We start from the raw sequence: 72,089 nt of genomic DNA, 5'->3' as shown, positions 1-72,089 counted from the left end.
TAGAAATAGACATTGTTTAAGTAATATTTGTAGTTAAAGCAATATTTGTTGTATTTTGACCATGCCATGTGCTATGGCTTTGTATTGTTTTGTTATTATGTTTTGTGCTCTACACTATGTCATTATGGTTATGAGCCAAATAAATAATGGAAATGGAAATATCTGATCATTACATCATCATGTGATGAACAATTTTCTAAATCTCTTTTTTTAGTTGAATCAGAAACACAATGGAACCATTACTGAGAAGACAAAAAGTGATTTAAGTGTCAGTTTACTTTATGTGAACAATAGTAGGTCAAGCCCAGTTCACAGAGCGTCTCTTTAATTTACTCACACAACTCAGTAAAAACACTCCCAAAGGCACTCGACTGGACTTTTAAATCGTATGAGCATGCAAACATAACTCCCTGTAAAAAAAACTAAAAAAAACAGAAACACTGAAAATATTGTTGGAATGAATTTAACCACCGAGACAAGGACTGTCTCTGTCTTTCTCTCTCTCTCACTCTCTCTCTAACACACACACAAACATAATACCCTACTTGGTTTCCTCATAGCTAAATGTATTATATAACAAATTCCCAGAACTGGAAACCATGACTGCACTGCACAATTGGTGGTGTAACACTATTGTATTTGGTTTGCTTTCATTGGCAGCAGGTTTAGATTTTGGCCCAGTATTTTGGAACAGGTGTCATCTTTCCTGTCCTTGGTTCCTACTAAACTCTGAGGGAGGAAGGATTATGAGAATGACAGTGTTTTCTTTGGAGGTGGATCTTGTTTACACCTGAGACACCTGAAAGGAGGCGGTATCACCACAAACTCAGGTGTGAAAGGTGAGACTGAGCTCAGTGCAAGTCTGTGAGAGAGTCTTTCTATCCTAATAGCAGGCATTCTTCTGGGGTTCATTTGGTCCTTTGAATGATCCAGGCTGTGGATCCTGTGGTTACAATGTTGTAAGCCTAACATGTCACATTATGTTTCACATTGTATTTAGAACTTTTTGGTGTAAAACTTCTAACTGTCTCCACTGAGTGTTGTTATGCTGTCAGTATACTGTATAATATGACACTGCTGGAATGTCTCAATCTCTTCTTCGCTGTCCTAGTTTCAGCTATGTGATGCCACTGTGAGCAACACATCTGTCCTCAGACATACAACTTTTCTATTCAGCACCTATTCACACCTCAAACTGCACCATAACATCAAGTAACTTTCAACAGGCTTTGCATCATGAGCAAAAACAAAACAGACAGCTACTGTACATCAGTCTACTTTAGAAACATTTGATGTAACCTTTGATCTTCCTTGAAAACGAGTTTCACATGACTGTCTTGGTGTTGAAATTTAATTCAATTCAAGATCTGGAATAAATCCCATTAGTAATGTATAAATAGTGCCAAATAGTGCCAAATAGTGCCACTATGTGAGAAGTGTCAAACTTATCCTTAGACCACCTGGGGGGTGGCAAAAGCAGGATTTGAAGTCTTAACCCATGCATTAAAATACAACCACCTTACCACCCAGCTACTGAGCAAATCTTCTCACTGCTGTGTAAGTAGAGGTATAAAAAATACCAGAGAAGGTTTTCACAGACCCCACAAAACCCATTAAATAAACATAATCCAATAAACACAAACTAAGCACCTTTCATGTGAGCATGGATCACCGCTGGATGGCATTAGCTGATAATACGGCCAGACAGAATCTGTAGCGTGCATATGAAACATAGTGGCATGGCATCAGGTTAAAACACTGCAGGCAACAACATAATACAAGGAGCAGAAAACACTAATAGGGCAGCTGTTAGGGGCAGTGGATGGGTCTAACAAACTGTGAACAAACCACATGATAACCAATTAATTCCAGCCACATTGTTAGCTGATGCGATGCAGTGGCATATCATACAGCCAGGATTCTTGGCTTTCAGCTTTGGGATCTCGAAAAATCACTGCAAAAGCTGCACAATGTGACTACAACAACAGGATGAGAACAGGCTGTATCTCTGAATTCTCCCATCAAAAGCAGATTTGCTAAATTACTCAAGCAGGGAAGACATCAAGAGAAAACAGTCTTCAACTGCTCCATTTTTGATTCAACCTTAGTTTGTTGTTCCATGAATTTGTTTATTACCCCATTTCTTTGAACTTTGTTTTTCATAAAGGTCTGCTTATTTCGGGGAATGTTTGATTAGGGTTTTTGATTTGTTTTAACAAAAGGTGGCATCGAGCAGGATCACGGCATCAGCGCTATCCATGTAACAGGTGCAGCCACTGACAGGACCACGGCAACACCACAACCAAGACCACGATCCAGGCTGAGCCGGAGGTACAGCATCGGTGCAGCCACAGCACGAGCATGGCCAAAGGCAGGATCACAGCATTAGCACAGCCATCACCACGATTCGGGCGTAGCCAAGATTGCAGCCAAGACTGCAGCCAAGATCCAGAAAAACTACGAAACAAGGGAACACAAATGCTCCAGAGAAGAAGCTGAATTAGTGTAATTCAGTAAAAAGACGTGAGCTTTTGCAGATGGAGGGAGTGAGAGAAGGAAAAAGGAGCTCAGTGTATCATAGAAAGTCCCCTGGCAGACTAAACCTATGTCAGCTTAACTAGGGGCTGGTCAAAGGCAACCCGAGCCAGCCCTAATTATAAGCTTTATTAAAGAGTAAAGTCTTAAGTCTACTCTGAAAAGTGGAGACGGTGTCTGCTTCCCTGACTGAAACTGAAAGATGGTTCCATAAAAGGGGAGCATGCTAACCGAAGGCTCTGGCTCCCATCCTACTCATAGAGATTTTAGGAACCACACGTAACCCTGTGTTTTCAGAGCGCAGTGCTCTTGAGAGTTGATAGGGAATTATGAGCTGTGAAAGACAACACGGAGCCTGACCATTTAGAGCTTTGTAAGTACGGAGAAGGATTTTAAATTCATTTCTGGATTTTACAGGGAGCCAGTGCAAAGATGCTAAAACAGGAGAAATATTATCCCTTTACTTGGTTCCTGTTAGTACCCGTGCAGCAGCATTCTGGACTTTAGAGACTTGTTGGGGCAACCCGATAATAGGGAGTTACAGTAATCCAGCCTAGAAGTAACAAGTGCATGCATTAATTTTTCAGTATCTGTTTGAGACAGGATATGCCTCATTTTTGCAATATTACGCAAGTGAAAGAAAGCAGTCCTTGAAGTTTGTTTTATATGAGAGGCAAAAGATTAATCTCGGTCAAATATAACTCTATGCTTCCTTACGACTGCACATATTGGTTTTGGAACATGTGCTAGAGGCCAAGGCAATGCTATCTAGAGAAATTATATGCTTAGAAAAAGAGTTTGTGAGGTGTTTGGGGACCAGTGCAATAACTTCAGTTTTATCTGAATTTAACATCAGGAAATTGCGGCTCATCCAGGCTTTTATGTCCTTAAGACATGTTTGTAGTCTAGTCTAGATAACTGCATATCATCCACATAACAATGGAAATTTACAAAGTGATTTCTAATGATGTTGCCTAGGGGAAATATATTAAGTGAAAAGGATTGGTCCAAGCACAGAACCTTGTGGTACTCTTAAGCACGGAGGATTGATCATTAATATGAACAAACTGAGAATGTCCCAGTCTGTGTAGTATGATTTAATGGTCAGTGGTGTTAAATGCGGCTTTGAGATCCAATAAGATTAATACAGAGACCAGTCCTTTATCAGAGGCAATCAATAAGTTACTAGTAATTTCTACCAGTGCCATCACTGTACTATGATGCACTCTAAATCCTGAGTGAAAATTTTTGACTAAATTGTTGTCTTGGAGAAAGTCACAAAGCTGATCAGCAATTACTTTCTAAAGGATTATATAAATAAAGGGGAGATTAGATATAAAAAAACAGATAAAGTACACTACAGCACACTAGTAAATGCTCTCATGAAAGTTTATTCCATTACCTTCACACGCATTAGCCCTTCCTCAGACATGACAAGGTCAGATCGGTACGAATGCATGGTAATGCAATGGTACTAATGCACTAATGCATGTGCCAAATCTTGATTCTTATTTCACCTTCCGTACGTTTTTCGCTGGCAAACTAGTTCTGCATACTTTGTGCTATTTAAACCATGCAACTGTCAGAACGTTCAACTCATTCAGGACATTATTGTTATGACTTTTCTAATTTCTAATCATTATGCTAAATATTAAGCTTTTTTAAACTTTTTTTCCCCATTTAAATAAATGGGGGAATTTTTCAAATTCTCTTTAATTCACTCCACTTTCAAAGTCTACTGCTTCCGCATACTTTGAGCTAGAGTCTCCATTTAACCGTTTAACGGGTCACAAGCCTTCAACTCTTCTGGTACGATTTAGCTCTTTTGTATCTTTTACGGTTTTTGAGTTTTGCCAATTTAAGTTTTATGCTCTTTTCAGACCATTTCTGCATTTAGAATTAAGTCAAATGGAGATGGCATGTTCGTAGCTCGAGTCTAGAGGATCTTGGTAGAGTGAAGAGGAGCTGAAAAATAATCTAAAATTTTTCCGAACAAATTGGAGCTACTCCCACACCCAACAGTCAATATACACAATTTGTACATCTGTACGAAGGAAAACTTGTGGAGGTTGGATTAACACAGGTTTGAAAGCCGACAACCCAACACAGCTGGCTCATGGGACCTCAAAAGGAAGGGAGAATACAAGGGAGAATAAAATGAGATGAGAATTTTTTGGAAAATGGCTGAGGAGACTGTTTCTTACACAATGATTTGTGCAGTTTATGAGAATTTTTTTCAGACAAAAATCATATGTGTGCGTTCGGGAGAACCTCTTTTCTCTTCCCTTTGCAATGTTTTGACTATTTGGTGAAAGGTATGGCTGTAAAATTGAGGAGTTTAACAGGGACAGTCAGTCAGTCAGTCATTTTCTGTAACCGCTTGTCCTCGTAAGGGTCGTGGGGGGGCTGGAGCCAATCCCAGCTGTCATCGGGCGGAAGGCGGGGTAGACCCTGGACAGTTCGCCAGACTATGGCAGGGCTGACACATATAGACAGACAACCATACACGCAATTTAGAGTCACCAATCAATCTGAGCTGCATGTCTTTGGACCATGGGAGGAAGTCGGAGACCCTGGAGAGAACCCACGCAGACACGGGGAGAACATGCAAACTCCGCACAGAAGGGCCCCGCCCGGACCAAACCCCGGTCCAACCGGGATTCGAACCAAGGACCCTATTGCTGTAAGGCAACAGTGCTAACCACAAAGCCACCGTGCCGCCCTTTGACAGGGACATGTCCATCAAATTCAGCTGCCTCCTTTGAGCTGACCTGAGAGGAGAGGGGAGAGGAGGGGTGCACCTCCATCCTGGTGTGTGTGTGAATTTTCCAATACAAAGATGCCAAATAGGGATGCCTGGTCCACTTGTCCAATAGTAATTAATGGTTAACTGACCCTTTATATTGCCATCATGTGCCCCCTCAGGTGGAGGGGGCCCTTAATCGGTCCTTTGTCTTTCTTTCTCTTCATCTCTATGTCTGTCTTTCTGTCTCTCAGTCTTTCTTAGTCTCTGAGTCTGTCTCTCTCTCCTTCTACCTGTCTCTGTCTTTCTCTCTGTCTGTTTCTCTCTCTGCCTCTGTCATTTTGTCTGTCTCTGTCTTTCTACCTGTCTGTTTTTCTATCTTTATCTCTTTGTCTGTCTTTCTGTGTGTCTCTCTCTCTCTCTTGTCTTTCTTACTCTATATCTGTCTCTCTCGCTGTCTTTTGTGTGCCAATACAAAGATGCCATTTAGTGATGCCTGGTCTACTTGTCCACTTGTAATTAATGGTTAACTGACCCTTTATATAACTAGCATTGGCCCTTGTGGCCCCTCAGGTGGAGTGGGCCCTTATTTGGCCCTTGTGGCCAATTAAAGTTGCCAGTTAGTAATTAATGGTCCACTTGGGGGACCTCCGGACCTCCAAGAAAGCCATTGATCGGCTTTTATGGCCCCTCAGGTGGACGGGGCCCTTAATTGGCCATTGAGGCCTCTCAAGTGTCTTTGTCTTTGTCTGTTTCTCTGTCTGCCTCAAGTACTGGTCCTTGTAGTGATAGAAGTACTGCTACCTTCTCTACTTCCAGAACTACAACTACTACTTCTACGTCTCCCGTACTTTCTTTTCAACTGCTACCTCTGCCTACTTTAAGCTACAGAAACCATTTTAATGTCAAAATGTGATGCTCTTCGAGGACATGTATGCCTCTCATTTTATTTTCTACATTTTATGCCTAAAATATTAAACATTTATTATTTTAATCTTTTCAGTTGACATCAACTTCTTCCTATGACACTCTGGCAGTTCAATTGTTAGCTTCTTCACTTTAAAGCAGTTCAGCTTTCATTTCTGCCAGTTTTTCAAATATTTCCATCAATTTGTAATACATCTCTACATTTTCAGCAATAAATTTATGCATTTTCAGCAATACATTTCTGCATTTTCAAAAATGCTCTCAAACTGATTTCAGCTGTTAGCATCCACACGCATGTTCCGCAGGAAATGCATTTTCAAGTTCTTATTATTTCACCTTCCGTACGTTTTTTGGACTGATACTCCTTCTGCCTACTTTGTGCTATTTAAACTATTCAACTATCAGAATGTTCAGCTTATTTAGGACATTTTTGCTATGAGTTTTCTCATTTCTACACTTTATACTTTTTAAAATACTAAGCTTTTTTAAAACTTTTTTTCCCATTTAAATGAATCAGGAAATTTTTCAAATTCTCTTTAACCCACTCCACTTTCAAAGTCAATTTCTTTTGCATACTTTCAGCTAGAGACTCCATTTAACCATTTAACGGGTCACAAGGCCTTCAACTCTTCTGGTATGATTCAGCTCTTTTGTATCTTTTACAGTTTTTGAGTTTTGGCGATTTAAGTTTTATGCTCTTCAGACGATTTCAGATGGACAGATACAGACAGACAGACAGTGACAAACAGACATACAGACACACACAAACAAATTACAATTCATTAGAACCTTTTTTAAGCAATTAGGCAATGCTCAATACTTGCAGACCCCTTTTCTTCACATTCACTGCTATTTTGCCTTTGGCGATTTGGGATTTATATGGCTCCCACAGCTCTGGTTCAACAGTCAAAAGTTCTCCTGTCTTCAGAAGGGGGTTGGACCAGTGAGTCGAGTCCCTGTGCTCTCATCTTAAGTGTAACCCATTACGATTGCAGATGTTGTCTTATCCTTTTACGAAGAGTAAACATATAGTTATGACAACTTACCAGAAAAGAATCAACGACTGACCACATAGCTTCTTTTTTTATTTTTTGCATAAAAGTATAGGCTGACATATAGTCTTGATTTGTTCTTGTTTTTTTCATAATTTTCCCAATTTCACTATAGTCACTTAAATATGCTTTATTCGCAAGTTGAAATGATGGCACCTGCTGTATTTAAAATTATGTTTGCAAGTGAAAAAACAACCACAACAAAAACAACGTACCGCAACCTACAACTTTGACATGGCTAATTTTAATGTTATCACCAATGTGGATTTTTTCCATGACAGCCTCCCTCCACAGGGTCAGCTCCATGGTTTTGCCGTCCTGTTGAAGAAACCATTTTTCATGTAATGACACAATAATATCCGCAAACTCCTTTACTTTTGTTCCCTTTCTTTTACTGTTGAGTTTGACAGTCTTGTTTTCTTTGTCCTTGTCTTGAAGTTTTCCAAATTTTTAAATTAAAAAGATACAAGCAAAACTAGAAGCTCATGCACTTTATCTCTATTGTTTTCTATTGTTTTCTCTGTCCCATTTCTCTGGTTGTCTGCCTGTCTCTCTATTTACTGTGCGTATCTGTTTGTCCTTCTGTCTGTCCCTCTGTGTGTCTGTCTCTGTTTGACTGCCCTTCAATCTGGCTCTCACACTTTGTCTGTCTCTATTTGGCTGTCCTTCTGTCTATGTGTCTGTCTGTTTGACTGTCTCTCTGTTTGTCTCTGATTCTCTGTCTGTGTGTCTGTCTCTATTTGACTGTCATTCTGTCTATGTGTCTGTCTGACTATCCTGTGTATGTGTCTGTCTGTTTGACTGTCTCTCTGTTTGTCTTTGATTCTCTGTGTGTGTTTGTCTCTATTTGACTTCCCTTCTGTGTGTGTGTGTGTCTCTGTTTAACTGCCCTTCTGTCTGTCTGTCTCTGTTTGACTGCTCTTCTGTCTGTCCTTCTGTGTGTCTGTCTCTGTTTGACTGTCCTTCTGTGTCTGTCTCTGTTTGACTGTCCTTCTGTCTGCGTCTGATTCTCTGTGTGTCTGTCTCTGTTTTACTGTCCCTTTGTCTGTCTCTGACTCTCTGTGTTCTGTCTCTGTTTGACTGTCCTTCTGTCTGCGTCTGACTCTCTGTGTGTCTGTCTCTGTTTGACTGTCCTTCTGTCTGTCTCTGACTCTCTGTCTCTCTGTCTGACTGTTCTTCTGTCTGCATCTGACTCTCTGTGTGTCTGTCTCTGTTTGACTGCCCTTCTGTCTGTCCTTCTGTGTATTTGTCTGTTTTTACTGTCCTTCTGTTTGTCTCTGACTCTCTGTGTGTCTGTCTCTGTTTGACTGTCCTACTGTCTATACATGCGTGTGTATACACACACACACACACACACACACACACACACACACACACATACACACACACACATATATAAGGGATTAGTAAGTACACCATTACACCCCCCCCCCCCCCGCCTCTCTCTCCCCCTCTCTTTCTGTCTTCTCTCTCTCGCCTCTCTTTCTCTCCTCTCTCTCTCCTCTGTCTCTCTCCTCACTTTCTCTCTCTTGCCTCTCTCTCTGTCTTCTCTATATCCTCTCTCTCTTCTCTGTCTCTCAGTTCAATTCAGTTTGCTTTATTGGCATGAATGTTTTCTGAAACAATATTGCCAAAGCCTCAGGTACAATTAAATGATGATATAAATAAATACAAAAAAAATTCAATAATGATATTTAAATCAACAGCGAACCGTTGGATAAAAAATAGATGCATAAATACAAAAGAGCAAGAACATTTTGTTTTGTGTGTGTGTGTGTGTGTGTGTGTGTGTGTGTGTGTGTGTGTGTGGTAGACCTTAAAGAGAGGGCTGCTTATTATATTACACACTTACACACTAAAATTTGTTTTACCAAACTGAAGGTTGGTAAATTTAAGGCTAAAACCACTGATAGAAATTCAGTCAGACACAAGTATCAGCAGTGTTAGCCTAGAAATTAACATTAGCTTGTTCTAGTAAGTAGCTATAAAGGGCATAGGAGCTGAATTAAATTTTTTCCGTTTTTTTTTTAACTTTCTAAATGCACTTGATTTCAACAAGTTTTTAGGTGGACTTAAAGTATCAGTGGCAGTGTAATTGCGATAATTCATTTTCCCTGATGTGTCTTCTTAACAACTTATTTTGAATTTTCCACAGATTTGCCAAGACTTTATTTTAGAAAAAAAAAACTTCTGTCATAGACATTGTGTTTAATTACTTTATTATTTACAATTAAATTTGTGGTTTTGGAGCATAACACTGCCAAAAAGGGTTCCTCAGAGCAGTGGAGAGTTAAATATGTCTGCTACATCTTGTGCTCAAAGTGTGAACCAGGGAGGTCAAAGTGATATGCATTGTGTACCGCAGGCTTCTTATGCAGACATTGTAAAAAGGGGACGTCCTAGTGTTGATGCTTCATATGTGGCAGGGCCTCCTAAAGTGAAACAGGTAAAGAAAGGATGTCAAACTGATGTGCCATGTGTGCCAAAGCTATCTTATGCTGACATCGTAAAGAGAGGGGTCCTTGCAGGTCCTTCTCATGCATACCCCATAAATGACAGAGGTCAAAGTGATGATTCATATGTAGCAGAGCCTTCTCATGCAGCGTGTGAAATCCTGGTAAATCGTCCCTCTGAAAGATAAGTCTGTGCATCCCGCAGCCAGGCTTCTTTTAGGTACGGCAATGTCAGAAACCAGCAGTGTACCGGTAACTCACTAACCTTCCTTGCATTCCTTCATGAGAGTGAAAAAATCACCAGAGCAGACCTTGATCTTGTGTTGGATAAAGGTAATGTGATGTACAAAGCGTTCAGGAGGAGTGTTACTGATTACATCTATCTGACCACTGATGAGTTCCCTGATGAAGCTCCTGCACGCAGGTTTACACACTATGTGGACATGACACAACTTCCCAGGTGTGGCACATTAGGACAACCTTTACCAGGAGCTGTAGATAGTTTTCTGGACCTAGAGAGTGGGCTAAGCTGCCTATTATCTGATGTGCAGTATGCATTGCTACCGATGAGACAGTTATGTATTGCAGTATTCAGAACCAGGTCAGGCAGATACGGTTTCGTTGATCAACACTCCAGAACAGCCAAAAGTTTGCCCCTACACCTGGGTTCATGCACTCCTGGTACTACTGTTATGCTGACATTCACACATCTCAGTGATATGATTGACAGGCTCCTTAAGTTTCACAGAATGATGGGCACACCATACTCCTGCAACTATGACTTGAAGCCTGTGAACTTTTGCGATGTGAACAAAGCCATCCTGAATGATGCCATTCCAGAAAGAGAGAGTCAGCTTACAAGTCACACTGCTGCTGTGTCAACTGTTCTGCTGAGCGATTCTCTTCCAAAAGAGTCAGACATGATAAACACCCTTGTCACAGATGTCTCTGATAACGTTCTACACAAAGTATCCCCTGATATGGAAACTGAACCACAAAAATCAAATCAATCCAGCTCTGTCACATCACATGATGCTGTGGAGATTGAATCAAACTCAACCAATCCAAAGGTGAATACTGATGCCACTGATGTCTCTGATAACATCTTGCAGGAAGTGTCCACTACCATCACTTCAGTATCATATTTGAGAACCAGAACAGTGAAGTCAATTCAGTTTGATCACATCACATAATGCCCCTCACAGAGATTCAAATGTATCTGCTTCATTGATAAATACTGGTGCCAGCGATACTGCCTTACATGACATTTCCCATAAACTGTCAAAACTTCCTAAACAACAAAGGAAAACAATTCAGAGAAGACTAATGGTCTCAGAAAAAAAATTAAAAAGAAAAGACAATCAAAAAATGAAAGAAAGGAAAAAACTATGATTCAAATGCAGTATATAAAGCCAAGAAAAAAATTTCTCAAGCTGGAATTATCATAAACGAAAAAGGAGAAAGCCCTGTAATTTGCCAACAGATACAGAGACAACGTTGACTTTCGGCAGAAACGAAAACAGTACATTTCCTCACGTTATCAAGGCAATGCTGATTTTAGAAAGAAACAAAGGCAGTCCATCACCCAGTCTTACAGACACAATGCTGATTTTAGACTTAAACAAAAGCAGTATTGAACAAATGCCTACAGAGAGAATGCTGACTTCAGACAGAAAAAGAAACAGAATATTACTCACTCTTACCAGAACAAAACTGATTTTAGACAGAAACAAAAGCAATATTGTATCACACGATACAGATATAGTGTAGAGTTTAGAAAGAGGAAGAGATCTCATATCATTCAATGACCCAATATTCAGAATTAAACATAAACAGTTAATGAAGAAACTAATGCAAGACAGATATAAAAACAATCTGGCTTTCAGGATTATGCATAACATGAGATGTGCCATGAAAATAAAAAGAAAGTATAGACTGATCAACAAACAAACACAAGACAGTGACAACAGTTTGATAAAAGAGGCCATATTTGTTTTCAGATCACACATAAAAGCTGGTCCAACTTATGTGTGCACTGTCTATCATAACCTTCCTAACCAAGTTCGCCCCTGCACAAGGTCAAATTATGTGAAACATCCAGATGTGGTTGCAGCATGCCTGACAGGAAAGTATGTCCATGTTTGTGGACATACTTTCCTGCAGAAATTAACAGTGCAAGATGCCTGATGAGAGGAAGAGAGAGTGGATTTGTTCAACCGCCATGATTGTGTGAAAGATGGAGTCATGCCAAGCCTTGCTGTCAAGTCAAGTCAAGTCAATTTTATTGGTAGAGACCATTATCACAAAACATGTTGCTCCTGCTGAGAGAAACAGTCCAGTCAGCATTTTCAAAACATCAGAACTAGAGGCCATGGCTTTTGCTGTTCAGTTCCCCACAGGTCAAAATACACTGGATGAACACAGACTCGTTAAACTGACACCCAATAGTTATTTCAAAGCGAGGCTTTTCTGCATTGATGAGCGTTTTGCCAGAGACACAAACTAGTTGTTCTTTGCACAGTTTGTGACTGAAATACACTTGGCTACTTTCAGTATGACAATACAGTTGAGGAAAGGCAAGCCTCTGACCAGAGATGGACTAAAAAGTTACCTCTTGCATGTTACAAGATTAACGAGAGGTTGAAAAACTAGTGCAAAATAAAGATGCAGTCAGGTTGATGCAGCCACTAAGAGGGACATCTGCATACTGGGAAAAGACAACAAGAGATCTTTTTGCCATGATCAGACAGTTGGGAACTTTTGCACCATTTCTGCAGCTGAAATGTGTGGTCAGAAGTCACTCAGGCAATAAAAAGGCAGCAAGGTTTGTTTTGATTTTGAGGGGCTTGACTGGTCAGCAAAGTGTGACATACTGCAAAGCAATCCGGTAACAGCAATGTGCATGTTTGATAAACGTGTTGAGGCATTATTCAGAGATCTGCTCCTATCCCCTGCACAGTCCGTGGGCAAAGTAGTGGATTACTTTTACCAAGTTGAGTTTCAGCACAGGGGAAGCCCACACATACACTGCCTCATCTGGGTAGAAGGTGCACCTGTTTTTGAGGAGGATGATGATCTGACTGTGAGTAACTTTGTGTCCAAATACATCACAGCTCAACTGCCTGACCCACATACACAGCCTGAACTGTAACAAGAAGGTTATGGAAGTGCAAGTGCACAGCAAAAACCATTCCAAGACAGTATACAATTTGTACGTGCATCCACCGACACACACACACACCACATCAGACAATACCAAAACCAAACAAAGCCACACTAGAAAACAGAAAACAAAAGCAAAATACAGTCCTGTTGGGAGTTGCATTCCTTCTTGTTCATTCGTTATTTCTCTCAATTTCGTCCTCTGACTAATGTTATCTCAATAGTCTTTGTCGCTGTTCAAGGTCCTGTTTCTTGCAATCTTAGGCAATGTGTCAATTTTTCCCATTACATAAATTTCCTCTATTATCTCCATCCATTGTTCCCAAGTCGGATCCACTCTACCCCATTTCATTGTGATAGTTTTTTTCCCAGCTATTAACAGTATTTTTACCAGGTACCTATCCCCGGCATGTACATTTTCCTCTGTGAGATTAGTAGAGTACCTTACATAACAAAGGGATCTCATATCTCAACACCTCTTGCAGAGTTTTATGTACCATCTTCCAAAGCAGTTGCACCTTATTGCATTTCCAAAATACATGTGCATGGTCTGAGCGTAATGCTCTGCATTGTCTCCAGCATGATAGATTCTCATTCAGATATTTACTCTTGACCTTGGGTGTGATAAAGAATCTAATCAAATTTTTCAAGAGAACTCCCTTCATATCGGTGAATTGGTGGATGTTTGATGTGTTTTCCACATATTTAGCCAATCATTGTCTGAAATTTTTATGTTGACTCCCACTTTTTCTTTTATATTATTAGTTGTATTCTTGTTTATTGTCAATTTTTGGTACTGGCGCTGATATTATTCTAATTTTGGTGTCTTTGTAAATATTAATTATTGTTTTTATCACAACATTCACTTCCATGGAGGGATCCATCTTGATTTCTTTCCTGTAATAGTCTCTTAGTTGTAAGTATCTGTAGAATTCGTGTTCACCCAGATCCTGACCACGACTCTCGTGCCCCCCCCCCCCCCCCCCCCCACACACACACACACACACACACACACACATACACATCTTTCTCTAGAGTGCACCATGATCTAATTCCCTTAATTTCCCATTGTTTGAATCCCTTGTCATACCTGGCAGGCTTGAAATTACTGTCAGATACAACCCACTTTAACACATGAATGTCCTTATTTATTAATTAATTGAGTCAATTTTATTTTTAATTTTATTGTATGTTTCTTTGTCTGATCACATTCTGAACTGGGCATCCTCCGAACTCATTCTCCATTTCTTTCCATTTTGCTGTGCAATCAGGTTTACACCAGCAGAGTAAATATTATATATAAGTAGTATTCTTTCAGTCTTGGCAGACCCATTCCCCCTCTGTCTTCTGGCAGCTGGAGAGTTTCAAACCTAATTCTAGGTTTTGTACCTGCCCAAATAAACCTTGATATTGTTCTGTTCCAAGTAACAAACTGGGTTTGAAGGACCTCTACTGGTAGAGAATGAAATAAATAGAGGAACCTAGGTAGCACATTAATTTTGATTATTTCAGTTCTCAAGTTAAGATCTAGCAGCAGAGTGGCTCATCTTCCAGTGTCTTTTTGTATCTCTTGGCTTATTTTGTCATAGTTTTCTTTATATAGTTTAGATAATTCTTTAGAGATGGAGACCCCCAGATATTTTATTTTCTTTAGGCTCCAATTAAGAGGATATGAATCCTGAATCTCTTTTGATGGGGTGTAGTTAAGTGGTAGTATCTGTGTTTTTAAAATATTAATTTTATATCCTGAGAGGTGTCTGTACGTTTCTAAAAGTTTCATCAGAACAGGGAATGATTTGTTTGGTTGTTTTAAGAAGGCTATGACGTCATTCACAAAAAAGTCCTTTTATGTTCTGTTCCATTCACCATTACTCCCTCCAGTTCTTCATTCTGACGAACTGCTCGCGTCAACGGTTCTATGAAAAGAGCAAACAAAGTGGGTGATAGGCAACAGCCCTGTCTAGTAGACCTCTGCAAATTAATTTTATTTGTCAGACTTCCATTTATTTTAATTCTGGCAGTTGGCTGTTGATATAGAGTCTTTATGCATTGTACTGATTTAATGTTAAATCCAAATTGTTCTTACACTTGATACAAAAATCTCAAATTTACACAGTCGAATGCTATCTCCGCGTCGATGCTTACTAATACAGTGCTTTGTTTTTTCTGTTGTGCTTTGTCTACGATATGCAAAGTTCTTCTGATACTGTCCTGCGTTTGCCGTCCGCTTATAAATCCTGTTTGATCTTCCTCTATAATTTCTGTTATGAAAGTATTCAATCTTTTATGAAAAAATTGTTGTGTATATTTTTTTATCCACGTTTGGCAATGAGATTGGTCTGTAATTCCCACAGTGCTCTTTGTCTCTTCCTTGTTTGTGGATGACTGTAATGATTGCTTCAGTCCAAGATTGTGGTATTCTACTGTTTTGAAATGTCCAATTAAAAGAGGCCAAGAGCAGTGGTGTGAGCTCATCTCTGAACATTTTGTACCACTCTGCGGGGTAGCCATCACTGCCCGGAGATTTATTGTTTTTTAATGCACTTACTGGATAATTTGCCTCTTCCTTTGTAATATCGACCGTTAGTTATCATTTGTATTCTGATATTCCTATTCCGATTCCCTCAGATTATCTGTATATTTTTTGTAAGCCTCTAATTTAACTCTTTTTACATGTGCTGTTTCAGCTATCAGTTTCCCCTAATGACAGCCTCCATAGCATCCCACAATATTATCGGGTCCACCTCTGTTGTTATTTTCCTCAATATATCTTTTTATTTCTGCTTTTACTTTCTCTTTTCTTTGTTCATTATTCAATATTCCTAAATTGAGTCTCCATACTGTGTGTCTTTTCCTGTTGTTTATGTTCATTTTCAGGTAGAGAGGGTTATGGGCTGAAAAATCTGCCCCCCCCCCGATCTCACACTCCTTCACTGAGAAGCTGTCCCTCTGATTCACAAGGAAGTAATCTATCCGTGAATGAACTTTATGTGCAGCTGTGTGAAATCCTTATCCAGAGGATGAAGGTTTCTCCATATGTCTACCATCCCCATCTCCTCCAGTGATATGTTTATAAATCTCGTTAACTGTCCTTTAAAATAAAAGAAGCCTGATCAGATATTCCCACTGTGGATCCATTTTTCTGAATCAGTCATTTTAATCCAAGCTATGGACAAAGTCCCATAATCGTGTTGTTGTTGTCATTGTCCATACCTGTATTGTCTCAAGTCCTCGATATTGCCTCTTATTTATTTCTTTATTTATTTATTTTTTCCTTTCCCCAGCAAAGCCTCTTTAAAATCTCCATTGAAAATCTTGTAGTTTTCGTCTCACTTGGTGCACTGTATCCCAGCTCCGTCTTTGCCCCGTCACTCGCCCTCCTCGCCCCCTCCCGCCTGCTGCAGGTTCAGCATCCTCGCCTGGCATATCCACAGTGTGGCCTCTTTCCTCCATGTCTCGTGCGACTTCTCTGGTGCTCCCATATGTCTTCACACCTTTGTTCCAGTGAATCCGGATTTTTGTGAGCGGTGTCTGGAAACGGATCCCCTTTTCTTTTAACACTCTCTTGATGCCCACATATGTCTGGGCCTCGGCGATGTCAGTCTTTTGTGCCTGTAGTTCGCTGTAGAACGCTTAATAGGCGGGAAGAACTTGGCACAGCGGCAGGCACCCTCCAAAATTTCTGCTGAAATTTTCTAGTTCTTATTCTTATTTCACCTTCTGTACGTTTTTTGGACCGCTACTCCTTCTACATACTTTGTGCTATTTCAACCATTCAAGTATCAGAATGTTCAGCTCGTTCAGGACATTATTGGAATGACTTTTCTCATTTCTACTCTTTATACTTTTTAAAATATTAAGCTTTTTTCAACTTTTTTTCCCATTTAAATGAATGGGGAAATTTTTCAAATTCTCCTCAACCCACTCCACTTTCAAAGTCTACTGCTTTCGCATACTTTCAGCTAGAGATTCCATTTAAACTTTGAATGGGCCTCAATCCCTTCAGCTCTTTTGTATCTTTTATGGTTTTTGAGTTTTGGCGATTTAAGTTTTATGCTTTTTTCAGACGATTTCTGCATTTATAATGAAGTCAAATGGAGACGTAATGTTGGGGGTCAGAGCACTTGACATCACTAACGAGCTCCTGCACTCTGGATATCTCTGTCTCTGCTCTTTCACAAAGATTTCTCAAACAAAGTCATCTGCTGCCCACAGTTTAAGGTCTTCATACACAATATGTATATCCGAACGTAGGAAAACTTGTGGCGGTCGGAGAAAAGTAGGTTTGAAAGCTGACAACCCAACACAGCTGGCTCATGGGACCTCAAAAGGAAGGGACACCCAAAAAATTCCCCATTTACTCCAATACAAATTGAGATGAGAAATTTCGGGAAATTGGTTGCCGCAAACTTTTCTTTACACAATGATTTGGGATATGTAGCAAATATTTTTTCCAGACAAAAATGATATGACTGCTTTCACGATGACGTCCTTTCGCTTTCCGTTGTAATATTTTGAATATTTGGTGAAAGGTATGGCTGTAAAATGGAGGAGTTTGACAGGGACATTTCCATCAAATTCAACTGCCTCCTTTGAGCTGACCTAAGAGGAGGGATGCACCTGGGCCATTATTACCATGGCAACGGGCACTTACACACACACACAGATTGCCATCCTGGTGTGTGTGCGTGACTTTTCCAATACAAAGATGCCAGTTAGTGATGCCTGGTCCACTTGTCCACAAGTCATTAATGGTTAACTGACCCTTTATATTACCATCATGTGACCATCATGATTGCCATCATGATGGCAATATAAAGGGTCTCTCTCTTCATCTCTATGTCTGTCTTTCTGTGTCTCTGTCTTTCTTACTCTCCATGTCTGTCTCTCTCTCTGTCTCTGTCTTTCTCCCTTTCTCTGTCTTTCTCTCGGTCTGTTTCCCTCTCTCTGTCTCTGTAGTTTTGTTTGTCTCTGTCTTTCTACCTGTCTGTCTTCCTATCTTTCTCTCTTCATCTCTGTCTTTCTTTCTGTGTGTCTCTCTCTCTGTCTTTCTTACTCTGTGTCTGTCTCTCTCTCTCCTCATCTATTTGTCTGTCTCTGTCTTTCTGCCTGGCTCATTCTTTCTCTCTGTTTCTCTCTCTCTCTCTGTCTTTCTGTCTGTCTTTAAAACTTTTTCTCTCTTCATGTCTTTGTCTGTCTTTCTGTGTCTCTCTGTCTCTCTTACTCTCCTTATCTGTCTCTCTTTTTGTCTGTCTGCCTGTCTCTGTCTTTCTCACTGTCTGATTGTCTCTCTGTCTTTCTACCTTTCTCTCTCTTCATCTCCTTGTCTTTCTTTCTGTGTCTCTCTGTCTGTCTGTCTCTCTTACTCTCTGTGTCTGTCTCTCTCTGTCTTTCTGCCTGTCCCTGTCTTTCTGTCTTCCCGTTATATTTTGACTATTTGGTTAAAGATATGGCTGTAAAATGGAAGTTTGAAAGTTTGACAGGGACATTTCCATCAAATTCAACTAACTCCTTTGAGCTGACCTGAGTGGCGAGGGAGAGAGGAGAGATGCACCTGGGCCATTAATTACCATGGCAATGGGCCCTTACACACACACACACACACACACACACACACACACACGTGTGTGTGAGTGCCATCCTGGTGTGTGCGTGACTTTCCCAATACAAAGATGCCATTTAGTGATGCCTGGTCTACTTGTCCACCAGTAATTAATGGTTAACTGACCCTTTATATTACCAGCATTGGCCCTTGTGGCCCCTCGGTTGAGTGGGCCCTTATTTGGCCCTTGTGGCCAAATAAAGTTGCCAGTTAGTAATTAATGGCCCACTTGCCCAGTTTCTAGTTTTTATTCTTCTTATTATTATTCTTAATCTTCCGCTAAAACTTGCCTGGTCCACTTGTCCACTAGTAATTAATGGTTAACTGACCCTTTATATTGCCATCCTCAGGTGGAGGAGGCCCTTAATTAGCCCTTGTAGCCACTTAAAGATACTGATGAGTAATTAATGCATAATAGCAAGTGGACTTACCTACTACTACCTACTACTACGTAGTACTTACAAGTGGGCCGATTGAGTGGGCCATTGGTTGGGCCCTGTGGCCCCTCAGGGGGGTGTGTGGGGGGGGGTGGGGGCTAAATTGACCCTTGTGGCCAATCAAAGATACCAGTTAGTAATTAATGGTCCACTTGGGGGACATCCGGAGGGGCCACAAATAAGCCAATGATTGGCCTTTGTGGCCCATCAGGTGGACGGGGCCCTCAGTGGCCCTTGTGGCTTCTTAGGTGTGTTTGTCTGTTTCTCTGTCTGCCTCATGTAATGCTGCTCGCAGTGATAGAAGTACTGCTACCTTCTTTATTGATTGGCCCTTGTGGCCCCTCAGGTGCACAGGGCCCTTAATTGGCCCTTGTGGCCAATTGAAGAGGCCAGTTGCCAAATGTCAACCCGTGAACTTACTACGTACTACTTACTACTTATTACTTACTACTTGCTGCCGCCAATACGTGGTAAGCCAGTGGCCCCTCCTCCCCTCACACATTAGTAGCTCCTTACTAAGATTAAAATGCGGGAAGAACTTGGCTCAGCAGCAGGCACCCTTCAAAATTTCTGCCAAAATTTTCTAGTTATAATTTTATCATTGAAGAATCTCATAATGTCATTGCTACTGAGGGCCAAAGGAATACAAGGCTCTATGGAGCTGTGACCCTGTGTCAGTCTGCCTACAGTGTTGAAAAGCAGTCTGGGATTGTTTTTATTTTCCTCAATTAACGATGAACAGTAGTTTGCTCTGGAATGGCAGAGGGCCTTTTCATACGTTTTAAGACTGTCCTGCTAGACTAAACAGGACACTTCCAGGTTGGTTGAACACCAATTTCTTTTAAATTTTTGCAATATTTGTTTTAATTTGCAGGTCTGGGGGTTAAAGCTGCAATTGGTATAATTCAGGAGAGAGAGACTTTCAGTCTCATAACTATGGCACCGATGTGGCCAAAGAGAAGACATGGTGAATACACCTGTAAGAATGAAACACAAACAATAAAGCTAGAAATAGCATGTTTTAATATAACTGTTGCTGACTATATTTAGCTACATAAGTGGTCTTCATTGCATTAGTTGAATATTCATAAATAAACAGTCTGTGTGATGCCGGTAACGTTAGTGTTTCTACGTTAGCATTAGCTCTACATTGAGCACTTTAGCTAATGTCAGTTAGCACATTAGCTTGTACAGCCAGGTAGAAGGAATGCTTGTTTACAAGGTCACTGACATGTTGTCTGCGTTAATACAGGTATTTTGAGAGTGTGACGTAGACGTAGAGGAGGTAGCCGGGGCGTTGTGTGAACCAAACATCTGAGGATCTTGGCCTTTATGGGAGGGAGCCTTACGCTGACAGGGGGGTCTGTATCCGACCCTCCAGATGCAGGGAGGAAAACAGACAGTCCTATCATGTTGCATGGCAGTGTGGTCATACTAGGCTAATGTATCTGGTCAATTCTTTACCAATGTCCAGATCCTCACAGACAAAAGTACTACTGTTACACTCGTTACATGTAAATACTTGAGTACTGTATTGTACTGTACTGTAAATAGATTGTTTTAGCCAGCTCTTAAATCTCCAAATTGTTTTAAAATGTATTAGACTTTACTATTCTATAAATAAATTTGTTTTAAAAAGTGACTTGTTTCTACTTGCCTAAATCAAATGACACATTACCATATTATATTATTACAATACTTTTTAAACCAATTTTAAACAATATAAAGACCTACATTTAGCACTGGGATTTGCAGTCAATACTAGTCATGTATTGTCTCAAAAGTAATCCCTGAGAAGCTTATGTAAACATTAACAATGACACTTTAGATATATGTATTTGGTAGATGACTGAAATACGAGGTAAGTGAGTAAAAACAGGATATGTAACAAATTTATGGTTGGAACAGAATCATAAGTACTGTGACATTTTACAGTTCGCTCTCATACTATACATAAGCAAAGAGAATAATAATCTAAAATTTTTTAAAAAATGTAGTCAAAAGTATGTGCATTGTACTACAATAAAATAAATGAAATAGAAAAGTAAGATTTACAAATATGTGAATCATGTTACAAAAAGTCCTGGAGGATTTGATTCCTGATGCAAAGGCCAGTCTTTCTCTCAGTAGTGATGTTTAAATATTTAGATGTGTGATATTACAGTTTTTTCACCTACAGATTATTCTGCCTTTTCACTACATGACAGTGATAGTGACAGTGCCTCAAATACAGCTGTGACAGGCACAATACAGGTAATGCTCGGCATATGGTAACAATCGTGGTAACAGCTTCTTGAAGAAATCATCCTTTCATTTTGGCGTTGTCGGCTCATCTGTATTTACTTCTTGAGGTGAGTATATTTTATTATTCATTTTGAGTAATTGCTCACCTGATGTATGCACCATTAAGAACCTGTATTTGATACAGCCTTACTGGATGATTCTGTTTTGTATTTTGGTTGCAATTTAGACTGCCCTAAATTTTTCTAATTCTCTATATTGTGTTTTATCAAAAGTTAAATTCATTATGTTACTGTGGGCCACTGTTTATCAAAGTTGTCAATTTTAATGCACAAGTATACTGCTGTTTCTGTTTTGATCACACCACTGTCCCTAATCCTACTTGGGATAAAGACTAATGACTGACATTTTTAAAACCTGGGAAATAATGAGCAAGCAATTGCTTGGAAATGTTGCCAAATCAGAAAGAAAGAAGAGAAGTAAATTGCCTACTTTAACTTTGCCTCAGACTAATGTGAAGACAGTGTCGGCTAAACTGGATAATAACTGTACATCTTTATATCCACGGCTGGATACCCTAACAGCTCCACCAGCTTATGAGTCTGATAAGGACTTTTTTTATGCGCAGACACTACTCTGTCATCAACTAAACTTAGTTTGAAGGTAACTCCTAACATTATCTTTCCAGCCGAAGTTGTATGTCCATCAGTTAACATTTGGCGTGATCAGTGTATTTTTGAACTTTTAATTTAATTGAGCAGAAATATGGAACGATTGCGGATCACGTTTCTGCAGAGCAAATTAAATATGTCATGAAGTGTCTCACAAGGGAATTTAAGAAAATACTTTGCATGTTGCAACAAGGACATGATGTTGATGAAAATGTAATATCCAAAACTGTGCAGTTTCAAATCAGCGAGTAAAAGATATGAACAGCGAAAGGACGTGGTGTCGAATTTCAGTAAACCTCTTGAGACAATACACACACACAGCATTTTATCTAGCATTTCTGAAGCAGATGCACAGGTATTCTATATGATTCAATGATTTATGCATGATTTAAAAAAGAACCACTAATAACATTTGATGAACGAGTTATGGAAAAACCACTGACGTAGAAATATCACGTATAACACAAGATGCCCCTCAGCCACTGATGAATCTGGATTTATTAATTGATGGACAACCGCTGTAATGCATAGTTCAATGTCTGGTAAAGATGTACATTACATTTTGACAACACTTATGCCTAACATCAAGCTTGTGTTGTTTAAAGAGTGTGATATGTTACACTATGATAACGATGGCCCCACAGATGGGGAAACATGTTTGGAATATAAATTTCCGTGGTTAGATAGACGTCATAAGGAGTTACATGTTGAACAGCTCACTGAGTTTTTAAAGAAAAATGCAGCACAAGATAGAGATGTCCTTAATTGTAAACGTAAGCCTGGGGAACAAATTTCTGAGTATGCCATTAGATTCCAAAAATGTTGGAAGGAACAAGCTAAATAAGACATTACAGATAGAGAAGATCCTTTTTTTGTATCAGTGTTTCTAAATGGTTTGGATCAACATGGCATTTATACTTTAAAACTATCGGCTCCTGATATATCTTCATTGAGCCCAAATGCTTTGTTGAAGAAAATACGAGAATTAGATGCTGTTGGACTATTTGTCTAAAATAACCCCAAGAAGCAAAAGCACTTCAAGTTACTGAAATGCATGAGGGACAATTGGTAGCTTTCCAGTAACTCTTAGCAAGAGACGGGGGTGGTTTTAGAGGATACAATGTCCAGGGCCAGAGAGGCCCCCCCGTAAATGGACAAGAAGGGCAAGGCTAAGGGGTAACAGAGGTGAAACAGGTGTATGTCAGTATTGCCTCAGACCTGGCCATTGGGCCAGAGATTGTAATCTAAAAAAAACAGGAGGAATGTCAATCAAGGGGGAGATACATGCAACCTTATACTTATACCCCCCCAACCCGGGGATGGGGTAGCCTCACAGGCCAATGCCCGTCCCTATGGACAATGGCAGACTACAGCTGCATTCAATCAGCAACAAACCCCCTTTGAAGACAGACCGGTAAACTTAATGTGGGGAAAATAACCAACAGCGGGATCTGGATGGTTATTGTAAGGTTATAGTTACCTTTCAACGATTTCATATTTCTGATAAACCTTCAGAAGTACCACAGTTAAGTTTATGAGTTTCAGGAAAAAGAATTCCATTTTTGGTAGATACTGGCGCAACACTTTCATGCTAAAATATTTAAGGTGTCCTTTCAGTAAACAATCCATCCAGTCTGTTAGTATTAGTCGGGTCCCGCAAATTGAGCCATTGGCTATCACCCTAGAAGTTGATTTAGATGACATACGACTTCAACATCCCTTTATAGTGAGTTCTACAGTTCCTATCTTTATTAGGACGTGATTTACTGAGCAAATTGAGTGCAACTATTTTATGTTCATCTGAGGGAACTGAAGTCCACATTCCTTACAATAAGGTACAACAGTTACTTTTTCATAGTACAATCTCACCACCTTAAACCACTTCGTCTTTATGAGATGTTGATATTGTTTCTAGAATGCTTATCATAGAAGGAATTAAGAAGTTGGCATCTTGCCATTCTGCAGCTGTTGCTAAAATTTTATATTTGAAACCAGTGGATCCACCCTTTTCAGATAATAAAATTGAGGATACAAAGATGCAATAAATTCCACAATGTTTATTTGCATCACCTCACGGACTTTTATCGTTGTGGAAAGATGTCACTGGCAAAATTGAGTTCTTTGTATGCGCTGTACGAACAAATTTTGCAGACATTATTCCTTGCTGAAGTCCTGCTCTGAATATTTTGTTATGGTCCCTGCTGCGTGTGCCCGTGGTTGTTGCCTGTGTTTTTTTTCTCTTTCTTTTGCTTGCCCTCTCCATGTTTGTGTGTGCGTGTTTCTCTCCTCCTCCAGGTGCTCCAAATTCCGAGGCAGGGCAATAGAAGGCAGGACGAAGATGACGCTCGCTCTCTCTCGATGTTGAACACCTCATCTGCGCGGGCTACAACAAACACCAGGAAGCAGCAGAGCGATTGGCACTCTGTTGAGCTTCCCTTTCTTCTTTGTTTACAATCCTTGTTTGGGATTGGAGGTCACCGGCAGCCCAGGTTTTTGATCTTTGTTTTATAGTGTTTTTTGTTTAGGGGGATGAGCTGGGTCTGATGGCCCACTGCGTGGTTGGCCTGGCGATTCCCCATCTTTTGTTTGTTTTGGCTGGGGTCTCCAACTCCCTCTTTTGGTTTTTGATTACTTGTTGGAAAGTGTTTGCTAAATAAACGTGTCGTGTTTTTCCATGGATCTGTGTGGCATTGTTGTGTGTGTGTGGCCATAACAGCCTCAGATAATGTGGAACAGAACAAGAGTTACATCATCTGGTCGTATGGAGTTGAGCCTACATGTTTTTTCATTAAGAGTTTAGAAAAGGATGACAAACCTAACATTTGCAAGGACGCTGTAGAGATAATATTGAAACCACCTTCAATATTAGCTTCTATTCCCTCAGAAGTATGGGCATTACATGCAAACCACGTAGGATTATTGGACGCTCCGCCATGTTTATGTTAAACAATATCCACTCTCAAAGGAAAAGGACAAAGGCATAGAACCTGTAATTAAAAGTTTGTTAGAACAGAGAGTGATCGTTAATCTGGGGCTGGTGGTCTGGTGTTTTGTGTGCTGGGTGTTTTTTTCTGTTTCTCTCCCTGTGTTGCAGTGGTTGGGTGTGGCTTCCTGGTACTGGAGCTCTCAGCACACTTCCTCACCTGCGCCTCATCACCAATCACCTCTCCCTGCACTACAACAACACCTGCTTCACTCTCCTCCAGCGCCAGATTGTTCCCCACCTTACCAGTGGTAGATTGACTGTCTCTCTGAGAATTTTTGCTTCCATCTTATGCCTCTTGTGACTTTTGGATTTTGTGCTTACTCGTGTTGTCTCTGTGCTTCCTCCAGTGCTTCTCCTCACCAAGCTCCAGTGCTTTGCCGCCCAGCCCCTCGCCTTCGGACCCAGCCACCCTCAACCTTCTTCCCCACGGACAATCCTCGCTCTCAGCCACCACCAGCCTCACGTTCTCCCTTGCCACGGACAATCCTCGGTCTCTGCTACCACCAGCCACACGGTCTCCCTCGCCACCCTACAGCCACCATTCCCTACAGCCTCACCTGCTTCCCCCACCTTCATGCTCCCCGGCTTCCCATTTCCCCAGTCCCTTTACCCTCCGCATCATTATTATCATTAAAAGATTTTGTTCATTGTTCACCCCACGTCTGTGTGTTTGGTCTTCACACTCACTCTGGTTAAGCAGAGCTTCAAAGTCGTCAAAATAATATCCCCATACATCTAATCTTAAAACCAAAAATGAATAAATATCACTTTATGCTGGATTTAAGGAAGGTTAATGAAGCTGTTTTTCCCATAGCACCTCTGGTCCCTGATACCAATTCTATCCTCGCTGCCCTTCCGGCAGATTCTAGATTCTACACCGTGGTAGATTTATGTTCTGCGTATTTTTCAATCCTGGTGCATGAGAACACACAAGATTTATTCGCGTTTACTTTTAAAAATGAACAGCATGTGTGGTGTTGTTTACCAATGGGGTTCATTGATTCAGGAACAGTGTATTCAGCTGCGGTTAATATGCATCTGGCTCAACTGGTCTTAACCGGTGCGTCAACATCATTACAGTATGTGGATCGTCTTCATAGCATCACCAACTGAGACCGATTGTATCCAAGACTCTCTTGCTCTCCTAAAACATCTAGCCCTGGGAGGACACAGAGCCTTTCTTGCCAAGCTCCAGTTTTGTCAGCAGTCCGTCAATTATTTGGGATATGTTTTGAAGGACAGATGCCGATATTTGTCCCCTGAATGAGTTGACGCCATTAAAAATATGAAGAGGCCACAGACAAAGACTGAACTGTTGTCATTTTTGGGCTTTGTGAACTATTGCCGAGCATAGTTGCCTGACTATGCTACATATGTCTCTGTTTTGCATAAAGCAACCATCAAGGATTCGCCTGATGTCATTCGGTGGGATAATGAGATGAAACAAGCATTCCGCCACATCAAACACCTCCTTTGTACTGCCCCAGCTTTGGGCCTGCCTGATTATAAGCTGCTGTTTCATCTTTATGTTGCTGAGAAAGGACTTGTTGCCTCTGCTGTTTTAGCTCAAGCGCACGGTGACAGATCCAGACCAGTTGCATATTATTCTAAAGCCTTACCATTGATTGCTCAAGGCATAGTTCCTTCTTAACGAGCGGTAGCAGCTGCTGCCATTATGGTCGAGAAGTCACAGACCATAGTATTAGGTCACCCATTGATGCTTCACACCTCACATGCTGTGAACATAATTTTGTGAAATATTACCATCCAACACATGATTTCACAATGATATAGTAATTATGAGCATATTTTGACAGGAACACAAAATCTTACCATTTCAACTGCAATGCACATAAATCCAGCCCTGCATTTAAAAATACTGTTGCATGGGACGGATCAGATAAAATCTCCATGCATGATTGTATGGATTTAATTAATTCTACAACTAGCATAAGATCAGATTTACAACAAACGCCCTTTGAGGATAATGATCTTGTTTTATATTGTAATGGATCTTCCGTGCGTCCAGATGACAAGACCACCTTAACTGGGTATGCCATTGTTGACGATCAGGATTGTTGCCTAGAGACTCATAAACTACCGGTGTCATCAGAGTTGACAAGAGTATGTGTACTTGCAGAAGGTAAGGCTGTAACAATTTATACCAATTCAAAATAAGCCTGTTCGGTAGCCCATGACTTTAGCAAGATTTGGGAGAATAGAGGATTTGTAACCATAGCGGGAAAACCCATTCAGCATTCTGAACTGGTTAAGGACTTGTTGTTGGCTATGATGTTACCTTCTCGCGTTGCTATTCTAAAGTGTGTGGGACATTCAAAAATGGATTCAGATGTAGAGGTAATAATTTTGCTGACCGGTATGCCAAGGAGGCAGCCATTCAGGGTTCTTTACCTCCTTGGTCAAATACTATGTGTCCAGCTGTACAATCTGTTGATCCTCCCTTTAATATCAATGATTTAGTTACATTCCAGACATAGGCACACAAATCAGAGGTGACCTTATGGCAAAAAAGGGTGTTATAAGGATACTGATAATTTATGGAAGTCATCGCATAATCGTGTTGCACTGCTGGGTGGCTTTTGATCTACTTATATCATATATTAATGGTATGAGCCACACCAATTACAAAGCCGTAACAGATTACATTTCAGATTACATTTAGGTTTGGAGAAGGCAGGAGAAGGCCAAAATGCAGGGGTTTTGCGTATCTTTTGGTCATCTTGTGGACAGGTTTTCAAAGCAGCCTGAGGCATTTCCAACCAGACAAGAAAATGCGCTAAGTGTAGTTAAATGTCTAATGGAGCACATTAATCCCTAGATTTGGCATCCCACGAGAATAAACTCTGATAATGGAACACCATTTACTTCCTGAGTAACCAAACAATTAGCGTTAGCATTAGGTATTAAGTGGACTTTCCACATACCTTATCATCCTCAAAGTTCAGGACAAGTAGAAAGAACAAATAGGACAATAAAGGATAAGTTGTTAAAGATTCATCAATCTAGACAAATGAATTGGGTAAATGCATTGCTTTTGACTTTATTGTCAGTGAGGGCTACGCAAACAAAACTACTGGGTTGTCACCACATGAGGTATTAATGGCACGGCCTTTTCCGTTGGGCTAACACTCCAAAGGCTCGAATGACAGTCAAGAGAGCTTTGAGGAGAAAGGATGAAATACATCCTGGAGCATGAATAATAGCTTGAAACATAGTTTGAAGATGCAACCCAGCTCCTATTTAGAGGTGGGTCCGTTAGACCATGTTCCCATGACTGATCCTGAAATGCATTGTTTGTGCGACCCGTTAACTCCAAATGCGACTAAATCTTACTACATCCAATACAATGTCACATATGTTGTAACAAACCTCAAGCTGTAGACATTCGGGTAGATTATTTATCAGTAGAAGATGAAATTATTGTTACTCAAGTTATAGTGTTAAATGGGTTGTCTGAGAAACCGTCTGTAGATTTTTGTAATGCCATGTGGAGTAATTTAACCCCTAAATCTTTTGTACATTTTGAATAAGAGGCTTAAAAGGACTTCCAGCCGGTTGTGCTTACAGCTTCACAGCAGAAATCGCCGGTGGTGTGGGTGCATGCAATAACAGGAGTAATACAGTACCATATGGGTTTCACTCATGGATGCCCACATGTTTTGTACATACTAACTATCCTTTTCATGCTTTAGAGCATGTGATCTGACTTTGTGGTAATAAGGTCTACACCTTTATCCACCTCATTGGCAAGGAGTTTGTTCGCCATATTGGATACCAAAAATGGTCAATTTTGATTCTAAAATTGATAGGGAGCAAACTATGCCAGAAGAGTTTCCTCAGACAATTAAATGCCCATCTAAATTGCCAGACGGATATGATTCACAATTAACAATAAAGGAAAATGATAGGGATTTAATTTACAAAGAACTTATTACTGATTTATCTTTAGATGTTAATCATCCGTTTATCTCTAACTTATGGTACCAATCAATTAGGACAAAAGTACTGAGACTGACTAAAAAATCTTGTTACACAAGCTCGTTACTTCCCAAGTCAACTCAGAAATCATTTCCGACGATAGCGACACCTTTGGAAGGTCCACAAGGGTTACCCTATTTATGTGTAATGGCCTATCAGCACGTCGTTCAAACGCATACTAGGTTAGTTGCATCTGAAGGGGTTGCCTATTTTGTTAAACCTGTAATACGGCCTAATAATATTCACATCGGTAAGACTAAGGCCATGGTGTCTAAAAGGGAGAGAGTACTACATAAGATGATTCAATACAAGTCAAGTCAAGTCAGTTTTATTTATAGAGCCCATTATCACAAAACATGGTTTGCCTCAGAGGGCTTTACAGTGTACGACATCCCTCTGCCCTCAGGAAGAGAAGCAGAGGATGATGAGGGATCCCTCTTCCAGGACGGACAGACGAGCAATAGATGTCGTAAATAGCAAATGAAATACAATCATGGCAAAAAAGGAAAGAGAAAGAGAGAGGGGGGGAGAGGCACAGCAATAATAGAAACAGATGCATGTCATATTACAATAATGGTAGGTGTGAAATTATTAATTGCACTCTATGATGATGTTGAGGGAGATGATAACAGTCTCATGCATATGTTGAAAGGGAGGTGTCCAAAGGCAAGATCACAGCATCAGCTCAACCAGGACCAGACCACAATCAGGGCGAGCGAGGGGCACAGTATCAGTACAGCAACAGCACGAGCACAACCAAAGGCAGGCATGATTTATTCTAACATCACTGTTAATTTGGAAAATGGTCAAGAAGTTCATAAAATACTAGAAAATGCATTTCCTGCAGAACATGCGTGTGGATGCTAATAGCTGAAATCAGTTTGAGAGCATGTTTGAAAATGCATAATTTTATTGCTGAAAATGCAGAGATGTATTACAAATTGACAGAAATATCTGGAAAACTGGCAGAAATAAAAGCTGAACTGCTTTAAAGTGAAGAAGCTAACAATTGAACTGCCAGAGTGTCATAGGAAGAAGTTGATGTCAACTGAAAAGATTAAAATAATCAGTGTTTAATATTTTAGGCATAAAATGTAGAAATTAAAATGAGAGACATAAATGTCTTTGAAGAGCATTACATTTTGACATTAAAATGGTGTCTGTAGCTTAAAGTAGACAGAGGTAGCAGTTGACCAGAGAGTACAGGAGAAATAGGACTAGTAGTATTCGTAGCATGAGCGTTAGCTGTAGTAGTAGTTGTAGTTCTGGAAATAAAATAGGTAGCAGTACTTCTATCACTATGAGGAGCATTACATGAGGCATACAGAGAAACAGATAAAGACAGTGCCGTATAGTCGTTGATTTTTTAGGAGATTATGAAACTGGCTGCTTATTGGTGTTGTGGAACTAATGTTTGGAATCAGTTACCGCCCTTCTTTAAGGGACGATGTGGATTATGTGTCCTGAATGATTTAACCTATGTGGTTGAGCCTGTTGAATTTTTACCTAGTCAAAACGATTTAGCAAGGCAGAAAAGAGAGTTATCTGATGTCATAGGATATATACATCTTAAAAACACTAATCCAGACGATCTTGCAAAACGATGTTATGCATTGTGCAATGATTATCAGCTTTATAGTCATTCTCAGTTGGTTTTTAAAAGTATTTTTTGGAACACTGAATTACAATATGCTAATCATTATCTTATCGCGTTGACTCAGGATAAAACAGTAGATCCCTCGTCCTCAGAGCCCAGCAAAGCAAGAGAACTGTTAGTATGTATTTTTAGGATTATGTATCTTTTGTTATCTTTTACAATTTTTTATATCTCTGTATCAACCTTGCGCGAACATTTACCTCATGTTACCTTTTACCTACTTATAATTAGGTTAGTGGCCTTGCAGATCCTGCTAGGCATATGGTAACAGTCGTGAGGGAAGTAAAGATCACATCATGTACCCCTCTTGGAGAGGGGCGCCTAACGTCTGCCACAACATTTCAGAGAAGTGTCTTTGGGGTCCTGATACTGAAGTATGGATAATTAATGGGTACCACTTAAGTAACACGTTGGAAGCATATATATACCCGGGTTTCAGAGCTGTTCCTTTGTCAGACAGCAACTTGCATGATTCTTTGTTTCTGTACTGACCCGAGTACTCATATTAAAGGTGTCCTGATTTAAGCATCAACCGGTGTCTCTCTTCTTGAAGAAACCATCCCTTCACAGCCTTAGCAGTGGAGAAAAGCTAACATTAGCTCCACAGCAACATCACAGTAACAGAACATACAGCCTTTAGTGTTACAGTGCAGCTCCAGTGTGTACAATCGTTTTATCTCAGGCTCGGTTGAATTCTTAACTTTTAGCTTGTTTTTCATCTTTGGTCTGCTTCTGTAACTCTGTTTTCACCGTGTATACTGCTGTCAGCAGAGGAATAAACATTTTTTTCCTTTTTGGTGGTTGTTTTTTGGCCATTGTTTAGTAATTCTTCTCCCGAGGCTGCGAACTGATGGTAATGAGCTTGGCTGAGAATGCGCAAGGGAGGGGGGCTGCGCAGTGTGTGCGTAAGCATTGATTGACACTGAGTAGAGCCTCCCCCTGGCTCTGATTGGTTGAGCTCTGTGGTGGATTTCTACAAATCCCAATAACAGCACCAGGAGGAGCCAAAGGGACCTGATTTTTTCATGCATCAACTGTCTCATGTACTCCTCTCAGAATATTATGACAGCAATCTTGCAGTGAGCCAGTAGCACCATCAATTCCAATTTTCAATTTTCAATTATCTATTTTCTATTTTATTTTCAAAGCCCATTATCAGAAAACACGATTAGCGTCCGTGGGCTTTACAGCATACCACATCCCTCTGCCCTTAGACCCTCACATCGTCTAACTACCCCCCCAAAAAAACAACAAGACAATCAATTTGAGAGTGACTTCAATTAGTAAAAGCATTCTCAGTCACATTGAGACATGATAATGAGTTCAATGCAGAAGGAATCTATTCCTTAAATTTAGCTACTGCACTATTGGACAGACATCTACTATAGTAACTCTTGCTGAGTGGTGTGTAATCGAGTAATAAAAAATCGAAAGTTATTAAATAATTTGATCTAAGCTGTATGCACAGGGAAGACTATTAACTCTTTAATTTTGATGCCATACGCCAGAACAAGATCAAGGGTGTGGTTGAAGCAGTGGGTGGGTTTATGTACACACTGACTGAAACTGTTTCTTCCTTTGAGAAACTCTAAGTAATTGTTAATAGCAGACACATGTTGGCTGTTTGCCTGAAAATATTACATATGTATGTTTAAAAAAGAGCCTCTTGGTAAAAGAGTGAAAATTTTACAATTATGGTGACACTTCCCTTCTCTTTAATATAAAAGGCTGGCTTCGTTCTCAAAGCCCCAGATGCCCAAATCCCCAAATTCCATGTTTGTTAGTTGGATTCCAGTAGTTCGACTAAATTCAAAGCTATTTGGGAGTATGGACTGAAATCCATGGAAATTACAGTGTTTTTCTTTTAGCGAAGATGTCAGTGAAGTCCTCCCACACAGGTCATGTAAACAAGTATGTGTCCATTTGTTTTATTTAACTGTCACAATGTACAGAGAGTGGTGAGCAGAGGACTAGAGGTGTAACAGCTATTTTAATCCCATTACTTTCTCAAAGTGTACATCAGGCCCAGTTGTCTTTCACACACAGGAAACCAGATGTGGGGATGGCTGTCAGATGTTGTGGAGAGGGTCTTTCACTGTGGCACAAAAAAGTGTGATTGCAGCATCCATAAACACACTAAAGCAAAGGCAACACACACACACACACACACACACACACACACACACGCACACATACACACACACACAAACAAACATATACACACACAGCTAAACTACTCTCACAGATTCATATGCACTATGATACAAGAATAATATCAACATGAATGATCTGTAAAGTAATGATGATGACTGAGGGCGAACACATCCAAGCTGGATTCCTGTGAGAGAGAAAGAGAGAGCTTTGAGTTCTTAAAAAACACATTATGTACATACACCTTTCATAATTATCATTAGAAGGGAAAAGAACACATTCAATAAACCATTTCAAAAAGTGAGCATGCCCATCATTTTTGAGTCATACTGACACTTCAGTATTATACATGCTTTTACTCAAGTCTTGAATATGATTTAATAATTATCTCTCTTTGTTTTCTGCTAAGATACCACCGCTAAGATGCCACTTTGGCCTGTCCATAAAGGATGTAAATAAAGTACCATTTTTCTTTCAGCATTAGAAAAAACAAAATGTCATTAGATTTTGTTGACATTGGCTCTGGAAATCAGGGAAGAAAACTACACACATTCCACAAGTATTTATATTCCACCCTGCCAAAAACCTCCACTTGGTCTAGAGAAATAAATTAGACCACTGAAGTGCCAATAACCTATACTGTATATCCAAATAATCAACAAAAACCTCGGATACATCTGCCAGGAAGATAGTACATTTGATCAAGGTGTGCGAACGGGTCCATTGTTTTGGGTTTTTTTTGTGCCAGAGCCTTTCACAAAAGTTCCGACACAACAGCAGGCCTGCCGTTGGGGTGGGGGGGGGACAGATCCTGGCTGTTGTTTGTGACTGTGGTCCAAACAGCAGCTCAGAGTATCCACCCTTTTTGGAGTCCTTAGAGGGGGTGCTGGAGAGTGCTCCTTCTGGGGATTCCCTCGTTCTGCTGGGGGACTTCAACGCTCATGTTGGCAGCAACAGTGAGACCTGGATGGGCGTGATCAGGAGTAATGGCCCCCCTGATCTGAACCCAAGTGGTGTTTTGTTTTTGGTTTTCTGTGCTCACCACAGATTGTCCATAACAAACACCATGTGCAAGCATAAGGGTGTCCATGTGTGCACTTGGCACCAGGACATCCTAGGCCACAGTTCTGTGCTAATCAACTTTATAGTCGTGTTGTCGGACTTGCACCCGCATGTCTTGGACACTCGGGTAAAAAGAGGGGCGGAGCTCTCAACCGATGGTGGGGAGGACGCCGGTCAGACCTGGCAGACCCAAACGCGTTGTGTGCGCAGCGTCTGCTGGGAACGTCTGGCAGAGTCTCCCATCAGAGGGAGCTTCAACTCCCACCTGGGGGAGAGCTTTGACCATGCCACGGGGGAGGCAGGGAACATTGAGTCCAAGTGGGCCACGTTCCATGCCTCTGTTGTTGAGGCAGCCGATTGGTGCTGTGGCCATAAGGTGGTCCGTGCCTGTCGTCGGTGTCCACCAAACCCGTTGGGATGCCGTCAAGCTGAAGAAGGAGACCTATCGGGCCTTTGTGGATCGGTGAAAGGAATACTTTGAAGACCTCTTCAATCCCACCGACACACCTTCCGGTGAGGAAGCAGGGCCTGGGGACTCGGGAGTGGGCTCTCCTATATCTGGGGCTGAGGTTGCCGAGGTGGTCCAAAAGCTCCTCAGTGGCAGGGCCCCGGGGGTGGATGATATCCTTAGGACCCTGGATGTTGTGGGGCTGTCATGGTTGACACGTCTCTTCAGCATTGCATGGACATCAGGGGCAGTGCCTCTGAACTGGCAGACCGGGGTGGTTATCCCTCTTTTTAAGAAGGGGGACCAGAGGGTGTGTTCCAACTATAGAGGGGATCACTCTCCTCAGCCTCCCTGGTAAGTTCTATTCGGGGATACTGGAGAGGAGGGTCCGCCGGATAGTCGAACCGCGGATCCAGGAGGAGCAATGCGGTGTTCGTCCTGGTCGTGGAACTGTGGATCAGCTCTGGAACCTTGGCAGGGTCCTTGAGGGTGCATGGGACATTGCCCAACCAGTCCACATGTGCTTTGTGGACTTGGAGAAGGCATTCAACCGTGTCCCTCTGGGAGTCCTGTGGGGGGTTCTCCGGGAGTATGGGGTATCAGACCCCCTAATATAGGCCGTCCATTCCCTGTACGACCAGTGCCAGAGCTTGGTCCGTATTGCCAGCAGTAAGTTGGACTCGTTTCCAGTGAGGGTTGGACTCCACCAGGGTTGCCCTTTGTCATTGATTCTGTTCATAACTTTTATGGACAGAATTTCTGGGCACAGCCAGGGCGTTGAGGGGGTCCGGTTTGGTGACCTCAGGATTGGTCCTTGCTTTTTGCAGATGATGTGGTCCTGTTGGCTTCATCGGGCCGTGACCTTCAGCTCTCACTGGATTGGTTCCCAGCTGAGTGTGAAGCCGCCATGATGAGAATCAGTACCTCCAAATCCGAAGCCATGGTTCTCAGCCGGAAAAAGGGTGGAGTTCTCTCTCCAGATCGGGGAGGAGATCCTGCCCCAAGTTGAGGAGTTTCAGTACCTCTGGGTCTTGTTCACGAGTGAGGGAAGGATGGAGCGGGAGATCGATAGGCAGATCGGTGCGGCGTCTGCAGTAATGCGAACTCTGCACCGATCTGTCGTGGTGAAGAGGGAGCTGAGCCAAAAGACAGAGCTCTCGATTTACCTGTCGATCTTTGTTCCTACCCTCACCTATGGTCACAAGTTTTGGGTAGTGACCAAAAGAACAAGATTGCGGGTACAAGGGGCTGAAATGAGCTTCCTCTGTACGGTAGCTGGCCTCTCCCTTAGAGATATGGTGAGAAGCTTGGTCATCCGGGAGGAGCTCGGAGTAGAGTTGCTGTTCCTCTGTGTTGTGAAGAGCTGGATGAGGTGGCTCAGGCATCTAATTAGGATGCCTCCCAGACACCTCCCTGGTGGTGACACGCTGGAGTCTCCCAGAGCTGGACGAAGTGGCTGGGGAGAGGGAAGTCTGGGCTTCCCTGCTGAGGCTGCTGCCCCCTCGACGCGACCCCGGATAAGCGGTAGGCAATGGATGGATGGATGGATGGATGGGTGTTCTGAATGTGATTAGTGCTACTTTTACTTTCTAATTTTCCTGGCTTTTTTGATAGCTTCATGTGTTTCACCTGTGTCTTGTTTCACTCACGTTTGCAGTTGGTAATCAGCCCTTGTGTATTTAAAACCCGGTGTTTCCTCCATTCAGTTGCCAGATTGTCATTGTCGCCCCAGAGTGCTCATGCTTTCCAGCCTTTTCTTTGTACTTTGGTACTTTTTGTGATTTCCCTGAATGGACTTTTCTGGCCTTGCTGACTGCCTATAAGTGTATGACCCATACTTTCTTCAGTAAAGATTTGAATTTGAAAAACTGTGATTGTTGTTTGGTGCTTTTCTCTGTATCTGAGTCCCACTTTTGTACTAAAACATTACAACAATATGCATTTGCATCATTGGAACATATTTCAGCGTGTCATCTAATACTCCCACCCCAAGCAGGATATTGTTAAATGGTGTGGCCCATCTGACAGAGTGGGTCAGAGACGCGCAGAACACGTGCCGGTATTGATAAGATATAAAGCGAACTGTAGCCTGGTTAGCCAAATCAGAATGCTGCAACAAAAAGAAGGTCTAACTGTGACAAGAGTAGTGACAGAGTAGTGACTGCCAGCTGCATGATTTCAAATAACCATGGTGCAGTGGGTTTTTCTGTACTGGTTGTGGGTGCAGCCTGTAGGGGTCATGTCATGTAGGCTTCAAACAGAATCAAGCTGCAGCTATTCATGTGTCCAAAAAAGTGAAGGAGCAGCTGAAGGTGAGTGAGGTAGAGTGATGATGTAATTCAATTTTAAAGCTACAGTGAAGACATGGGTATCGTATTAAACAAGAGAACCTGCAGCATCCCCTGGCACCAACCATATCATGCTGTTTTTTCAGAAAGGGGGCTAAATAACGCTTTCACTAAATTTGGGTGAGGAAAAAAAAGAACATTGCCATTTATCAAAATGTTGTATTGAAATATTCTGAATTGGGGTCCCTAATCAGTCTCGAATAGACAGCAATACTGTATACACTATATCAGTTCTGCACACAATTTGACAATATGTGATTAATGTAGCCCTCAAGATCAAATGAATAACTCATGATTTGATCTTATGGTTTATTACATTTGAATGCATTTCTTCAATCAGTGTTTGATTTTACTTTTCTTTAATCATTTAATGGAGGGCAAATTTTTCAGCCTGGAGGACACATGACTACCTTTGTTTTTCAAAATAAAAATAAAAACTTGTGGAAATATGATTGCATTTTACTCACAGGAAGTATGACACATGTTACCTGTGTTTCTTTATGTTACCTGTGGTCACTCTTTATAAATTTGAAATCCCATATGGTCAAGAGGGAAATACTTGACTGCCTCTCCCAAAATTTCCCAACGCCTGGCATGCAAAACAGACTCAGTAGTCTTCAATTCCTGATTTCACACAGATGTCCTTTTCTGGGCAGCAGAGAGTATAGCTTTCCCAAAGCTTAGAGTTCAAACTCCCCTTCCCACACTGAGGACATCAACTACATTTTGTTTTAATGTGAACCAAATTTAAAAATCCACTGGGAAACCATCAGTGCCAGCCACTTTTCCATTCTCTATACTTGTAGGTGGAGTTATTGGAGACAATGGACACTCCAGCTCAGCATCTGTTGACACTGATATCTGTTGTAAAGGAATTCTTGTGCTACAACTTTTTTCGACACTTCCTTCTGCTTAGCATGGCTTTTCTACAATAGAGAAGCACTTATCAACATCAGGAAAAGTTGTGTGGGATTTGGACTAAGCACAGCATATTGCAAGAGGATCCCCACTGGTGGCATGTGCTGTGCGGCAAGTCTGATCAGATGGAAGAAACGAAACCAAAAATGCCGGACAAAGAGAGGGAAGACAGCCAGCATCAGGGCGAGGCTGACCCAACTTGGACCGAGAGCTTCTTCTCTACCAGGCCTTCTCCTGGTTAATGTACGGTTGCAGGAGAGTGGATGAGATGCAATTAGTAACGGGAGATCAGAGACTGATCTGCGCAAATCTTCACAGAGACATGGTTAAACCCATAATGTCCCGGGTCAAGCTGTTGCACTGGATGGACTGACCTTGTGGGGCTCTGATGCAAATTCAAAAAATGCATTGCAGGAACTGAATGATGCCACCAGCAGCAACATGCCCAAGGAACTGGATGGAATTTTCACAGTAGCTGCTGATTTTAATCCATCATCCTACAACTCCAAAGATGTAGCAGGATCAAGGACAAAAGTAATTTCGTTTTTTAACTTGGTTTAAAAAATGACCAATCAATCTACTTTCTACCTTCTACCTTCTCTCTCTACATTCACAACTATAGAGCTCTGAAAGATTCCACCGTTCTCTTCTTGATACAGAGCTCATGCCCAGTAGCTCTTTGGATGCAGTGTGTCAGGCAAGCCTGACCAGTTTTCCGTCGATGAAAGAAACATTTGGAAGGCGCTTACTTTATGTTTTGAGCCCACACAGAAATGCCCTTTACATTTTGTGTCCTTATGTCCACAATCTCAGTCTCTAGGGGCCCCGTTCTCATTGAACAGGCATAACAAAGTGATAGGTGTTAGGGGCACAGACGGTGTGAGTGTCCCCAAGCTCCTGCTATTTTGATTTGTGTTTGTGCTACAAACTGCAAACGGACTGGGCAAGGTGGAATATAAATCAAAAGGTGTGACAAAAAATAAACACTCTAATCACTCTCGAACAGCTGAGCCAATTGCAGTTTTGCATGATAACTCAACAATTGAATCAAATAAATATTGTCCCGCTGGTGCAGAGCTGCACAAAGAGAACTGGCGCCACAAATCTAATAGAATAATTACAGACACCAAATTGTGGAAAAAATCTATCTTTTAAAAACAGGCATTTCAAGAATATATATGAAACACTGGAATTTTTTTTCTGGTTTTACAATTTTTATTAATATACTTATACTTATGTCAGGGGGTAACCAATGGAAGAATCTCTTTTCTTTTTTTTTTAAAACCCAGACCTAAAATATTTATTCATCACTTCACATCAAACACAGTGAGATGACATTAGGTCACAGACTTAAGACATCAGTTTTCTTGTGCTGTGATCAGATGCTTTTTAAAAGCCATTTGACACTTTGAAACCTGAGCAAACTGGTTTGATTTCTTCAGAAAACACGGGCAATGATAATAAAGAGAAAGGCAATGAGCAACTTGGCAAGAAATGTCCCACAAATTGCAAGAAATTAGTAAAAGGTGAGAAGAAAATGACCTGAAAATTATTTATTTTATCAAAAAATACAAAAAAAAATATTTATAGTTAGATTGATTATGTATTTATGAATCATGTAACATTAAAAAAAGGATTTTTTTTTTAATTTTCAGGACTTTTTTCTTGTTCTTGTTTTTATTTGTTTACTTTACTTGTTTAGTTTTCTTTATTTGCAGATTTTCGTGTTGTTTTAAAGAGATCAAACCAATTTGCTCAGGTTTCAAAGGGTTCAAAGTAGGAATGTAAATAACAAAAAAAAATTAACAAATTATGCTGAAAAAGTTAAATGTGGGATGCCTAGTGGCCATGATGAAAACAAGATAATCATTAAGTCCATAGTTTAATTCTGGCATGCACCTTTGTTGCATGTTATACTTCTCCCTCTCTCCCTCTCCCTATCTCTCTCTCTTTCTCTTACTCCTTCTCTCTCTCCCTATCCTTCTCTCCCCATGTTGCCTGTCTCTATCTCTACCGTCACTATTGAGGCAGAGGGCCAGCAAGCAGCAGATGATTTCTTTAACACTTACTGTGCTCACTGTAGAATTTCAGCCAGCTTCTCCTGGTAATACTCATAGTTCTCTTTGCAGTCCTCCCACAGGTTCAGAGGTTCATCCTCGTTCTCCACAAACGTGTCCCAGGTGTAGGAGAAGTCCAGGGGCTTCATCACCCTCAGTTTACAGCCACCGGCATGAAGGGCCTTCAATCCAGCCTGGATCTCCGTTTCCTCCCACTCAAAGAGCCGAGCAGCAAAGATACTCAGCTTGAGGGTTTTCCTGGCCTTCAACACTTCAGCTATCTTTGCTGCACAAGCACAGCATGGACTGGAAGACACATACCTAAAAGGAAGATGGCAGAATGAAGAAACAATATCAAACATTTTTGACCATCATTGTATCAGTACATTAATAAGATACCCTAAGATTCATGTAATGTATAGATATAGGTTGTTTACATTTTTGTATATGAGAGTGTGTGGCTCTAAAGGACTGTGACACTGACACAAGTGACATCACAGTCATCTCATAACAGGCAACAGGACAACAGAGTTTTAACCACAAGAGGAATTTACCGACAAGAAAATAATTTAATGCACAATATGCATGGTATTCAAAGAGAGACACTGAGTCAGTATATAACAATGTTTACAACATTTCACACTCCAGTATACTTGAGGAATATTTACTTTCAGCCTAACTGATAGTGTTTTTTATTTTTTATTTTTTAAATGTATATTCAACTTTTAGAGGTCACCTCACAATCGTTTTTTATTGCCGCAGTTAAGTGTGTGCAGTGGCATCCAACAGCCAGCAGAGGGCCACAGCAATATCCAACAGCTTGAATCCCTAACTGATCACTGTTTAAACAGAAATATATTGCTTCCAGCTTATCACATAAAACGAGATGAATGAGGCAATACTCTATTGCTTTTGCATAAGTTTGATGATTAAGTTTCTTGTATGTTAACATAGAACTATTAATCACTTAAATTCTATACAAAGAAATAATGTTCATATATAGTTGTAATTGTTCCCCAGTTTGTTTAGCTCTGAATTGCAATTGATAGTCCTGTATGTACTACACCAAATTCATGACAGCTATATTATTTGCATGTATGGATGCACAGTATATAATCATGAATACATATTGTGTGTACTTTATAGTCATGAATTGTTAAAATTTCACATTTGTCAGTTTATGGTGTAATATAATATTTGACTAGAGCTCCAAAATACAAATTCAGTTCATTTGTGCATTTAAGAGCATCTGTATGAATGCTAGTGTCAAAATATTTAAAATAAGCATGAAAAAAAGCCAATTTTGTCCAAACATTTAAAAAAGAATTGTCTCTTAATTTGCCACATTCTCTAAACCACATACCATCTGACAGTTATACAGAGGTATGTACCAGGTGACTGTGTATTTGTATGCAGGCTCATAGTCGGGCAGACACTGTATGAAGAATGCCTCCTCAGCATGGGGCCCCATATGCTCATCCTCCAGGTAGCCTCTCAGTAGCCCATCAGGTTTATCCACAAGGTAGCACAGGTAGGTCTTGTTGCGGCCAGAGGAGTATTCCACATTCTTGAACTGGAACTTAAAGGCAAAAGGATCAATCCGGTCCCTGTGTAAAACAGAATAAATAACAAAAACATTGGTGAGTCAGGTTTTATATACTGACATAATGCAAAACCAGGTGGGACAGGGGGTGGGGTTTGGTTGGAGCAGATCAGCATCTCCTGTCAATTATAAGCAAAACATTAAGGGTTGTAGTACATAAAAAATGCTCTGTCTTCTTTACAGAACACACCCTGTTCTGATGTGCTGCAGTAAAGCTTTTTGTCTAATTTCCAAAGTGTCTAACAACTTACCCCCACTACACTTAAATTGGACACCAGGGGATGATTCAGACTGAAAAGTTACACTTTGGGGGAGTTGTCTTGTTGTCCATCTTTCTTGTCATGTTGTCCAACTGCTTGTTTAGGATAAGTGCATTTAAGATTGTTTTCCAAGTTGGCGGTAATGACACCCGATCACACCATCTAAATTGTGCAAATGCAAAGATAATGTCAGATTCCTGCCAAACTTGACCAGTGATGACATGCTCATCTGTATGTCATCATTCAGCCGCTGACTGTCTAGGTGCGGTCCATCAAACGATGTAGGTTTTGTAGAAAATTGTCAAACTTTCTAGGGAAAACCTGGTTTGATTAGGATGAAGCTGTCCTCATCTCATCTGAAGCTGTGTTAGAAAATAATTTAATATCAGAAAATGAAATTCATTTATTTTGTCTGACTGAAACCTGGCTGTGTCCTTGAAGAGACACATTCCTGGAGCCTATTATGCAATCCAAAACCTACTCCAAATTACAATTAATTTGAATGCCTTGTTCTATGGTCTTTCACAACCAACATGGGAAACCTTACAGCTAATTCTATTTTTATAGTGTATCCTGAATTTTGTTTTTTTAATCAAGTTCAGTGCTTAAATCAGATGAAGTTATGTATTACTGTAGGGGATGTTAATATTCACGTGGAAATTGGTAATAATAGCCTCAGTATTATATTTATCTCATTATTAGACTTAATAGGCTTCAGTCATACATAACCCATGTCTCAATGTTCTCTACCATCCTTTAACTATACCAAAGTGTACCAAAGGCACTCCTGAACTGATTATCTTATTTATAGTGCTGCAGTCTCACTGCGAGTGACACTTGACTCTTAAAAAAAAGATAATGAAACAAAGACACTCAGCTCTGAGGTGTAACACACAAACCTGCAAATCAAAATGAATGTTGCAAAAAATTTAAAGGAATAGTTCATTTGACCTGCAAAAATCCCTTTGGATGCAATGCCAGAGCCAACTGAACCATGAACATGAACCTCAAATACAGCTGTAAGACCTGATAAATATTTAAAAAGCTTTTCTTCCATTGGCCCTCATTAACTAATGACAACAATGTTTACATCTAAACCTTCAACTTGTCTCTTAGACCCCATCCAAACTAGGTAATTTAAAATAAAGTTTTTCCCTTAACTAACACTTTATCAGACATGATCAACATGTCTTTAATAACAGGCAACCACAGTCCTAAAGTAGCTGTAGTTAACCCTCTCCTTGAAGAGCTCACTTTTGATCCAGGGGTTTTAGCCAAGACCTTTAAGAAAGTGGTCACTTATCAGCTATATGACTTTCTCCATACAATTTATTTGAGAATTTCAGGATTTGGAGTGGCATATAGCACAGAGAGACAGCACTGGTAAAAATGATGAATGAAAGCTTCAAACAAAAAACTGGTTTGTCTTATTTGATCAGACTGCTGCATTTGTCACAAATGAACACTGAACTGACTCTTCACTCGACCCAAAGTTATACAACTTAATACCCTGTGGTCTTCCTGTTAACCCCTGTAATTAATGCAATCACTGTCATACACCCACAAAGACTAGTTCCCCAACCACATCTGTAAATGTTATGCCCTTTTTCCTTATCTCTATGACAAGAAGAAACAGACAAAAGAAACACACTATTCACCATCCCTCTGCTGTCAGGCCTAAAAACTTGATTACTATCACTTGCATGCCTCAGCTTCCCATTTCAGTTTCACCAGCTGTTTTTGTCCCTTTTGACACCTAATCACTTTCAAACATACACTTTGTTCTTTATGACTTTGTTACATCACAAAATTTGGGTCTCCTATGTCTTATTATAATCTGGTTTAAAAGAGGGAACTGCTGCCACCTAGTGGTGCTTTGTTCAACTAAGTGTTGGCTGTAATTTATAAGAACCACTTCGACTGCGTCCCACTAATTTCTGGTTCTGTTCATAGTTTTGAACCATTAACTTTTGAAAATGCTGGAGAAAATCTCTGTATAGCTGCAGGTGTGACAAGTTCATGGGAGGAGGGAGCAATCGAAAGACAAAGAGAGAAACTCCTGTACATTGTCCTGCGTACTGCTGACATATTTATTGAGTGAAAAAAAAAGTTGTTTTTTTTTTGTGTACCACACATTCATCAGGTATAATGGCAGCATCAGAACATTTCTACATATATACAAACAGAGACTGCCTTAATTTTTTCATCATCCAATCCATGGACAGCTGAGAATGATGATCACCTGCAACCGCTTTACATCATCAGCTGAACAATAGTTATTTTTTTTCCATAGATCACAACCTCAGGTCATCACAAGTCTGAGCATCTGAACAAATGAAGCAAATAGAATGGGCATCAAACATATCATTCAGCATACATGCAGTCAGCAGAAAGGAAATCAACTCCTCCAGGCCAGAGACAAAACACAACCAAGTGAATCCATTTTTTTTTAACTTTATAAAAAAGAAAAAAAAATCTAAAAATTGTGATATATATGTGTATGTATATATTTTTTAGATCATGTAAAAATTTCATATCGGATTTTTTCTAGTCTGCTTTTTATTTTGGTTGATTCACCATCGAAAAGACAGTAGAAAGGCTGGGCATAGATGGAAAAAAAAATCAAACCTCCATGTTCACTACCTTCTAATGTAAGAGTTACTTGGACACATTCTAATTCTTCACGATCTAATGTTGTCATCATCCCTATTTGTTATTCTGTCACTTTCAGGTGTCATCATATTTATTTTTGAATGCTATGTAGTTGTCTGCACTGAGCAATACTAACAAAGGTTCGCAAAGTCAGACAATTAAAGCCAGTCAGCTAATCTGAAATTTAAATAAAACAGTACATGGATCCTGTTTACGGCTGCTGATTAAACATTACTTTCACTGATGTTCATCAGTGCCTCAATTGCATAGAATGACAGAACAGGCTGTTCCTCAGCCCTAAATTTACAGAGATTTTGATTCCAGATTCCTAAGTTTGAGAGAGACAAATCTTTGGCTAGGTAGTTATCACTCAGTCCTGACGCTTTCACTATGGACATTGTGTAGGTCCACTCAGACTACCTGGGAAAAGCCACAACCAAGAAGGGTTCATTAACCCCCTTCCCGTAAGGTTTAAGGCCAGCTGTGAGATCTGTCAGTGAGGCTCTCACCCCAAGACCCCAGGTCTGCCTGGGAATAAATTATGCACTTCATAAAGTTATAAAAAAGCAGTAGGAAAGGTTCAGTAGGAACCAATCAGAAATGTATTTAAAGACGAAGTTTTTTAGTATAAATGATATTTTATAGCATCCATGACTAAATCAAACGATTCTATCATGTCTGACATGTCACTAAGAAGTAACCACAAAATAGTGGGGTACTGCTGTCAAGTGCCACATTCCATAGCACACGTACATACGTACATGATTCCAAGCCTTTAATGATGCTGATGTTTAAAAGTTAAGTTACTGGCTTAACGGGGAGAGAGAGATAAGAGCTGAGTCTCACAAATAACAGTCTAATAATAATGCAGTGAAATTCCAGGCTCAGCCTTGCAGACAGTGTAAATTTAGCTCTGCTCTGCTTGCTGATGCTGCCCCCACTGTGTCAACCTGACACCCATCTGGGTGTCAGGTTGATTTCACCATCCTTCATGTTTGCTTGAGTCCCACAACAGAAACAGGTGCTGTGGTTATATTTAATCCTGCTGAAGATCCTGTCATCTATTTAAGGACCATACCAAAGATCTTGCATGGTCAGGCTATGCAGTATCATATAGTACAGTATATTGGGGGGACACCCACAATAAGCTATAAATATATGCTGGGCCCACTCTAGCCATTTTGGTGCTTTACAGCATATGACATCCCTCTGCCCTTAGACCCTCACATCACCTAAGGAAAAACTCCAGAAAAAGAACCCCTGTAACAGGGCAAAAAAAAAAAGGAAGAAACCTCAGAGGGGCGGCAGAGGATGATGAGGAGTCGCTCTTCCAGGATGGAAAGATGTGCAATAGATGCCGTAAATAACAATTGAATAACAATTATGACAAAAAGGAAAGAGAAAGAGAGAAGGAAAGAGAGGGGGAGAGATGCACAGCAATAATCGAAACAGACGCATGTCATATTACAATAACAATAGGTGTAAAATTACTAAATGCACTCTATGATAATATTGTGGGTCCCATGAGTCCCATGCGTATATTGATAGTGGAGGCGTGGCTCAAAATAATGGCAGTAGATGGTTGTGTCAAGCATGATCACGGCATCTGTGCAACCAGGACACACAACACAGGCATAATTTCAGACAGGACCACAGCAATGGCAAAACCAAGACCACGATCACGGCGTACCGTATCAATGCAGCCACAGCACGAGCACGACCAAAGGCAGGGTCACAGCACCAGCACAGCTATTACTGCAATCAGGCGCAGCCAAGATCAAGAGAGAAACAAGGCAGCAGCAATGCTCCAGAGAGGCAACGGAGTTAGCATAATGCAGTAAACAGATATGACCATTTTCAGATGGAGGGAGCAAGAGAAGGAAAAAGGAGCTCAGTGTGTCATAGAAAGTCCCCTGGCAGATTAACCTATGTCAGCCTAGCTAGGGGCTGGTCCAGGCGACCTGAGCCAGCCCTAATTATAAGCTTTATCAAAGAGGAAGGGCTTAACTCTCTAAGGAAAACAGAGCCAGAGTGGCAGGTCTGAACGGACTCAAAACCACCCCGCCGGATCGTGGCAAAAGCTCTGCCACCCCCCCCTCCTCCCCGTCACATGGGCGGGGATTTCAACTGAGCACAAGAAACTTGTGCTCCAGGAATATACACACTAACGAAACTAGGGCCACTAATCAACTAGTGTGGGTTAAATATAAAGGTCAGAGAGCAGTGTTAGTCCCCACTGCTCTCTGACCCTTCTAGATAGTTCCCAGCAGGTTAAACCTATGTCAGCCTAACTATGGGCTGGTCGGGCAACCTGAGCCAGCCCTAATTATAAACTTTATCAAAGGAAGGTATTAAGTCTACCCTTAAAAGTGGAAACAATGTCTGCCTCCCTGACCGAAACTGGAAGATGGTTCCATAAAAGAGGAGCATGGTAGCTGAAGGCTCTGGTTCCCATCCTCCTTTTGGAGACTTTGGGAACCACAAGTAACCCTGCGTTTTCAAACGGAGTGATCTTGAAGGTTGGTAAGGAACGATTTGCTGGGGCAACCGAATAATAGGAAGTTCCAGTAATCCAGCCTAGTAGTAACAAATGCATGTACTAATTTTTTTCAGAATCTGTTTAGAACAGGATATGTCTTATTTTTGCGATGTTGCGCAAGTGAAAGAAAGCAGTCCTAGAAGTTTGTTTTATATGGGAGGCAAAAGATAGATCTTGATCAATTAAAACTCTGAGATTCCTTGCAGTTGTGCTAGATGCCAAGGTAATGCCATCTAGAGAAATTACATCCTTAGAAAAGGAGTTTCTGAGGTGTTTGGGGTCCAAGAACAATAACTTCAGTTTTGTCTGAATTTAACATCAAGAAATTACGGCTCGACCAGCCTTTTATGTCCTTAAGACATGTTTAAAGTCTAGATAACTGATCGGTTTCATTTGGTTTCATAGATAGACACAGTTGTGTATCATCAGCATAATAACAGAGTGGTTTCTAATTATGTTAGAATTAATCATTCTAATTATGTTGCCTAGGGGAAACATATATAAAGTAAAAAGGACTGGTCCAAGCACAGAAATGTACAATGTATTTTAGACTGAAAGACAGAGATAGCTTATGTAGTGCACACTCAACAGGGGGTGGGGGTGGGATGCGATAGACACTGATGCTCTGCACTCTAATGTTAGTTTTATACTGTAGGACAAGGCATATGTTAAGGATGGCCCCGGTGCCTCATCAGGCCGTGATTTCAGGCCTGCCCCAAAAAATCCTGGACAATGACATGGAGAAAAACAGTTTAACGGCCCAACTCGACAATACAGTTTAACACAGTTCACAGGTCTTTTCATGTTTTCAACAAATTTTTTTCTGTTGTGATTCTATGCTGGAAATTTAAAGCTGCAAATGTTTCTTTTGCCATGTAACAGGTCACTTCATTGTAGCTTGTCCCTCTCCAAAAGAAAATGCATCATGAGTTCAAAAAGTAAAAAAAAAAAAAGTGTCCATTTTTTCCATTCTGTTACTGTATTGCCAACTCTTCACACATCCATTTCAGATAAGCTTGTTAGCCTTAGCCTTTTTCATTTTGCAAGGTTCGGTCTCAGGATCAGAATAAGGTCCCAATCCAAATTCTGTGAAGTGCCGGAACGGGCCCGTCAATTCTGATGCACTTGTTTGGAGTATTAAACTCCTCTTATTATTATTAAAATTAATATTTTAGAGCTCCTCTACACTGCTCCTTTCTGCTCTTTCCGCTCATAGTTGACCCCATTGGAACTGGAATTTACGAAGTGCCAATATACTGTGTAGCCCTGGGTAATGATAAAATGATGAGTAATTTTTTTTCAACTCATGAAATGATTGAATACCCTGTACCCATGATTGAGTACCCTGGTTCTAGTGTTTCTGCTGCTGCTGCTGTGAGCTCATCCTCTGCCAACAGCCCCCCAACATTCCCACTTAGAGAATGGGTGAAGTCAAACTAAGGCACTTAGGCTGAAACACCAGCTGACTGTGCCACAGACAGTGTGCGCTCTCTGCGTTTGTGCATTTTGACCTTCAGCATCATGATAATCTTCTCAGTTCACAGCGGCACAGTTCAGTACCATCAACTGACTGTTTTAGCTCAGTTATCTTCTCCCTTTTTTTCCTCTGTGGTACATAACGCCACTACGCTTAGTCGACAGAGAGCTGCCTCTACCTGACCGATTGTAACTGAACACACAAACTTGAAGCTGTATCAATATGTACGATCATTGGCAAGGTCAAATTTCTCTCTTTTCTATATTTGGGGGGACGTGACCCCCAGTCCCCCATGGAGATTGTGCGCATGTCTTACAGTCTGGACGTAACACAGAAACTGTGAAACACCCATGAGTCATATCATCATGAAATCGGGAGATTAGCAGACCAGTTGTGAGTAGGTCAGGAGAAAGGGTTAAAAATAGGGAGACTCCAGCGTAAATCAGGAGCATTGGCAGGTATTTTGTTACCAGATTACTTAACCAGCACTACAAAAATAAGACCAAACAGGAGTCTTCCATTAAAAGCAGCAGTGGAAAACATAGAAAACAATAATAATGTTGAAAAAGCTCTACTTAACAACAAAAATGCTGCTCGTTAATTCAAACACTTTTAAACCTAGAGTTTTCTTAATACCCACACACCTAATGAAGCTGCTTTTCTTAGTTAAGGCATAGTGCAGAGTTTGTATGGATTTCATTTTGAAGTACCTTTTACAAATGCGAAGAGTTAATTAACAGCAGAAGTTTATTGTAGGCTAGTTATGTGTTTTTCAAATTATAGGTAAAGTTAGAGGTTGATCTGCATCAGCATTTGGACATTTTATCGTAACTGCAATAAAATAATGCACAATACACCACCCAGACTATAGGTCAGGTTATTAAAGCTGTTTCTGTTCTGTTTCTGTTTCTGTTTCTGTTTTCTTGTTGTTGCATGTCCTCTCATGGGTTGAAGACTCCCAGCCCTCTGGTAGGGGGTCTGTCCAACACCGGAAGTGACTTTGCCCCACCTCTGTTTATTAGGATAGACAATGATTTGCCCTCTAAGGGGGAGAGAGAGGGTCAAGACCACCATGCCCAGGCCGAACCCAGCATAGGGCACCGCCATGCCACCAGCGAGCCAATACCCAAATGATAGCTGCCGCCAAACCCTCCAGACCAAAACCCCGGCCCCAAAATCGATCCCAAATGCAGGATACAACCAATAAATAAATAAATAAATAAATAAACTTCCCTTACTATGACAGTTGTTATAATAATAATAGTAATAGTAGTAATGATGATGATGATGATGATGATGATGATGACGATAATAATAATAATAATAATAATAATAATAATAATAATAGTATATGACAATAATAATAAAGAGTAAACACCAGCAGCAACAAAGAGAAACAATTTTTCCAAAAGAGTGCAAAAAAAGAGCGAAAAGGGGGATTAAAAAAATAAAAAAAATAACAATAATATCAGCCATTAATTTTGGAAGGAGAGGCTACACAAAAGAAGGGGAAAAATAAATAAATAAAAAATAAGAGTATGCACTAAAATGGAAAAATAGAAAAGTAGGAAAAATAAATCTTGTTGTCACTCACAATGATAACGTAAAAATAAATAATTAATAAGAATAATAAGTCTTAGGAAGAAAAAAAACAGAAAAAAGGACCCTTCATTGTGAACTGAAAAAAGGGGAGGTGAGAGGTAAAAACATGAAAATTAATAAATAAATGAGTAATTGACTGTACCTCTAATAGGGTAAGACAAAAAAAAATAATGTCAACAATAAGGAGAAGCAGAGTAAGAATGATAGTAGAATAGTAGATAGTAGATTGTCACAGCCCCTGTCTCTCATTCCCCTCCTGTCACTCTGCTGCACTCTACCTGCAAGCCACGCCCACTCATCAGCCAACTCTGCTCACCCACCTTACAGCTGCAGCTCATTACAATCAGCTCTGCATATAAGCCTCTCCAGCACTCTCACTCACTGCCAGATTGTTCTACAGCGTCATGCAAGACTTTCCAGCGGTCTTCTGCCTGATCTCCCGAAGCCGACTCTGCCTGTCCCCGACCTACTCTCCTCGTCTGCCTCCCAGTAAACTCACCTGCCTTCTGCCCCTGACCACATGCTCTGCCTCGGTGTTTTCTGAAATCGGACTGCTCTGCTGGTAACGACTTCTCTGCCTGGCCTCGACAATCCTCCTGCCTGTTCCCCATCGGTGCTTCTGCCTTCGCGGACTGCTCAGCTGGCCACGACCCCCTCGCCTGCCTCCGACCATTCCTCTGCTCTCTCCCCGTCAGCACCTCCGCACGAACTGCTGGCTTGTCGGACTACGGAGCTTCCTCCTCGCCGACAACGGCTGTAGTAAGCTTCGTCTCTTCTCCTCGTCTGAGCCTCAGAGACTGTGTGTGGGCTTTCCGCCCGAAGAACGAACTTTACTCAGTATTCATTCAATCTGCTTCATACCTTGTTTGTTGTGGTGAAAATAAAAGTTATTACCAACTGTTCCTGAGCACCGGTGTACTGCATTTGGGTCCTAACCCCGCTCATTTCAGTAGATAGTAGAGTATTAAAAGAAAAGGACCAAGAAAAAGGAGGAGGTGAGGAAGATTATGAAAAAAAAAACATTAATACCATAGAAGAGTTGTAATAGTAATAATAATAATAATAATAAACAATAATAAGAAGAATAGCAATATCAAAGCAAGCCTGCGTAAAATTCAGGTAGCTTACAATGATGCTTTGAGAATTCTGTTGAGGAGACCATGTTGGTGTAGCGCCAGCGAGATGTTCGTGTCTGCAGGTCTTAATACACTGCAAGCCTCGTTGAGAAATTTGATGTATAAATTTATAGGTCGGCTGAACAACTCAGAGAATTGTATAATCATGGCTTTGACAAGCATCACATTGAGCACTACACGCTATACGTCCAGGATATGGAACCATTGGTATAGTAGTCTCCTCTGTGGTCACTGCCTTTTTTATTGTTTTTTAAGTGATCTGTACATATTGTATTGGGGATATGTTGTTTTGGTATAGTAGTCTCTTCTGAGATCATTGACTTTTTACTTTTTTTTTTTTTTTTTTTTTTTTTTTGAAGTGATCTTATTGCATTGTGAATATGTTGTGTATGGTACTTCTATGTGTCTTTTATATCTTTTGTATGTATTGTCTTGCTCTTATCTGGACCAATGAGTCTGTAATAAAGTTTATTATTATTATCAATATTCATAATAACAATAATGATCATATTAATAATGATAATGATAATGATCGGCTGCTGTGCAGCCCCCCTCCCCCACCTCCTTTGTGTGTTTCTCCCTGTCTGCATACCCTTCTGTGCCCTAACCTGTGTGTGTGTGTGTGTGTGTGTGTGTGTGTGTGTGTGTGTGTGTGTGTGGTGTGTGTGGTTTGTTCTCCCATAGGCTGGGCCAGGTGAAGGCAATCTCCTGATGAGCTAGTGGTGTACTTAAGCTGTGGCTTCAGACCTACTTGTCGCCAGAGTATTACTACTGCCAAGTGGAAGATGTTCCTCATGTCCTCTTAGTATTTTGTTGTCTCCAAGCGTTTGTTTTTTTGCCTGTGCAGCTTACTCCCTTGTGTTTTCCCCTTTTGTCTAAGAGTCACCACAGCTCCTTGCTTCCTGCTCCAGCAGTTGTGGTGTTCAGTCGTCTGTGTGCCTGCCTGCCTGCTTGCCCGCCTGCTTGCCCACCTGCCTGCCTGCCCACTAGCTCCGCTGCCTGCCTGCCCGCTCACTCCCTCCCACACTCATCCGAGCACTCAAGTCCTCACAGAAGGGATTTTCACCTTGGCTGAACTGGTCCGTTTGTTTCACGTGGAGATGACATGGAGCATTCCCCCTCACGTCACCATCGAAGGATGGTCTAACTTCACTCACCTCCCCCCACCGTGCTCTAACATTACTGTAAATAAATTGCACTACTGATTCACCGTAATTCTTGCCTGTGTCTTGTGTCAGTGCTTGGGCCCCACATGTCCAACCCCTCACAGAATACTCTGGCCAACTCGGACTCAGCTGACACAGACACTAATGCCCAGATTAATGCTTTGAGACACACAGTTTCCAGTCAGGGTGTGCTCCTGGGAAAACATGCTCAAGCGCTTCAAAGTAGAATGGATTCTTTGCATGAACTCACCACCCAGCATTCCAGTGTGAAGAACCACCCCGGCCACACCGGCTGCCCCTCCGCCGGAAATGACGGTTCCGACCCAGTCTGCTCTCTCTCCTCTTCTTGAGAACCATTCGTTCCAGCCCCCGAAAGATTAAGCGTTAACATGGGTGATTGCAGTTCCTTTTTGTTACAGCGTTCTTTGGTTTTTTAGCTACAACCGCTAACCTATGCCAGTGACCAGTCGAAAATTACTTATGTTTTAGGGTCGTTAACTGGTAGAACCTGAGCTTGGGGAACAGCTTTCTGGAACAGCCCTGTAACAACTCATGCCACCTTCTCATAATTTTTGGCTGAGATGAAATCTGTTTTTGACCATTCCATTAGTGGTAAAGACTCCAGCCATAAACTCCTTAGCATTAGCCAGAGTGCTAATAGTGTGGCGTTTTCCATCATGTTCCGTACATTAGCTACTGAAGTAGGGTGGGACGACAAAGCACTACAGTGCATATTTTTTCGAGGGCTCAACGAAACGGTTAAGGATGGTTCTGGTGGGGTGTGGAGAGACTGGGTCCCTATTCAAACTGATAGCATTAGCCATTCAAGTTAGCCACTCAGAGAACGAAGAAGAGAGAGGGCCAAACAATCCCTCCACTGGCCTCCAGTTGTCGCTGTCGCCCCTCCTTGAGTTCCCAGTTCAGTTCAGTCATACTCTGTTGAATTACTTGTCTCTGCTTCACCCTTGACCAGCAGCAATGTGACTGTGGAGCCCATGCAATTAGGTAGGACCTGGCTCTCCCAGGAGGAAAGAAATTGCTGCTTCAGGGCTTTGCTTTTACTGCTTTTAGTTGTTCGGATAAAGGAAGGGGATGAGTGGAAGACTGCTTTCAACACACCACTGGGACATTTCAAGTACTTGGTCATGCCCTTTGGGCTCACCAACGCCCCGGCAGTCTTTCAGGCGCTGGTACATGACGTCCTCTGGGACTTCTTAAACAGTCGGTCTTTGTGTACCTCGACGATATTCTGATCTTTTCCCGTAACCTTTCAGAACATGTGGTACATGTACATGTACAGACAGGTGCTGCAGATGTTACAGGAGCATAAACTGTCTGTCAAGGCTGAAAAGTGTGACTTTCGCACCTCTTTCATCTCCTTCCTTGGCTACATTGTAGAAAGCAGGTAGGTGAAGATGGATCCAGCTAAGATACAGGCAGTTATGGAGTGAGAGGTACCCACCACTTGGAAACAGCTACAACGTTTTCTGGGATTTGTTAATTTCTACAGGAGGTTTGTCAGAAATTACAGTATGGTTGTGGCTTCTCTCACTCGTCTCACCTCTCTGCTCGTTTGTACGACCGAGGCTGATTCAGCGTTAAAAGAACTCAAGAAGCGGTTCTCCTCTGCTCCTGTCCTCATCCAGCCTGACCCAACTCGCCAGTTCATCGTCGAGGTGGATGCCTCAGATATCGGTGTTGGGGCTGTCCTATCTCAGAGATCCTCAGGTGAAGAAAAATTGCACCCTTGTGCATTTTTTTCTCGAAAATTGTCCCCCGCAGAGAGGAATTGTGTCGGTAACTTGGAGCTGTTGGCAGTCAAGCTGGCTTTGGAGGAATGGGGACACTGGTTGGAGGGAGCACAGAGACCCATCATGGTCAGGACCGACCATAAGAACCTGGCGTACATCCAAACCACTAAGAGGTTGAATTCTCGCCAGGCCCAGTGGGCCTTATTCTTTGAGCGGTTCAACTTCACCCTTACCTATCGACCTGGAAGGAAGAACGTCAAGCCCGACGCACTGTCCCAGAGCTTCCAGACTGACAGTGAGAGAGGAGCCACACCTGACACCATTGTTCCTGCCTCCTGTGTATTGGCAGATGGTGAGTTCCCCATTTAGTCTGTGGTGAGAAATGCACAACTAACACAACCAGATTCAGGTGGGGGGCCTCCTTAGTGTCTCTTTGTCCCTGACTCAATCCGTTCCTAGGTGCTCCATTGGGGGCATGATCATCCCAGGGTTTCTAGGACTTTGACTCACTTCCAACGACATTTCTGGTGGCCAACCATGGCCCAGGACACCAAAGAGTTTGTCTCAGCATGCACAACCTGCTCCCAAGGGAAATCTTCCAACCGTCCCCCCTGCTAGTCTCCACCAACCACTCCAAGTACTGGGACGCCCGTGGTCACACATCGCTGTTGACTTTGTGACTGGTCTACCCCCCTCAAGAGGTAATACCGCCATTTTGACGATCGTTGATCGCTTTTCCAAGGCTGTACATTTTGTGGCCTTGTCGAAACTGTCGATATAGTTTCTGATCGGGGTCCCCAGTTCACATCTCAAGTTTGGAAAGCATTCTGCCAAGTTCTGGGGGCCACCAGCAGTCTCACATCTGGCTATCACCCTAAATCCAACGGCTAGACGGAGAGAGGCAATCAGAGTCCGGAGGCTGCGCTACGGTGCGTCTGTGTTCCGCAACCCCAAAACCTGATGTTCACAGCTGACCTCGATTGAGTATGCACACAATTTACTCACCTGCTCTGCCACTGGTAAATCTTTGTTCGGGGGGGGTACTGTCGTGATCGTCCCCCCTCCCCCTCCTCCTTTGTGTGTTTCTCCCTGTCTGCAAACCCTTCTGTGCCCTAACCTGTGTGTGTTTGAGTGTGGGCGTGGTGTGTTCACCCATAGGCTGGGCCAGGTGCAGGCAATCTCCTGATGAGCTGGTGGTGTACTTAAGCTGTGGCTTCAGACCTAATCATCGCTAGAGTATTACTACTGCCAAGTGGTAGATGTTCCTCACGGCCTCTCAGTATTTTGTTGTCTCCAAGTGTTGTGTTTTTTTGCCTGTGCGGCTTACTCCCTTGTGTTTCCCCCTCTTGTCTCAGAGTCGCCGTAGCTCCTTGCTTCCTGCTACAGCCATTGTGGTGTTCACTCCTCTGTGTGCCTGCCTGCCTGCCCGCTTGACCACACTCATCTGAACACTCAAGTCCTCACAGAGGGGATCCTCACCTTGGTTGAACTAGTTTGTTTGTTTCACGTGGAGATCGCACTGAGCATTCCCCCTCACATCACCATCAAAGGACGGTCCACCTTCACTCACCTCCCCCCACCCGCTCTAATATCACTGTAAATGAATTGAGCTATTGATTCACCGTAAGTCTTGTTTTTGTGTTATGTCAGCGCTTGGGTCCCAACATGTCCAACCCATCACAGGGTCATGGATATGTACATGGCTTGGCTTGGTTTTGTTTAGTTATGTTTGAGATTAAGATGGATGATAAAAGTATTCCACGTAATATAAAAGGCTGCTATACTGTTTTGTCATTGTGCTGTCATTTTTTCTATTGAAATGTATTCTGTGAGTAGGTTGATCCAGTAAGTGATACTGCAGGATTGTTTGGATTAGTTAGAGAAATGAGTAATGGGTTTCTGTGTTTGGTTGGAATTGTAAGTTGTGGTAAGTCACCCAGCAAGCAAAGCGATGAGGATGATGGGATTCTGCTGCTCAAGTTAGTGGAGAGTTTTTAAGTGACTGCTAACCAGAGTGAGTGGATGCGGTGACAGTCCCAAGTGACGTAAAAGTAATTCTCTGTGCTATCCATAGTCAGAATCAGAATCAGAATCAGAATCAGAAAAGATTTATTGCCAGGTATAGTTAACACAATACGAGGAATTTGTTCTGGTGGTTTGGTGCAACATAAATATAGAAAAAAAGAAAACAGATAAAATAGAAGATACAAATATAAAATATAAAATATAAAATATAACAATGTAAAAGGTGCAAGTCTAGTATTGATATTTACATTGAAATTCACATTTCTACAGGTTTGAGTGCAACTTTATGGTGTGGATGTGCCGCATGACGAGCAGCAGTGCTGGTGATGTGCATTAATGAACACGGTAATGTAACGTACAGTCTATGAGGAGAGTGCGTCAGTGGGGGACCTGGGCCTTGTTTATGAGGCCGGTGGCAGACGGGAAGAAACTCTTGTGGCGTGAGGTTCTGGTCTTGATGGACCGAAGCCTCCTGCCAGAGGGGAGTGATTGAAAGAGTTTGTGTCCAGGGTGGGAGAGATCGGCCACAATCTTACCTGCACGCCTCAGAGTCCTGGAGGCGTACAGGTCCTGGAGGGAAGGCAGACTGCAGCCGATGACCTTCTCAGCAGAGCGGATGATACGCTGCAGCCTGCGCTTGTCCTTGGCAGTAGCTGCAGCGTACCAGATGGTGATGGAGGAGGTGAGGATGGACTCGATGATGGAGGTGTAGAAGTGCACCATCATCTTCACTGGCAGGTTGAACTTCCTCAGCTGCCGCAGGAAGTACATCCTCTGTTGGGCTTTTTTAGTTAGAGAGCTGATGTTCAGCTCCCACTTGAGGTCCTGGGTGATGATGGTGCCCAGGAAGCAGAAGGACTCCACCGTGACCACTGGAGAGTCTCTCAGGGTGATGGGGGTGAGTGGGGCTGTGTTCCTTCTGAAGTCTACAACCATCTCCACTGTCTTTAGAGCGTTGAGCTCCAGATTGTTCAAGCTGCACCAGGACACCAGATGGTCTGTCTCCCTCCTGTAGGCGGACTCATCTCCATCAGAGATGAGCCCAATGAGGGTCGTGTCGTCCGCGAACTTCAGGAGCTTGACAGACTGGTGACTGGAGGTGCAGCTGTTGGTGTACAGGGAGAATAGCAGAGGGGAAAGAACACAGCCCTGAGGGGATCCAGTGCTGATAGTCCGGGAGACAGAGATGTGTTTTCCCAGCTTTACATGCTGCCTCCTGTCAGACAGGAAGTCTGTGATCCACCTGCAAGTGGAGTCTGGCACGTTCAGCTGGGAGAGCTTGTCCTGCAGGAGAGCTGGGATGATTGTGTTGAAGGCAGAGCTGAAATCCACAAACAGGACCCTGGCATAGGATCCTGGGGAGTCCAGGTGCTGGAGGATGAAATGCAAGGCCAGGTTAACTGCATCATCTACAGACCTGTTGGCTCTGTAGGCAAACTGTAGGGGGTCCAGGTGTGAGTCAGTAATGTCTTTGATGTGTGGAAGCATGAGGCGCACAAATGACTTCATAACCACAGAGGTCAAGGCGACGGGTCTGTAGTCATTGAGACCTGTTGTCCTCAGCTTCTTGGGAACAGGGATGATTGTGGAGGCCTTGAAGCAGGCCGGTACGTGGCATGTCTCCAGTGAGGTGTTGAAAATGTCTGTGAACACTGGAGACAGCTGATCAGCACAGTGCTTCAGGGTGGATGGAGAGACAGAGTCTGGCCCACTTGCTTTGCGGGGGTTCTGCCTCTTGAACAGTCTGTTGACATCCTTCTCCTGGATGGAGAAAGGTGTCACTGGGGGGGAGGGGGAGGATGAGTTGGGAGCTTCTGAGGTGGGCAGCTGTGGTGAAGCTCCTGCTGAGATGGGGGAGGTGCAGGTGGAGGGTTGTGGCTGGTCAGAGGTGTGATGGGGGATGGATTCAGGACTGTCCCATTGTCTTCAAATCTACAGTAAAACTCATTCAGGCTGTTGGCCAGACGCAAGTCATTGGCAGCTTGTGGGGCTCTGGGTTTGTAGTTGGTTATCTGCCTGAGCCCCCTCCACACAGAGGCAGTGTCACCGGCTGAGAACTGGCGTTGGAGTTTCTCAGAGTACAAACGTTTAGCTCTTCTCACCTCCTTGCTAAACGCATACTTTGCCTCTCTGAAACCGTCTCTGTTCCCACTCCTGAAAGCTGCCTCTTTGTCTGACCTGAGCTGTCTGAGTTTTGCTGTGAAACAGGGCTTGTCATTGTTATAACTCACCCTGGTCCGTGTTGGTATACAGCTGTCCTCACAGAAGCTGATGTAGGACGTCACAGCATCTGTAAACTCATCCAGAGTTTTGGTAGCAGTCCTGAAAACATCCCAGTCAGTGCAGTCCAAACACGCCTGGAGATTCTCCACTGCTCCACTGGTCCACTGTTTTGATTCCCTCACAACAGGTTTACAGAGCTTCAGTTTCTGCCTGTATGCAGGAATCAGATGGACCATCACGTGGTCCGAGAGTCCCAGTGCAGCACGGGGGACGGCGTGATAGGCACCGCTTAATGTGGTGTAACAGTGATCCAAAATGTTCTCCTCTCTGGTCGGACATTTGATTAACTGTCTGTATTTAGGGAGTTCATGTGAGAGGTTACCTTTATTAAAGTCACCAAGCACAATGACAAAAGAGTCCGGGTAGGTCCGCTCCACACAGAGAATCTGGTCAGCGAGCGTGCGTTGTGTGTCGTGCACGTTAGCCGACGGTGGGATGTAAACACCAACCAGAATGAATGAAGCGAACTCACGGGGGGAATAAAAAGGTTTGCAGTTGATAATAAAAGATTCCAGATGAGGAGAGCAGTGCTGAAAGATCACTGTCACGTCGTTACACCAGCCACTGTTCGTGTAAAAACAGATACCTCCACCTTTCATCTTGCCGGACAGCTCCGTGTGGCGATCCGCTCTGAGGAGTTGGAATCCTGCCAGCTGCAGCGCAGAGTCCGGTGTCGTTCCACACAGCCACGTCTCCGTGAAGCACAGAACAGAAGATGAAGAGAAGTCTCTGTTCTTCCCCAACAGTAGCTGAAGTTCGTCCAGTTTATTTCCCAGTGAGCGCACGTTGGAGAGAAATATCCCAGGTAAAGGTGTGTGACGTCTGCGCTTACGGAGACGCACAAGCGCACCGGCGCGTCTCCCTCTCCTCCGGCGCTTCACTGCATGAGCCAAAGTGAGTGCACCTTTGACCAGAATGTCCAATAAATCCACGGAAGGTGCAATAAACTCCGGGAATAAATCATCAGGGGTTGAGGCCCTGATGTTCATGAGCTCTTCTCTGGTGTAGGAGCTCTTAGAGAACTGGCAAAACACAGAATTAACAAACAAAACAAGACAAAACAGTGCGCACCAACACACCGAGGCAGCCATCCGCGGCGCCATCTTTATATCTTATTGCACTTAGTGCACTGTGTGCAGGTGTCTGTGTTGGTTTGTCCCATTTTAAACATCTTCCCTTGTGTGATGTGTACTGTGTAAATAGATTTGTACTGTATGAGTTGTATATTAGTGTTGGTAGTCACTGAGAAGATGTTTTTATTGATTTGTATCCAGAAGTCGGAGTCGGAGGGAGAGGCAAGTCATTTTCCCATTTTGTGGTTGGGAGTGTTATGGAGTTATTTGATGAGGATATGATTTTGTAAAGTTTTGAGCTTATGTTTGGGGGGCTTGTGATAAACACAATTCCGTAACTTAATTGAGAAGGCTGTAAATTATTATTGGTTATGTTAATTTTAGATTTAATTATGGATTTCAATTGTTGGTAATGTAGGAATTGATCCCTCCCAGTCCCGTACTTCTGGATTAGTGTGTTGAATGATATGAACTGGTTGTTTTCGAATAGGTGATCGAGGTGAGTGATGCCCTTTTGTTGCCATGAGGGAAAGTTGGTAGGAGTCTTGTGCAGCTGGAAGTCAGGATTGTGCCAAATTGGAGTATGTCTGCATGGTGCTAATGCACAACCATTCACCATGCAGACATACTCAACAGAATTGATTCATATTTGATCAGCACTGCTTAGTTTGACACTTTGACCACAGTTCACAAGCAGTGACTGACATGATTGACCAACACGTTCTCATCCTAAGTCGTCACATATTGCTGCTTTTGTAGTTGACCTCCACATCTACATATTATACTTTAGATATGGTTCTGCATCTGGTGTTTATGTTCCTGAATGCCGCTACCACAGTATCAGCAAATGCACATGGTGGGATAACATCACAAAGGGTTTGTGACAACATGTTTACACAACACGCGCACATACTGGTACGATAGATGGGTTTAAGCAACAAAGGCACAGATGGTTAGGGTTAGAGGAAGGAGGCACATAGTAATATGTAGAAATCAGGGCTGTCATCAGTGTCCTCGTGTTCCTTTTATTATGTTGTTACCGGCAGTGCTTCAACCCAACACTGTCCTGCTGTGTATCATGTGCATGAGACAGGTTTCATCCAGGGACATTCCCAAGTGTCACCGCTCATCCCTGTATCCAACACGTTCTCACTACGAACTTGTCTCATGGTGCCGCTCTGTCAGGACGTTCTGTGTCACCAATGACATGTCTCAAATGTTTATGCTCTGGGATGCTGTTATGGTGATGTCAATAAATGCATCCCTATGTTTTCACAACAGCATGGACTGTTATGATCGCTGGGATTAGGCAACAAGGTGGTTAGGTTTAGGCAAAAGAGGCACGTGGTGAGGTGTAGAAAAAATCGTCCACACTCATCCACACGTGAAGCAAACTGAACAAAAGTCGGTTGTTTGTGGGACCCGTCCAACACCCCACCTGCCCGCCCTATGAGTGTATTCACGCTCTTTATATTATGTGGTTACCAGCAGCGCTATTACCTGACGCATGCCTTTGGCGTTTCAGGTGCAAGTGACCGGTTTTGTCCGGCCACTTTGTCAAGTGACGCTACCCGTGTGCGTTGCATGTGGACAAGCCCACAACCATTGAATGATAAAAACGCAACCGATTCTGTCCAACTGATGCATGCCCATGGGGACGGCAAAGGTGGCTTTTGGCATCACACTCATACGCTGAAAGCACTGACAGAGTGGCGCTATTTGATGAGTTTGTAATGAAAACGGGTTGGTGTATCAGGCTGACACCGCAGGTGTCAGCCAGTCGTGTTGCGAAAGGTGGCTTTTCACATTGGGATCTCACACCAAGAGCACTGCAAAAGCATCAGTATTTGAGAATGGGCTGGGCCCTTGGGAATGCTATGAGGCCATGATTAGGCAGAGGAGTAGGATTTTTTCACAAATCTGAGGTTTTATTTAGTGCTGCATGAAGATAGTGACAGTTTTGGCATAAATAAAGAGTTATTTTTTACAGAAGAATTTCCAACTATAGCTTGAAAGGTTATTATCATAGATATTACAGTTTCTGAAAGGTACGTGCATGTTCATGTTCAGTGTGCCACACATCTTGAATGTTTCCACCTTGGGCGTGAAAAGTTAAAATTCACTTCTAAAGGTCAAACAGTTCAGTCTGTTCAAATCTTGTCAGTGTAAGCAGGTGGGATTAATGGATCCTCTCTGCAGCTCAGTAATTTGATCAGACAATTTGATTCAGAAAGATTGAGGGCATCACCAGCTAAAGACTAACTTTAAAAAAAAGGAGAATGAGGTAAGTCAACCATGCACAGCCTTAACTCTGCCTCTTGAACTGTTCCATGAACCACACTTGTCGATGCATACCTACCCACTGATGATTTCAAATGGAGGGAGTTCCATTGGTTCAACCTTAAATTCTTCACTCTGACCGTTAGCCACTGCAGCCTCAGCTGATTGTGTCTCTGCTTTATCCACTGCCTGCTCTGCCTGCTGTCCTTCATTCTTCACTTCTTTTGCGTCCTTGGTCGTTTCAGCAGACTCTTCTTCTCTTCTCTCTTTTCTTTTCGCGAGCATACGATTCCTGTCAGCCATGGTGAAAAAATTGCTGTCTTGAGAATTTGTGGGTTCTGAAAATTTGCATAGAAAGAACTAAGGTTAAAAAAATGTAGATACAGCCAGGAAACAAAAATGAAAAAAAATGGAACAGAGAAGCAGAAAGGCAGGGAGACCAAGAGAGGGGAAGGAGTGGAATGGTAGAGAAGGCAGGGGAGAGCGAAGGAAGAAAGCAGTGGGAGGGGTGGGGTGGGGGTGGGGGTGGGGGGTCAGAGAGAGAGAGTGAGAGAGAGTCTTTCACACTTTCTGTTAGATATCTCACTGATAATGTCCTTCTGTGGTGTGGGACGATCCTTTCAGATATAATTAAACCACCAAAAAATTGACCAACCAAATGTTGGAATTTACATGCTTTTAAAAGTAACTAATATTGTTTTTCACAAAGTCTAAGATATAAAGGTGCTGTGTTACAACTCAGGATACAATACTGTTTGTAAGCAGCGTCCATCTCAAACTATTAGTATTGGCACCAGTAGCCTTTAAAGGCTCAAAAGGGTCAAAGACACAATCTGGCAGCTGCAGCTCACAGACCAAGCACATCTATTTAAAGACCCCGAGGGGAAGAGAGGCAGGGTCCCAGCTCGTATTGTTGAAAGCCGTGTCTCATTATGACAAACTAAAATTGCAGCTGTCTACCCTGTGAAAAAAGCACATGTGAAATGCAATCTTTCACATATGGCAAAGGCCATTTTACCTGTACAAGTACTGTATTAGCAACATAACATGGAAATACTCAAGTACAGGTATCTCAAAATTGTTATTCAATGCAGTACTTGAGTACACTGTGGGTGATTTTTCATTTAGCTCAGTGCAGAGCTCCAGAGGCTCATGGCTGTTCCTCTTGAAAATAAGTTAATTCCCAGCTGGACATGCACTCAAGTCAGCTGATCAGAATCATCCATGCCAAAGGAGGACTGCTGACATAATGGACACTTTGGACCAGCTAGATTTGCTTTGCCCACCCTGACTGAGTTTCAGTCAATCAATTTATTTGTCACATGTAATCACATAAGGAACATAACCCTCCTCAAAAGCTACCCTTTGTCTTTTTTGTTTCTCATAAAACTGGCAGCATACAAGTCAGTTTTGAATTTAAGTGTAGAAGTGAGGATAAGCATGTCTGTCCTCAGAGAACTGGATACATTAAATCAATTATTTAAGTTTATGTTGTCCCAGATTAAGGACATTCATGTCTTGAGAGCCGTCATTATTGTCCTGGAAGAAAATGCAGATGATCTGATATCGTGGACATTTCAACAGTAAATTACATGTCCGTGATAGTTGTAGGACCTCTGGGATGCTGGCTCGATAGCTCCTTTAAGGACTGGGACTCCAATCAGAGAATTCAATCCAAATAAACTTTATTGATTTCTCATTGGGCAGCTACAGATCATAAATGAGCACAAGGTTTGGATGTGTGTGTGTGTGTGTGTGTGTGGTTCTTCCGAAAAACAGTAGAAATAAAAATCCAACATTAGTCGTCAATAACTCTGTTTCCCATACACATTAATAACAATATTCTTAATTCTTAAGTCTTAAATAATCAAACAATATAGCCTGGTTAATTTAAACATGGGCATTATGGTTTACACATGAAAGAAATACAAGTAAGTTTTATCCATGTTAAAATGCCTGAAAATACACAACAACTCAGTTGCTGGCTAAAATGAGCAATTCTGTGGTCAACAGAGGCCTGCGGGGGCCAAAGAGTGCCACTGCAGTAGTGAAAATAGCCACATGGCCAATCATTGCAAGTATGCATGCGCTTATGTACATGTGAAATAGCGTCCAAGTTATTAGAAACAGTCAGTATTACATTCCAATGGTACTGTATGTCACTTATAATATATTAAAAGAATAATAGGTAAGTAAGCTATATTAGTAAGAAATATTGCATCACATATCCTTACCCATATGCAATAAAATTACTGTCTGCTCTGGTGTGGTACAATTCCAGGACTCATAATATATCAGATAAGATATATATACACTAGCTTTTGATTTTTATGAGCTTTTAATTATGACAATAGTTGATGAGGATGAAAGGCAGAGGATTTTGGCAAATTATTGGCAAATTAGTAAATTGGTTTTAGATATTGTTGTCTATTAAAGCCTTTTTTAATGAATGTGGTTTTAATATGCTCGGTATTTAGTTACAGCCGGATTTTCATCATTTGTGTGTATGCATGTTCTGAGAAAGTTATACATTTGTTCACAAAATATGTACAAATTCAGGTAAGAAAATATTGATGAATCACAGCTTTGTGTGTAAAATGTCAGTACGCACAGTTTAAGCACAGATTTGTGCGTAAGCAGTGTTCGTGAATGAGGCCCATTGTCAGTGAGGGTTTCAGTGTTAAATCAGCTGACTTCAGTGGCCTCAGTTTGTGCCCTGCTGCAGGCCATTTTGGAGGCAAGCAAAAAATCAATCACCAGAAATTGGCTAAACCCAGTACCACCCACTTTCAAAGACTGGTATCAAATCATTTTAGAAATATTTAAAATGGAAAAGCTGACCTTCAAAAGAATAAATTCTATTAATTTGGAATAAATGGATCAAATCTATAATCCAAATAGAGCAGACTTTGTAGGCCCTAATACTGTTTCAACTTCTCCTCTTTTAGATAGGTTCTCCCTGAGGAGACTCAGACCTCTCAGTGTGTGCAATCGGCCTCTAATTAAGCAACACCAGAGGGAGTGATGCTGGTATATCATCAGGGCTGTGATTCGGTGGTAGGATAATCACAGCCATGATGATATACAGCACAACACACGACCTCGAGTGTGATATTGCTTTTATACAACAGTTCTACAAGTGTCTTTTTCATTTGTTAATAGTAACAAGCGACAGCAGATTATGATTTGTTGTTTATTGTGAATTTTTTGGCTCCGCCGACACAAATAGTTCCGCAACCGCTGGACTTGACAGCTGTTGCCTAGCAACACATGAATATTATCCTGCACGCTGCTTGATCTGTGTTAGCTCGGTCTTCATTTTATGCACAGACCAGCTGTATAGTACCATGAATATTTGTCTCTGTGTTTTCAGTGAAATAACAATCTGTTAACAGACACTTTGTGTGATTCAGATGAGTTAGTTTAATCACACAGTTCGTCGCTGCAGTGTGTGTCCACTCACCTCTCCGTCACCTCAAGTCCCGTATCAGACAGTGTGTGTGTGTGTGTGTGTGTGTGTGTGTGTGTGTGAGTGGGTGTCTCTCAGGCTGCGGTTAGTGTCAGACGAATGTGTCCCTGACCCACTGCACATCCTTGTAAAATCTGTAACAGCTGGTTTACTCCCAGTAAATGGCGGTTTACCAAAACCCGTCCGTCACAGCTGCCCCCTGTTGGGCTTCCTCATAACTTTTAGTAACTCCAATACATGTACAGTCAGCTCAACACACCATAATACATCCATGCAACACACTTCCTTATAATACATCCATTAAAAATTCCCGTCTTCTCTCTCCTCTCTTCTTCGCTCCTCCCTCAACCTGACCAACAGACAGCTACCTGAACAGCGCCATCCAGCTGTTTGATCCTATGCTTACACCATACTATCCCACTTTTAAAACATATCCCACTTTCACTCTTACACCAATTTACGGAATTTGAACGGCGGTGAAGCGGAGTGATACACGGAGAGTTAAAAGTTAACTGTCCCAGTAATGTTGTACTCCTATTTAAGCATTCATGGAATGCCTCCCGACCAAGAGAAGGGATAACATGCAGCAAAGGGCTGAGGCTGGAGTCAAACCTGCAACTGCTGCGGCAAGAACTCAGGCTCTGTACATGGGACTACTGAGCCACCAACACCTGTAATAATCCTAATTATTTTGATCAAAATTGAAATCATGATTATTTACTGTAATTATTTACTGACTTTAGGGGCAAAATGTTTTTATTGGACTTTGACATTTAAATAAAGAGAACAGTGCTTTCACTTCATGTCACATTGCATTCCTGCTGATGTACAAATCTTTGCATCAAAAAAAGACTAAATATAAACTAACATTAAATCAACAAAGCACTGCTTTCACTTTCACATTGTATTGCATTTTAACGTGATTAACGTTTAACGTGATTTGTTTTATTGTTTGATGTTTATTGATTCATGTACAATACAGAAAGTGCTGTGACTCTGCATTTTGTAAAATGATTTCTTTTTGCAAGTGTGATAAATCATTCCACTAAATGCTTGATGAGGAAATGACATACAATTACTCGTGATTATTTCTCCCCTTTTTCAGTGGTGCGACACATGCACCTTTATTTTAAATATTTCTGTCACCATCACGCTGCCTCAGGCAGATGATAGCAAGCAGCCAAGAGGAAGATGATGAGAATGCTATATACACGAGAATAAATCATCATCAGTCTGTTTTTGGAGAAACTCAGGAACAAAAAACATGCTATGTACACAAAAGCTGTACTCAGGAAACACCACGTCCCTGCCGGACATCTCACTTCGCCAACTTCTTGCAGCAACAGCTGCTCAGTTTCAACAATGTTACTGTAGACTGAAAAAAAATTGCATGCAGACTGAAATCCCTCCACATGATGACTTAAACCAGCAGTGAGTAAGAGAAAGTATAAATATAAAGAAATGTCCACTAGCCACTAAGCTAACTTATGCAATCTAAAATGCCACAGGCTTATGCTAAAACATTAACATGTATATGTGGGGGAAATGTGATTTACAAAAGATAGCTGTTTTGTCTATATTTGATAGGTATTATTGAGCTGATTTTTATACTTTTGTTAAAAGATCTTGTTATTAATTCACATTAGAAGAAAAGTTTGTCTTTCAGTTCCTGAAGTTTTAGGAAAAAGATCATGGTCTGAATTAAAATGAAAACATCTTTTTTTCAGAAAGGGTTTTCTGACAGAATTAACCAGTTTTAATTATTTACAATTATTTTGATGTTTTCAACGTTTTTGTCCAAAAGCAAAAAAAACAAAAACAAAACAAAGGATGGCAGCTTCCTCTGTAACCAACTGTGTTAAATGAGCAGATAATATAGTCTCATATTAATCACAGGCCCCTCACATCCCCTAAATCGAATCGAATGGAAAACGTATCTTGGCAGACTTTGTGATATCTGCAATTATTGTGTCATTATTCAAAGTATCAATATAAATTCTTATAGTGATGAAACCAGTGATTTACACCCCCATTAATATTTCCATACAGACGTTAACATCTTTGATGCTACATTATATTTAGCATCAAAATACACCCTTCTCTAGTCTCTAGAGAACAGTAGCTGTGTTTATTTGGATGTTAAGTCTTACAGGAAGTGTTGCAAATACAGAGCAGCTTATAAACACTTCTGAGAGAAAAACAATAAGATGTCAGTTGTTTGTTTACAAAGGAAAAAGAAAAGTCACAGATCAATGTTTTTTTTTTCTTGTTTAAGTATTACTTACTTATTTGTTGATTTATTTGTTTATTTTAATGGCGAAGGGATAGCAAAGTCTACCAACATTTCAGTAAACAGCAGCACAGCCTACAGATCAAATAAAAAAAGAACATAAAATGGGAATAAGCTTTGTTTTTCAGCAAGGTTTGTTCCAAAGCTGCTGCTGTAGTTGTACTCTCCACCTTAGTGAGCGGAGCTTCAGCTGTGAAGGCCTCTACAAACAGAGTGACACTCTGAGACAGAGAGGGAGTGGGTAGGGTTGGGTTTGGGAAAGGCACACTGAGAGAGGTTTTAATTGGTAAAAGAAGTATGGTTTAACTTTTGATCACGTTGGACTGGCAAATCTGTTGTGCTGAGGTAAACTGACATCATAACAGACCTTTCTGTGGACACAAAAACAGACCTGATATCAGTCGATTTTGAATTGGACTCTGGGTCTGATGGCAAACATGACAGCTGGAGTTTGGTTCCAACACCATATTTCATGCTGCTCCCTGTTCCCAGTTTGCTAAATACCTGGATTCATTTCAGTGTAACACTAAATGATTTCTTATAAAACATTTTCTCTCTCCTCTTTTCATTTACACAGCAGATTGTTGCCAGCCGGTGCTGAGTGTCAGCTGAAGCGGCTGCTCTTCAGTTAAACTGCTCTGCTCACCAGGACATCTGTGGTTTTTGAGGTGTGACAGCACACTAAATCTTCTCTCACATCCACTGGAACTGAACACTTTCTCCTGTGTGGATTCTGCTGTGTTTATTCAGATTTCCCTTTTCACTAAATCTTTTACCGCAGAATGAGCAGGAATACGGTTTCTCCCCAGTGTGGACCCTCATGTGTCTGACTAGACTCCCTCTCTCGTTGTACTTTTTCTTGCACACTGAGCAGCTGAAAGGCCTCTCTCCTGTATGAATTCTTATGTGTGCAACTAACGATCCACTTTGGGTGAACTTTTTACCACATACTAAGCAAGAAAAAGGCCTCTCTCCTGTGTGTTTTCTCATGTGAATATGCAAACTTCCCTTCTGCCTAAATGTCTTGGCACATTCGGTGCAGTGAAACGGCCTTTCTCCTGTGTGGCAGGTTATGTGTCTCTGCAGATATGTGTTGTTCTTAAAGGTTTTGCTACATGCTGGGCATTTATGGAATACCTTCTGATTATGAAATCTTTTATGAGTCACAGCTTTTATGTCTTTCTGTGTGTCTAAAAATGGCTGATATTTAATCTTTTGGTTGTGATCATCATCCAAGTCTTCAGTCTCGGTTTTCAAACACTTTGAAAGGAAAATCTGACCATTGCTAGGTGCTTTTATAAAATCAGCCACATGTAAGTCCAGGGCAGGTTCTGATCCCACAGCTCCGGCTTCTTTCTGCTGAGCTGGACCACTGACTGCAGGCTCCGCCTCACTCTGCTCCTCTTTTAGTCTGTGATGAAGAGGTTTCTCTTCATCGTCTTCACTCTCTCCAGAGACTGGAGCGAACTGGAACTCTGGGATCTCTTCCTCCTCCGGCCCTTGAGGCCCCTGCCTGATCCAGACTTCTTCTGGTTCCTCTTTAATGCAAGGAGCCTCTGGGCCCTCAGGGTACAGACTGCAGCTCAGCTCCTGCTGTTTAGAAGGAATCTTTGTATTGACAATCAGTGACTGTATTTCCTGAGACACACCTGAAAGACAAACATCCAGGACAAAGACATGTACAGAATTCAATAAGGAGTTCTTTTAATGAACGCTGTGTATCTACAGAATACAGAGATCAGGGTTGAGCTGCTTTCGGATTTTTACTGTGTGATTGTTGTGAACAAAAAGATCATGGTTAAAGTTATTACCAGGTTATTGAAACATTAAAGCACCACTTCAGGGCTGAAAGACGACATATTTCTTCACCAGGATTTTTATTGACAGGGGTTTCCTTATCCGCTGGGACGGTCCAAGGACGTAGGGGTGGTGTATGCTTAAAAGCCCCATGAGGCCTTACTGGGCTTTATAAATAAAACTGAACGGAATTGAAACACTGATCATTAAGCACTACCTTTACAAACATGAAGATATGAAGTTACACATCAGAAATAGACATTCATATCAATGTTATTATTATTTGAATTGTTGCAATGTTTTAAAGGGGCATATTAGCCAAACTGACTTCATTTCCCCCAGAGACATATTGTGACTTCATATTACAAATAAATTGTTTGAATTTAACTTAATCATGTACCAACATGGGCATGCAGTGCTGTATAAGTGAAAGATGTAGAAAGTGTTAATAATTTTATATTTATATTTAATTTCGATCTTATCTTTCTTGTATTTGTTGTGTTTTTACATTGTCTAATTGTACCGACTTTTTTCCCCTTTTTTCTACTTCTGACTCCTGATCATTAAAGTCATAACAAAGTAATATAACATTACTATAACATTACTAACAGGATTGCGGGATAACATTATTACATGTACTATGTCACATAAAGAATAACCACCTGAAACTCTTTGTTTTCTTTATTTCACTCATAAGTGCTGCGCCACATCCTTCAGTGTGGACCAGAAAAAGTGACACCAAAAGTTTTGTGTTTTGAAATGTCATTGAAGGCTCATCGTTACAGACGGGGGCTGATGATCAACACAGCTGGGTGATGTATTTGAATAGGATGTGTTTTCCATGAAACAACACCAACACACTGTCCCCTTCTTACGCACATTTCTCTGTCAGCTCAGCTGTTATAGCTGACCACCAACCATGAAACTGCAGCTCAGTTTTCCAGCTCTGCTGTCTCAGTTGCACCCGTCATAGTAACTGACTCACACGCCCATCAGCTTGTTGTGCTAACCTCAGCATATGTATACTGTATTACATATGACAGGCCTACAAATATGAATCCCTTTCTCATAACTGATCAAACTTTGATCCTCTGCCTGCCTGTCAGTAGGAGGCTTCCCTTTAGATTTGTGGCCATGTATGAGGGGTTTCTGAGAGGTGATAGTCCACAATTTCACAGAGGAATTGTGTATTTAAAACTTCCAGATAATCCACTCAACTTTTGAAGAGTTATGTGATGCAATGACACCTTTTGTAGCTCCTGCTGCATCATGAGGGAGCCAGCCTACTGACAAGCACACAGCCATAGCATCATGTGACCTACAAAAGCCAATAATGCGTCTTATTGCAGTTTTTCAAAATATGGCTGTTTCCAATTGCCTGAAATACCACCTCATGCGAGCGTAATTTTTTTTGCGATAAATGGGAGTTTTTTCTGAAGCTGACATGTTTTCATTAGGCATATTTTAAATTCGCAATTTCAATTTGCGCAATTTGGGAGTTAATGGAAACCCGCCTAATGTGTCCAGGGCTATCCGTTTAAAGCTCAAGGCCATTATTATTATTATTCTATAGCATCAGATATTAAACCAAGAGAGTGATTCAAACTGTGTTAAAGAGTAACGTTAGTTTACGTTACAGGGGAACGACATTGTCCTACAGAGTAACAATAATTTTTGTTACAGTGGAACATTCTTTTGTGTTACAATGGATAGTCAGTGTGTGTAATAGTGTAATAATAATTTGTGTTTAAGTGGAACATATTCTGCATTACTGTGGAATGTCAGTTTGTGTAACAGAGTAACAATAGTTTGTGTCAAAGTAGAACAATTGTTTGTGTTACAGTGAAAAGTCAGTTTCTGTTACAGTGGAACGTAGGATTGTGTAAAGGTGTAATGATTGTTTGTGTTACTGTGGAACATCATTCTTTGTTACGTTGCAATGACTGTTACTTTTGTTACAGAGTAACGTCAGTTTGTGTTACACCGGAACGTTAGTTTGTGTTACAGTGTAACTGGTGTGCTGGCTGGTTTTATGACGATCAGCTGTACTGGATCAGTTCAGGTCAACTGAATCTTTACAGATCTGTTTGTGTTTTCCCTTCGGCAGATACGATATCTCGTCTCCTCACTCTGACAGCTCACACTGTTGATGCTGATCAATCCAGCTTGTTAAGCAAGCTCACAGTGATGGAGTGCTTCCGGTGGCACCCAATGGTAATGTCACGTTCAACAGTTTCATGCAGCAACTCAAACACAAAATTGAATGCGTGACCAGGCTTCTGGCCAGTAAGGTAGTTCTGAGGCGAGACCTACAGCAGTGAGTAGTTCATTCAATCAGAAAGAATCTGGTTCGACGATACATATAGTCATAAAAAATGAGAGTCAAACCTGTGTCGGTGTTGAAGGGGGTAATGGCGGGCAGCTGCTGAGCTCCCAGCAGCCGCCGGCGGTCATCAAGCTCCTGTTCGTACTCGCTGATTGTTTTCTCAAACATGGCCATGATTTCTTCCACAGCCGTGGTGAGCCGCTGACTGACGAACGCTCTCAGTGACCGGAGGGACATACTGACAGCTGACCGGGGGACACACACCGGGTTACCGCGGAGAGGCTCAGGCCACGCGTGGGCTTCTGTTTATCTTTATCTTCTTCTTCTTCTTCTTCTTCTTCTTCTTCTTCTTCTTCTTCTTCTTCTTCTTCTTCTTCTTCTTCTTCTTCTTCTTCTTCTTCTTCTTCTTCTTCTTCTTCTTCTTCTTCTTCTTCTTCTTCTTCTTCTTCTTCTTCTTCTTCTTCTTCTTCTTCTTCTTCTTCTTCTTCTTCTTCTCAGTGAAGTGTGCGGCAGACAGGAGCAGCCGGAGTGCTGCTGCTCTCCGCGGGTCTGGAGCGGAACAGCGACAAAGAGGCTCACAGCCAGAAGAATCGCCCACCCCCACCACCTACACACGTGTTTCACTGAAGCTGTAAAATCACCAATGCGAGCTAAACCCGAGAAAGCTCGAAGGCGTCGCACCAAGAGATGGGGGGGGGCTGAAAGCAAGGCATTTGAAAGCCCCTGCTCCCTGCGTTCTGGTTTTACATGAATTTATATTTGAAATGTCAAAGGAGGAAAACAGGAAAACAAAAGAAAACAGATAAGTCAGGCTGCAGGTGACATATCAAAATATCGGGGAGACTGGGGCTAATTGTAACGGGGCAATTGTAACATCTGAAATTGCAACTGCAGAAATGAGAACCATGAAA

The 72,089-nt window shown here is 41.7% G+C and overlaps 2 protein-coding genes across 2 annotated transcripts; both read right to left on the bottom strand.

Moving 5' to 3' along the window:
* Positions 1–32,367: 32,367 nt before the first annotated feature.
* apobec2a (apolipoprotein B mRNA editing enzyme, catalytic polypeptide-like 2a) lies at positions 32,368–61,814 on the bottom strand. The gene is made up of 4 exons (XM_042497977.1): positions 61,376–61,814; positions 40,841–41,056; positions 39,462–39,770; positions 32,368–32,803 (listed from the first exon to the last, which is right to left on the bottom strand). Exons 1-3 carry the CDS (start codon positions 61,597–61,599, stop codon positions 39,467–39,469), a joined length of 744 nt encoding a protein of 247 aa, XP_042353911.1. The 5' UTR covers positions 61,600–61,814; the 3' UTR covers positions 32,368–32,803; positions 39,462–39,466.
* Positions 61,815–67,677: 5,863 nt separating this feature from the next.
* LOC121951581 (zinc finger protein 436-like) lies at positions 67,678–71,485 on the bottom strand. The gene is made up of 2 exons (XM_042497965.1): positions 71,241–71,485; positions 67,678–68,704 (listed from the first exon to the last, which is right to left on the bottom strand). The coding sequence occupies exons 1-2, from the start codon at positions 71,413–71,415 to the stop codon at positions 67,749–67,751; spliced, it is 1,131 nt and encodes a 376-aa protein (XP_042353899.1). The 5' UTR covers positions 71,416–71,485; the 3' UTR covers positions 67,678–67,748.
* Positions 71,486–72,089: the final 604 nt, after the last annotated feature.

Source organism: Plectropomus leopardus, chromosome 2, assembly GCF_008729295.1.
Source record: "Plectropomus leopardus isolate mb chromosome 2, YSFRI_Pleo_2.0, whole genome shotgun sequence".
NCBI lineage: Eukaryota > Metazoa > Chordata > Actinopteri > Perciformes > Serranidae > Plectropomus > Plectropomus leopardus.
Note: the sequence above shows the minus strand (reverse complement) of the source record. Positions and strands in the feature narration are given on the sequence as shown.

What these genes read in the sequence shown, in the direction of transcription:
- apobec2a (XM_042497977.1), bottom strand. Translation starts at nt 61,599, where the DNA reads ATGGCTGACAGGAATCGTATGCTCGCGAAAAGAAAAGAGAGAAGAGAA. An exon ending in CCATTTGAAATCATCAGTGG is followed by an intron (nt 41,057 to 61,375) that starts GTAGGTATGCAT and finishes TGTTTTACACAG; the next exon opens with GGACCGGATTGATCCTTTTG. An exon ending in TACAAATACACAGTCACCTG is followed by an intron (nt 39,771 to 40,840) that starts GTACATACCTCT and finishes TCTTCCTTTTAG; the next exon opens with GTATGTGTCTTCCAGTCCAT.
- LOC121951581 (XM_042497965.1), bottom strand. Translation starts at nt 71,415, where the DNA reads ATGTCCCTCCGGTCACTGAGAGCGTTCGTCAGTCAGCGGCTCACCACG. An exon ending in CCCCTTCAACACCGACACAG is followed by an intron (nt 68,705 to 71,240) that starts GTTTGACTCTCA and finishes TTTGTCTTTCAG; the next exon opens with GTGTGTCTCAGGAAATACAG.